General features: G+C 47.6%; 5 protein-coding genes and 1 pseudogene across 7 annotated transcripts; 3 read left to right on the forward strand and 3 right to left on the reverse strand.

Moving 5' to 3' along the window:
* The first annotated feature begins 2,343 nt into the window (after nt 1–2,343).
* LOC117841736 (uncharacterized) lies at nt 2,344–7,257 on the forward strand. Its single transcript, XM_034722220.2, has 5 exons — nt 2,344–2,622; nt 5,410–5,666; nt 6,092–6,303; nt 6,425–6,686; nt 6,797–7,257. Exons 1-5 carry the CDS (start codon nt 2,547–2,549, stop codon nt 7,094–7,096), a joined length of 1,107 nt encoding a protein of 368 aa, XP_034578111.1. The 5' UTR covers nt 2,344–2,546; the 3' UTR covers nt 7,097–7,257.
* A 1,024-nt stretch (nt 7,258–8,281) lies between these two features.
* Nucleotides 8,282–9,505, reverse strand: LOC117842179 (germin-like protein 2-4). Its single transcript, XM_034722553.2, has one exon. The coding sequence runs from the start codon at nt 9,269–9,271 to the stop codon at nt 8,579–8,581; it is 693 nt and encodes a 230-aa protein (XP_034578444.1). The 5' UTR covers nt 9,272–9,505; the 3' UTR covers nt 8,282–8,578.
* Nucleotides 9,506–26,074: 16,569 nt separating this feature from the next.
* On the forward strand, nt 26,075–27,159 carry LOC117844381 (uncharacterized). The gene has a single exon (XM_034725100.2). It carries the CDS (start codon nt 26,334–26,336, stop codon nt 26,862–26,864), a length of 531 nt encoding a protein of 176 aa, XP_034580991.1. The 5' UTR covers nt 26,075–26,333; the 3' UTR covers nt 26,865–27,159.
* Nucleotides 27,160–37,408: 10,249 nt separating this feature from the next.
* On the reverse strand, nt 37,409–38,682 carry LOC140221427 (uncharacterized; annotated as a pseudogene).
* Nucleotides 38,683–50,708: 12,026 nt separating this feature from the next.
* Nucleotides 50,709–55,416, forward strand: LOC117852790 (glucan endo-1,3-beta-glucosidase 14). Of its 2 annotated transcripts, none has more exons than XM_034735054.2 (4): nt 50,709–51,237; nt 52,547–53,580; nt 53,960–54,088; nt 55,159–55,416. In XM_034735054.2, the coding sequence occupies exons 1-3, from the start codon at nt 51,129–51,131 to the stop codon at nt 54,017–54,019; spliced, it is 1,203 nt and encodes a 400-aa protein (XP_034590945.1). In that variant the 5' UTR covers nt 50,709–51,128; the 3' UTR covers nt 54,020–54,088; nt 55,159–55,416. The 2 variants fall into 2 exon arrangements, with proteins under 2 accessions (XP_034590945.1, XP_034590952.1); XM_034735061.2 differs by having other exon boundaries at nt 55,162–55,416.
* A 125-nt stretch (nt 55,417–55,541) lies between these two features.
* LOC117852779 (uncharacterized protein At5g03900, chloroplastic) lies at nt 55,542–60,580 on the reverse strand. Of its 2 annotated transcripts, none has more exons than XM_034735033.2 (13): nt 60,002–60,580; nt 59,810–59,917; nt 59,616–59,716; nt 59,175–59,249; nt 58,424–58,493; nt 58,255–58,320; nt 58,040–58,132; nt 57,817–57,882; nt 57,519–57,661; nt 57,188–57,274; nt 57,044–57,107; nt 56,673–56,816; nt 55,542–56,183 (listed from the first exon to the last, which is right to left on the reverse strand). In XM_034735033.2, the coding sequence occupies exons 1-13, from the start codon at nt 60,410–60,412 to the stop codon at nt 56,043–56,045; spliced, it is 1,569 nt and encodes a 522-aa protein (XP_034590924.1). In that variant the 5' UTR covers nt 60,413–60,580; the 3' UTR covers nt 55,542–56,042. The 2 variants fall into 2 exon arrangements, with proteins under 2 accessions (XP_034590924.1, XP_034590932.1); XM_034735041.2 differs by having other exon boundaries at nt 59,175–59,246; nt 60,002–60,579.
* Between the last annotated feature and the right edge of the window lie 368 nt (nt 60,581–60,948).

A 60,948-nucleotide genomic window follows, 5' to 3' on the forward strand; every position in this document is an offset into this window, starting at 1 on the left:
TTATACGTCTTTTATTGCTTGAAATACTTAACTATGTTGATAACTGTATTAGCCTACTAATCCAGAAACTAATACAGGTGATCAGGTGATCAGCAGGACTCCCGGAGAGAGGTCCCCACAATCGGGCTCCATAGCACCTGATATCAAATTACTGGCATGTAATTTTTCTTCTGTGTCTTTTGTTCAGATGTAGCGCTAATGAGGTGGCTCATGTGCTGGCTCGGTCGGGTGAGCTCTGTGCTTATTTGGTCCAGGAAATTGTGTACTTTAAAATTGTGAGTAAATGAATATAGCCAACCTTAATCTCAGAAAGATACTTAGATCTATCAGTTATCAATATAGTTGATGTTGACCATGAACCTATCGTAGTTTTCAATCAGGAAATTAAAAAGCATCACAATCAATATTCATAAGCAAAATCAATTTAGTTGGTCCCCAATAGATAGCGAGGACGTAGTTTCAAAAAAGGTTTTGTGACAGGAACTAGTGCACTGTGCGCCGTAGAATAGCGCTCATCAAGCGACCCCCTTTTGACGAAGATTTTGGCCCACCCATACTCGTCCAACTTTTTTTTCCTAGGACATCATCGTCAGAATCAGGATAGTTGCTTTCAACAATTAGAGCAGGAAGCTACTCGTAGGTAGCAGCTGTATGTGTCTCTCTTGTCTCTTCCTTGCGACGGTAAAAGTTACTTGTAAACATCCAAAAAGGTACCCAAAAACATTTTGAAAAGTTTCCCGTAAAGACTTTTGTTCCTTCTAGTAACCAGACGGACGTAAAGACTTTTGTTCCTTCTAGTAACCAGACGGACATGTAATGACGCAATTGCAAAGTTTGAAGCTTCACCGGCCACCAAACCCAGCTTTTTAAGTTCCAGGGAAACAAAAGCCCATCTTCTGGAAACTACACCATAGAGAGGAAAAAACCCAGCTTTTTTTTACGGAGAAAAAATGGAGAAACTGTGATCAATCCCTGAGGGTGAAATCGTGCTCGTGCCAAATTTTACTGGTGCACGCTTGTCTGTCCGCTCATGTATCCTTCGCTGGTCGCTGGGCAACCGGGTGAGTCCGAGCAATTTCAGCAATAATTCTTAAATCAGAGTTTTTAAAGGTTAAATGGAGGTTCTCTATTTTTTTAGCTAAAAACGCTTCCAACTTCAGGAGGAGGGCTTCTTAGAGACCCCTTAGGAATGGAGGAGCCTCCCAAAATAAAAAATAAAGAGACAAGTAGAGAGTCTGCTGGATCCCCTGAACTTGGGATAGGGGGTTGTTTAGAGGACCTGCTGGAGTTGCCCTCCCACGTAGCTCACCGGGCTTACCCTCTAAACTTGGAATAAGGGGTTGTTTAGAGAGTTTGCTGAAGTTGCTCTCGCACTTAGGGGGTGTTTGTTTTCTAGGGCTTAACTTTAACCCTTGTCATATCGAATATTGATACTAATTAGGAGTATTAAATATAGGCTAGAGATCAGGATCAGAGCAAAGAAGCTGCGAAATGAGGGGAGGAGACTCTGCCTCTTTTTAGGCTAATTACAAAACTAATTGTACAGATGCAGGCTAATTCGCAAAACGAATCTATTAAACCTAATTAATCCATGATTTGATAATGTGGTGCTATAGTAACCATTTGCTAATGATGGATTAATTAGGTTTAATAGATTCGTCTCGCGAATTAGCTCAGAGCTTCTACAATTAGTTTTATAATTAGCTCATATTTAGTCTCCTAATTAGCATCCGAACATTTAACGTGACAACCTAGAATCCAAACAGGCCCTTAGCTCACCGGGGATCGAAGGCCGCGGCGGTCGCTAGCTGCTGCCTTGGCTCGTTTAGCCGCTTCCCCTGTCGTCCCCGTACCTCCCACGCGGGCAACCAACCAAACTCCCGGTCGCCACGCCGATCGCGCCGTGACCGTGACGCGCGCCTTGTTTCCTTCCACCGTCGTCGGTTGCCCCCGGTCGCGGGCGCGTCTCCAACCCCGGAAAGCCGGGGCGCGCGCGGCTGCTGGCTGCCAAAGCCGCCGGGCGCGTGCGTTTCGGGGCCCCTTTCTTACTTGGACCCGGCCGGGCGACCGGCCTTCCATGCTCCTGCGTCTGCGTCTATCTGCTGCCTGGCCCTCTCGGCTGACAGGGTCACGAGACGACCGGGTCCGGCTGGTCGCGTGCGGTCCCGTTCCCGACCGCGCCGTGCCGCCCCTCCTCCTCTGGCGACGCGACCCAGAGGCGAGCGGAGGGGTGCGCACGTCGTGCGCGGGTGGCCCGTGGCCGCCCGCCCGCTAGTTCCTTTCGTCCCGCGGTTAAAACAGACGCGACAAAAAAGGAGGGGGCGGGGCGGAGGCGAGTCGGCACTCGGCAGCGTGGCGTGCCCCTGCACCGCAGCCGGCCGCAGCCGGCGGATCGGGGTGGCTTAGCTATATATAACGGCGCGCGCCGAGTCCTCTCGTTCCATCACCACCACAACACACCAAGCAAGTATCCCGGCGCTCAGGGCATTCTCGCGGCCGGCCGGTCCTAGCTGCTTCCCGCGGCACCGTCTCGTCCGACGACGGCCATGGCTGCTGATTCGGGCAAGAAGCCGTCGGCCAACGGCGGCAAGGCGCCGGCGCCCAACAAGGCCTCCGACTCCGGTACGTCTCCCTCTCTCCATCATCCATTCATCCTTCCCTCTGGTAGTCGTCTCGAGTTGTTTTCCGTTTGGCGATCCTCGAGGATTGGTTGCAAATAAAGTAACCATACGCGGACCGCTCGCGTGCTCGATCGGGAGACGTTCGATATCATCGTGATGATACAGACAGGGTTTCGCCTTCTATGGCTGGCTCATAACCGCACGAGAAGAGAGCTCATCGGGGCCGACAAGTTTGCATCCGATCGATCACGTAGTCACGGGTGTCTCCGGCGACCAGGCTCCACCCCCTTGTCCCCACGTAACGCGGGGCGCCGATCGAACCCGATGCACACATCATCCTCTCTTTGGCTTTCTTCTTGTCCACTCGGGCGTTAGCCCCGATGTTCGCTGTCTGCCTAGCCTAGCCAAGCTGGCCATGTGCCATGTCCGCACTCCGACGCACGCAAATAAATGGGCACAACTGTCCGCGAACAGCGCCGGGATGAACTTGTGTGATTTTTCGTAAAGAAAACAATGAAACCTGTGGACTCGCGGGAACAACAGTTCCATGCCGATTCGAGAGCATGGCTAATTCGAAAGCGATCGACACGCTGCCGCCGTTTTCAGCACGTTGCTTCTCCCGTCGCACGGTCTCAGTCCTTTCCAGGCGGTGAAGATGGTGAAAAATGACTAAATAAAACACACGATTTCACACGTCGGAGAAGGTAGCATCATGTACTCGATCGACACTTTTCTTCTCTTCTTGCTCCAAAGCACGCACACGATTTTTTTTTGGAGTTGCGTGCGTGCGCCATGTCGTCCTGTCAAAATCGTCAACAGGTTGAAAGGAGAGGCCGTATAGAGCGGGGACCATCCAACATTTTCTTTAGGACCATAGTACTTATAGTAACAGAGAGTAGCGTATTCGAATCCACAGAAGTTACAAGCCTTTTTTTTCGCACCAGTTGCTATTACTTGAGCAAATAATTGATATCTTGACAGCAGTTTCTGATCTTAATTTGTTTGAAATTTTGAGTATCTATAAAAGGTAGCTAGCTCATGTGCAAGTTTACATGTCATTTTAGTTCACACTGTAGAGTTAGGATGGGCGCATGTTACTGGTAGAAAAACGAGCATCAGTTCCAGTTGGAAAAATCGAGATGCAAATATTTTGTAGTAACTTGTGGGGACTCTTTAGTCCCGGTTGGTAACACCAATCGGGTAAAGGTAAGCCCTCGGAGGGTTTAGTTCAGGTCTGTAATATCAACCGGGACTACAGGATCACTTTTACCAACTGAGACTAAAGGTGTCTCTACGGACTATAAAATTTAAACCAAAACTAAAACCTATTTAGCCCGGGTCAAAATAACTACTGACCACCGATGATATATTGAGGAGGCTGGCCCATATACCATATTCATGGCTACACCTGCTCAAGCCGGCGCTTTAAACTCTCGTAGGTCACATCGATCGGTCATCGGCTGAACAGTTTGTTATTGTTACGCTCAGATTCGCTTCGTATAGGAAACTCATGGCTCGAACATAATTGCAATATATCAACCTTATCCTGTTACTACTTATACACAGTATATAAAGATTAGAGTGCTATTCATTTGTCTTCCATCCATACGATGGACTGGACTCATCGGGGATGTCCTTTACTCCAAGCTCAGCAATTCGTTCAGGCAGTTGGACTTTTGCACAGCTGACGCGCCTTCGTTCAGGGCTCCTGAATTCTGATTCGAGCCTTGGACATCTCGAAAAGGACACTTCAATTCCGAGCGCTCCTCCCTGTTTCTTGCAATCTGCGTCATCCTGTTGCTTTCGGCCGCACTGTTTCTGTCCTTTTCGGCGGCCAGGTGAAGATCGCGATGACAAGACTAACAATAGTATACTAACTGTAGAGCCGTCGGCGCAACCCTTGTTTACATGGTTTCATTCATTATTTGGGTCGTGTATGTTTATCAAGGGCGTATTAACTGGACACGTTTGATCCAAAACACAAACAGCTTTTTTCCTGTTTGCATACGTGCGCTACGTCCAAAGTGTGCGTCAACGAGTTGAAAACGCAGAGGAGTATACAATTCCAACGTTTAAAAGTTTCTTTAGGACTATACAACCTTTAAACCAATTCGAAGCTGGAGGTTAGAAGCGTTCCACACCAGCTGCTTGCTCCAGCGAAGAATTTTTATGCCTACGACAGCTTGTTCTTCAATTGCTGCAGCTTGCGACTAGTACAACTCTCCATGTTATTTTTTTGAAGGAATAACTCCCCATGTTATTGTTATCTTCAACGCAATTGCTATCGTGGCCACGTTGCATCGTCACGACGATGGCAGTTGACCGCCGATATAAAAAGCCCATTTATTTGCATGGATGCGACCGTCCAAAGCCGCCGGCTTAAATTATTGGTACCTTTTGTCGTGGTTGCGTTTAGGGTATCGACGATCTGAGCAACTTCGTTTCTTACGGAAAAGAACTGATGATGGATTGATGGCTAATGAAGCTTATCCTGTTGTTCTTGGATTTAGCTACCTCTGTTCTGCCTACCTCTGATACTAGAAGCATATAGGAGTAGCAATTTCCGAGGAACATACTAAGCATGATGTGCGCACAAGGAAACAGCAGCATAAACGTCGACAGCGCGTAACAGCGGTCTATGCAAAGCGCACGCCAGGACTGACTTTTGCCAAAGATTATAATGTCTTTTCCATTCTATTTATTTCTCCCAAAGAAAGGGCTGTTGATTTTCAAGGATTTTATTCCAAGGTGAAATTGTAATGACGAAATGCGATTTCTGGTCTCACAGGCGGCATCGCCAAGCGGCTCCCGCGCATCGCGTTGATGTTCTTGCTGGCGCTGCTGTACCGGCAGCTGCAGGCTCCGCCTCCCAAGATACCCGGGACGCCTGGCGGCCCTCCGGTGACGTCGCCGAGGATCAGGCTCCAGGACGGCAGGCACCTGGCCTACCACGAGTCCGGCGTCCCCAAGGACCAGGCCAAGCACAAGATCATCTTCGTGCACGGCTTCGATTCCTGCAGATACGACGTGCTCCGGGTCTCGCCGGTACGGCTATATATCTCTGAGACTGAAGTACTGATGATGAAGATGAACAGTCCTCTACTTAGGGGTGTTTGGTTCCACGGACTAAAGTTTAGTCCCTATCACATCGAATATTTAGATATTAATTAGGAGCATTAAACATAGACTAATTATAAAAACTAATTGCACATATTCGCGAGACGAATTTATTAAGCCTAATTAGTTCATGATTTGACAATATGATACTACAGTAAATATGTGCTTAATCATGAACTAATTAGGGTTAATAGATTCGTCTCGCGAATTAGGCTCCATCTGTGCAATTAATTTTATAATTAGTATATTTAGTCCTAGTATATAAATATTCGATGTAACAGGAGCTAATCGTGGAACTAAACACCAGTAGTTGCGTTGCGCTGTGTACTGAACTGAAAAGAAAAATGTAACAGGAGCTGGCGCAGGAGCTGGGGATCTACCTGCTCTCTTTTGATCGTCCTGGGTACGGCGAGAGCGACCCGCACCCGGGGAGGACTGTGAAGAGCATCGCCTTGGACATCGAGCAGCTCGCCGACGCCATGGAGCTCGGCCCCAAGTTCTACCTCACCGGCTTCTCCATGGGCGGCGAGATCATGTGGAGCTGCCTCAAGTACATCCCGCACAGGTACCTGATCGCTTTCAATTTGGTATTCAGACCGTAACTTTGCACTGCAAATGTAAAGATGTGCGATCGATCATTGTTGATGATGGGCTGAATCTTGCAACCTGCTGCATTGCATTTGCAGGCTCGCTGGAGTTGCCATCCTTGGCCCTGTGGGCAACTACTGGTGGTCCGGGTTCCCCGCGAACGTGTCCCGGGAGGCCTGGAACGTGCAGGTGGCGCAGGACAAGTGGGCCGTGGGCGTGGCGCACCACGCGCCCTGGCTCACCTACTGGTGGAACACCCAGAAGCTCTTCCCGGCGTCCAGCGTCATCTCCTTCAACCCCGCCATCATGTCACGGGAGGACATGGCCGTCATCCCCAAGTTCGCCTACAGGAGCTACGCCGTAAGCTTATCAATTCTCACCCCCTGCACTTCTCGGACATCTGCTACCATGAATGTTGCTTGCTCATCATCTTGTTTTCCGATTCGTTCTCGCCACTTGAACGCGTGCAGTACCAGTCGCGGCAGCAGGGGGAGCACGAGAGCCTGCACCGCGACATGATGGTGGGGTTCGGCAAGTGGAGCTGGAGCCCGCTGGAGCTGGAGGACCCGTTCCCGGGCGGCGAGGGCAAGGTGCACCTGTGGCACGGCGCCGAGGACCTCATCGTGCCCGTGGGGCTGTCGCGCTACATCAGCCAGAGGCTGCCGTGGGTGCGCTACCACGAGCTGCCCACGGCCGGACACCTCTTCCCCATCGCCGACGGGATGCCCGACGTCATCCTCAAGTCGCTGCTGCTCGGGGACGACGAGTGATTGATTGTGATGGTGTTTTGATTTTTCGATGTAACTAGAGATCCTGGTGTAGTGCAGTGAGAATGCATGCTAGCGACATGTCATTGTGATTGTTGCTCCTATTCCAATTTATAGAGAGAGAAATGATAATAATAATAATTAAGTTAAGTCCGTTGTCGTCACTGAATCTTTCTTTGCTCTCATCAAGTTTCGCCCTTGTCCAACAAAGAAGGTAGACATATTTGATTTGGAAAATAAAGGCTAGACGTATTCAGTGCTCGTCATTTCGTTTCAAGCAGAGAGTGAGGGTGAGGGACACAGCAGAGGGGATGAAGGACGATTCCATTTCGCCGATGTCCAACAAATCGGATGGGCCTGAAGGCTCTCTCTAGCACGTGGGCCGGTCCAGCCCAGCCATTCGACGGTTCCTTTCCTTGCTGGGTTGGGAACTTGGGGTCCCACCTCTCGTCTCAGTCCCGCCTCGTCTTCTCCGATGGCGGCGGCCGCGGCGGAGGCCGTGTCGCGCCGCCTGGGTTATTGCAAATGCATGCACTGCTTTATTGCAATTTGGCAGGATTTCATCGTGAAGGCTGTGCGCCAAGCGCTTTTTGAGACCCTATCATCTTTTAAGGGCGATCTTGGAAAGGAAGATGAATTCAGAAGATTGATAGACTGCCAATTTGTATCCTTGCAGAAGGTTTTCAAAGTTTCCACTGAATCAAGTGAGGATATGGGCAAACTTATAGCTTTCAAACTAATCAATCTCTATCGGACGGGAAGGCTTGGCCATTATACCTTAGACCATGTGCCAGATGTTAGGCATAAAGTTGCTGCATAATTTATATTGTTCTCACCAAAAACGCATGTCACAGAATGTTGCTTCTTGGCTCCCAGCTTCCATAGTGTGCCTGGTAATGCCTGAAATCATCTTATACGCAAGGCACCCTGCAGAGCTCCAACACACTCGGTCCTGTGGCGATTGCCGGCACTGTTGTGGATTCGTGGAATATGGATGCCGGTGAATAACGAGCTTCAGGGGCAATAGACAAATCTGTTGCTAAGCTATTCCTTGGTTACAATGAATTGTTTTTTTATTCAACTTGTGTAATCTTTAACGAAGGTGTACGTGCAGTAACTTTACCATGAGCCACCTCAATGATTTGCACGTATACTGCTTGAACTCACTTGGCATGCGCAGAGAAATCATGATCCACAACAAACTAAAGTCGATCTTCTTTACCAATTTGTATAGGATAAACATGTTGGACACTTGACAGTCGATCGAATGTGACACCTAACCGCCCATCTGTACCAATATATACCTCCAAATAAAGGCTCTAATCATTCCCAAGTCTATCACAATGTCGATCCACGACAACCACCGCCAAATAATTCATACTACAACAACATCATTAACAATTCAAAAGAAATATACTCCGAATCACAAAGTCTACCCGTAAACTAGTAATTAATCATGCACCGCCACAACGGCTGATTAAGTAACTAATCCTCCATCTCGGACAGCTTGGTCTTGGGCGGGCCGAACCTCTTCTCGAGCCGGCGGAGCTCCGCCGGGGAGAGCCCGAACGCCCTCTCGAGGACGCCGCCCTTGATCCCGGACCCGAACACGGTGGCCGGGATGCGCACGATGCCGGGGTTCTCGCTGTTGAAGGTGCCGTACACCGTGGCGGGCTCGTCGCCGACGTTCATCTGGAAGTGCACCATCCCCTTGGGGAACACCATCACCTCCCCCTTCTCGAGCACCTTGGCGAAGATGCGGCCGCCGGAGTCGACGAAGCCGGCGTAGACGCGCCCCGCCAGGACGAGCGCCGTCTCGGTGGCGCGCGGGTGATAGTGCGGCGGGTTGACGCCGCCCGCCGCGGAGAGGTCGGCGCGGGCAAAGGACACGCCCAGGGTGTGCAGCGCCGGGAACTGCGCGGGCGTGACGGAGACACCCGCGAAGCCCGTGTCCGCGGAGAAGTTGCCCGCGGCGCGCACGCCGGCGAAGGCGAAGTCGGACGCCGTCAGGTTGACGGGGCTCCGGCACGGGTAGGTCCGGAGCAGCGACAGCTCCAGGGGCCGCCCGCGCCCGCCGGCGTCCGGCACGCAGTAGTCCTGCACGGCGTCGGGGTCCGCCGTGGCCGCCGCCGGGAGCAGCACGGCGAGCAGGAGGAGGAGGAGGTGATGCGCCGCCATCCCTGGATGCTTGCTAGCTAGCTAGTGTCGGTCGTTGGCTGGCTCGCGGTTGGTCGGTCACGGAGGTCTCGTCTCACTCGTCGGTTCGTGGTCGCTGGTCACCACTGTCTTGCATCAGCTAGTTGCAGACTTGGAGCTGCAGCTTTGCCTGGGGAAGAGGGCGAGTGATCTCATCTTGTACATACTTATATATAAATAGACATGTCACATCTTACAACTCTATAAAACTACGATATGCGACATACCGTCCTACCTGTATCGTACTGCTAGGAGTATTAGGTTATTATTGTTCAATAATCAAGCGCGTGCTGATGTCCAGTTGTTAAGTGTCGGCTTCTCTGTGGCGGAGTGATGGGTGCAGCGGAAAGGAACAGGATCAAATGGAACGGAACCAGGAGAAACCGTGGAAAAAATGGCAGCTTCCTGGAAGTAGGGAGCAGAGTACTTGGAAGACGTTGCCGCTGGCAGGCACCATCTTTGACTGGAGAAAATTCCTTCGTTCAAGACTTCCAACCGTGTGTAATGCATTCTAGCCAGGGGCCGGGCTTCCAAGAAACACATGAACCATCCTCCAAAAGGGGAAAAAAGAAAAAAAAGGAAATGCTTGGTTTGATGCCACATTGTGTGTGTGTCTTTCCAGGAGGGCCTGTGGCTCGGATTCTTGTTCATGAACACTCGAATGTGGTTGGATGATTGGTTTTCGTCTTGGGAGAATCATGTTCCATGCATGCAAATCTCGCAAGGCAATGCTGGTACCGGCTGGGGCAGCTAGTGTTATCATGTCATGTCATCTGGGCAATGATGCTTTCGTGGCGTAGCAGGCTCCCGCTCTGCCCGTGCCCGCCGCCAGCCAGAGCCGCCCGGGAGCTACCGCCACACCGCTTGGAGGACATCGCTTGCAAGTGACGTTACTTGCTCCGCCTCGCTCCCATCTCCCGCATCATTGGTAGCACAAGACAATGTTACACTGATCGGTTACTCTCATGATTTCGCTAAAGCCTGACTAGTATATTAGAGCACAGGGGCGCCTATGGAAAATGAGCATGAAGAGCACCGAGCACGGACTAAAAAAGGTCAGTTGGTGGTCAGGAAGAGGCTCAGAGGTCAGACAACAGGTACTACCAGTAGTACTGGGAAGTAAGAGTTGGCCACCGTAATTTGTGCATAACCTGTGGATCACAACTAAAGCTGCTAATGGTTCGGTTTACAACTGGTTTAACCGGTTGGACTTCATCCGGTTGGGCTTTGGTTCGGTGGGACTAGGATGGCACCAGAAAATATTTTGGTTCAGTTCAGTTTGCAGGTGAAAGTGGCTTGAATCGGTTTGGATTGGGCTTCAATGGTTCTGCAGCAGCTCACGTCGTCGCATCGAGAGGGTCGCTGCACGCATCCTTGCTCCCAGCTGGTGGAACGCCATTGCCTGATCATCCTGCAGCTCCGTCAGCCGCCGCGACTCCGCCACGGCCTGCGTAGCCACAAACAAGTCGTGCGCCTCCGCGCCACGGCGGTGGCTGCTCTGCGCCGCGCACTGTCTCATGCGATGCTGGGTCGCGGTAGCAGCAGCGCGCGCGCCTCCAACAGCAGCTCCCCATCCTCCTTCGCGTACATCTCACTCAGACACACGCTCACCCCGGCGCTGCAGCTGCTGACCAGCTCCGTGGCGGCATGGCCTGCTGCCCGAGGTCACACGAGTACACCCACTATGAAGTACCTGCAGATAGGTGGCGGCAGATGCACTGGTGGCTGGTGGGTCGAGTCTAATGCGCGTGTGCCCACGCAGGCACGCACGCGAGGGCCGCCGCCGTGCTCGCCGGGGACGACCTCGAAGAGTGATGCGCCGTCAGGATTGTCCCGTGCTGCTGTGCATTTGGCTGATTCCCTCCGATGCCTAGCACCCAGACATAGCCCATGCATTTGGTTGGGGCTGGAGCTAAAGCATCTGCATTTTTGTTTAACTCGGTTCATGCAGCTAGCGGAGTGGATTGGTTCGTAGGAAGATGCAATAAATATATTGGTTTGAGATTCGTGCGGCCCTCGTTGGCCGCACGATCTCTTCTTCTTCCTCCGCCGACCGCCGGTCACACCCATGGCACCGACACCGACTCGCACGCGTGCCGGAGTGAGAGCCGGGGAGGGGTGGGGAGTGGGGGGAGCGGCTCGCGGCGAGGTCGCCGCCGGTCGGGGTGGTGGTGGAGGCGGCGGCGGTGGGGCTAGAGTTAGGGTTCGGGTTGCTGGGGTGGGGGCTTCTAGCCGGCGGCCATAGAAGAGGAGGAGGCGGGGCGACGCGGAGGCCCGGCGGTGGTGGCGGGTTGGCTGGCGGCGGAGGGCAAGGCGGCACGGGAGCGTCGCCGACTGGGCAGGGCGGGACACCGGTGGGCAGTGGCCGGAGGCGTGGTGACGAGGAGAACCGGATTAGGAAGGGTGGGAAGGAAGGGTGGTGGTGGTCACTGGGCGGGTGGCGTGAGGGGAGGATGAGGGGGGAATTTTTTTATTTTTAACCTTTTTTTATTTATTTTTAAAAATAACCTCAGCGGGACTTTATTTGCGGCAGATGACACTTTTGGCCACGCCAGACCGCCTGGCGCGGCAGGCAGCCTCTGCCGCGCCACATGCACTGGCGCGGCGAGCCCCTGCCACGCTGGCGCGGCGAATCGCCGCGCCAGGTGGGCGCTGACGTGGGTGGGCGCTCGCCGCGCCAGCCCGCCTGGCGCGGCAGTGCCTGCACCACATCCGTGCCCCGGCTCCTTCCTCCTCCCTCCCTCCTTTCTTCTTCCTCCAGACAGACCCGCGCCCTTAGCTTCCTGCGCCGCCCCCCACCGCCCCACCCCCAAATCCATCCAAAATCCGGCGTTTTCGGTGGGGGAAAGTTGTGGAAATCGATCCTTGCTTCGTGTGGAAGGTATCCCCCTACTTTTTCTCGTGTTTTACTGTTGCATTTGGTAGATCGGAGGATGTTTAGGTGACTTAGGGTTAGGTTGATGATTTCAATTTTGAATGAAATGCAATTGTGTTTTGTGTTAGATGATACATAGTTCATACGCAATTGAGTCTCTGCCCGCGATATTGACGTGTAGAACTTGTTGAATGCTTCAATGTAGGTATATATTCATCCAATCGTGGGTTTACATGACATGTATTTTTTTTATATGATCAATTAATTTATCTCATATTTTGTTCCTTAATATAGTTGTTATAATTGATATGTTTAAGTATTTGTATTTTGTAGATGGAGTGTTTACATTTTATCAAAATGATGTATATAGCTCGTATGGATTACGTGTGTAAAGTTTATTTGTGTATTAATTTTGTGGCACTTGATGTCTAGGTGAGATGACATCGTTTGGTTGTGAATACAAGCGGCGTAGGTGGTATGTGCGTTACGTGGGCGAGTCCAATAGTGCTGGTCCCGTACCTCCTGCCCTTCCGGTACCTCTTTGTAGATGTGGCGTGCAAGCAGAGGTGAAACAATCAAGGCATCCAAAGACAGCCGGAAGAGCCTTCTATGTATGCAAGTGGACTTTTGATCCAATGCCTGCCGCACCTTGTGATTTCTTTCAGTGGATCGATGGACCCGACAAATATGATCCTAGGATCCGCCTATTCACATATCATAGCACAAAGCTTAAACCATACCATCAGTTTAGGCGTTAGGTTCCTCCTCCACCAAACCCACATAGGATGACCGAGGAGGAGAAGCAGGAGGCTGCTTGTAGGCGTGTGAGGGATCCTCCCATGTGCAAGTGTGGTGTTCCTGCTAAGCTTATGCGTCCTAACTTAGGGGATTCACCTAAGTTTACTCCATTCTTTCGATGCTCGCTAAAGACTCATGTAAGTTTATTATGAGAATATTAGTATGACGTGTAGCTAGCAGTTATAATTTTGCAGTATATTGTTCGTACTTTTACTTGATGTTATTGCTTGGAAGTTGGAGCAGCGTTTTCTAGTTACTTTACGTATGAGTAGTTCATGTCACTGTTTTTTTGCAAGATGGGTGGCCGTTGTGTGATTTCAATGAGTATATATATAGCCTAATGGCAATGTGACCAACGGAGGAGCAAGTGCGGGAGTTCGAGAGTGGAAAGGCACCGTGGCCATGTGTGTCCTCTCCAAGTGATAGATGCAAGTGTGGTATATTGGCAACACAAGGTGTGGTGCCTTCTGAACTTGGATATGGTTCGTTCTGTGGAAATGCACATGGCGATTACTGGGTTAGTAACTACTCGTCTCTTGTGTGTTATTAAGGTTGGAACTTGTTTCAAATTTGTAAGAATATGAAATTGTTGTTGCAGGAGGGAAGGACATGTGATTGGGAAGATTTTTCTGATCGTTGTGATTTGTTATTAAAGTTGGGTAATACATCGGAACCATGAAAGTCAAGAAAACAACAAGAACTTAAAGAAAAGATTAGGAAGGAGTATGATGTGTCTATCCCTGACAACGACTTGCTTTGGGGGAAAATATATCAAGATATGGTGCATGAGACTGGAGTGGAGCCTAAAGGACTTTATGCGAGGGAAACTATTATTAAGTATTGGAGGTAGAATAGATCCAAGTATCCATGACCTCTAACTGAAAATGAGAAGAGAGAAAATAGGAGGAAGTTGCAGGAGGAGAGGGAGTTAGAGAAACAAAGGTTGAGGAAGGAAAGAGATCGCTTAGGTTATGTGGTTGATCCGAATGCGAAATACCCTAAGGGTTCCTGGGAAGAATATTTGCAGCAGGATAGGGTAAGAAAGAGAAGGATTGAAATGGAAGAGTTACAACAAAAAGTGGAAGAGGCACAGATGGAGACGATGAAGGCTCTTGTTGCCGATTTACCTGTTGGTAAGGTTAATGTCGATAAGAAAGGGAAGGGAGTTTTTTGTTGCCGGGGATGATGAGTTACTATATGAAGGTGACTCGGACTAGATGAACGTGTTGATTTAGCTGGATCATGTTTCTCTTTAGTTGTGAAAACTATGTTCATTTATGAGAAAACTATGTTTATGTTTATTCTGAGAACTACGATTAGTTGTCAAAAACTATTTTCATTTGTGAGAGAACTATGTCCAAACGCATCAAAGTTTCCTCTCTGAGCTGGTAGTCAGCGCTAGAGTGTGAAAGAAACAGTAGTAGCTTCGATCAAAATTTCTAGCATAGTCGCAAGTCACGTGAGAACCGATAGTACCATCAGAAGTGCTTACCTGAGATCCTGGAACTGAAAGTAGCTCTCGTCCTCGTAACCGTAAATAAATAATATGATAAAATCTGAGTTACTAGAATACCAAGTACCAACGACATCTTACCACCGATAGGTGCTACGACGTGGGCAACTCCGACGATATTGGGCACAAATTTTCGACCCAAAATAAATCGGGCTTGTTTGTTTGCCCGGCCCAACCTGAAAAATACCCATGAGATAGAGGTTGAAGAAAGCTATTTGAGCCATGTGTGCATGATGGACCACAAGTGCAAGCAAATTGGGATGCTAGTTCAGCCCCATTTTTACTCTCTTCTAGATCCGCCCTTTACAGTGAGTACTTCCTCGTGTAAAAAAGACAAGAAAATGAAGGCATTTGTGATGGAATAACAGTAGAAGACCAAGTACGAATGGGGCAACACGTACCCCTAACATTGATTGCGCACCGGTCTGATCTAATCCCATGGCAGCCTGAAACAGAATCTTTGCAGTATTGACAAGACGCAGGAGGTATGCTTCCAAGGTTTTGCAGAACACTTTGTGGGCGTCTTGTTAGTACCCTCTGCCTTCATTACTGGTAGGGTGTGATCCAGCGTAGGGTATATCCGAGCATTTTTTATCCGACCCAAGCCGTTAGGATTTGGCATCCGACCCAAGCCGTTGGGATTTGGCCTGGTCATGCGAGCGAGGGGGCTGCTGCGCCAGGAGGAGTGGCGCAACAGGAGTATGCTCCTGCGCCAAACGAAACAAAGTTTCAATAAGTTTTGGGGAGGGGGGGCTTGGTGCGGCAGGAGTGCGCTGCCGCGCCAAACGAAACAATGTTTCAGTACGTTTCGGGGGGGGTGGGGCTTGCCGCGCCAGGCGGAGTGGCGCGGCACGAGTGGGCTGCCGCGCCAAACGCATCAAAGTTTCAGTAGGTTTCGGGGGGGTGGATGCTTGCCGCGCCAAGCGGAGTGGCGCGGCAGGAGTGCGCTGCCGTGCCAAACGAAACAAAGTTTCAGTAGGTCTCGGGGGGGTGGGGGGTGGGGCTTGCCATGTCAGGCGTAGTGGCGCGGCAGGAGTGCACTGCCGCGCCAATTGCACAAAAGTTTTAGTAGGTTTGGTGGCTGGGGGCTGCCGCGCCACTCCGCCTGGCGCGGCAAGGGTGCGCTCCCGCGCCAAATATATTAAACTTTCTGTAGGTTTTCTGGGCTGTTAGACTTCCGCCGACTCAGCTGCCCCGGCAATCCGGCTGATGAAACTTAAATAGCTTTTTTTGTTCTGATTTTTCTTAAACTAGTTTCAACCACGAAATTATTCCGTATCTCCTCTAGTACGCGGTAGCCTACCAATGCGAACATTTACGAAAAAATACACGAAACACAAGTATGTCATGAAGCAAACATATACCATTGTACGGAAAGAAATAAATCTAACATCCAACTTAGTCTTTTACACACGTGACAGTTCCAATAGTCTTTGCACACACATATAACATAAATTGCACACCTAGTCCATCACACTTGAGACATGCAATGTTCAGTGTCGTGGCCGCCGCTCAACCGGAGGGCTAAAAGGATCTCTTGGGCGACGCTCCCTCCTCGGATGCGTGGGCAGCACATTGGCGCTGCCAACGTCGGTGTGATACCGGGAACGACGCCGCCGGCGTGCATCCGGGTATGAGGTGCAGTTTCCTATGAAATAATTGGGCAGAAAGCATAAAATTTGTATGATACTTCGGGAGTGAACATTAACAATCTAGAATTGAATTTGGGGAAACTTGTGAATGTACCTGGCTGAACTCTCCCTGCGTTTGAGTCACAGGTGGAGCATCGGTCATGCCAGAAATCTCCAGTTCCTCACCATATGTAGGGTTGTCATCCTCGGACTGCTCACCTTCAGAGTCCTCGCTTGCCTCAGGGGATGCGGGTGCCTTGCCTCGTGATCTCCTGCTAGGAACTGTAGTAGTGGACGTTGTTGCAGCCCTGGGGGAAGTCACCAAAGGAGTTCGACGTGATCCCGAAGAAGTACCCTGGCCATTGCCCCCGTGGTGCACATCTGAGGACGACATGCAGTTCATCCTCATGGCCATTCGCCTGCAGCTTTTTCGAACCCTCTGCAACATGTAAGCAGCATATATTCACGACTATGATATTGATAGGGTTACAAAGGTAGTACGAGCATAAGTGGAAATTAGGTTGGGCTTCTACCTCTGCGAACTGACGAAACAGACAATCACCGGATCCGATGGCATGCTCCATGACCACGCCCGCCTCGTTTGAGAGCCTTGCAAGATGCTGTTCCTGTACGCATAGTTTTCATTCCATGAGTGGTCAATGTTACGATACTATGATTACAAACCGAAATCTTACCATGTAGTCGTGGAGAGGTGCACGCTCAGGCTGTGTCCCATAGTGTGTCACCGTGTCGTACACGTCAGCTATGTTGTCGAACGAGTCAGACGGTGCATCCTCAATGGGCACATTACTCCAAGATGGTTTCACTTTAGTTCTCATCGAAGTACAGTACCATCGTATGTACTCATTGTTTGGTCCTGCTTGCCAGTACGGTCCTCCTTCAGGATCGCATCCTTGCTTATTCTCCCACATGATGAGGTACTGAGCATGCTTCACCCTCCAATCATTCTCCTTGTACCTCTTTCTGCGGTCGATCCTGCATCAGAAATTAGTGAAGTATTAGTATAACATGTTAAGTACGTGTATCGAATAACCTCCACTAGTTATTTATTCCTACATACCTGTGCAGCTGCTGCGAAGTCGCTAATTCCAAAGGAGGGCATGGTTGCATCCTCCCAAACTGCTGCATCACCCTATGCGGCATATGGAACTCAACGACGTAGTACAATATCATTGGAGTCGTGCACCTCCACAACTCTCTGTCTCTGTAGCACGTCGGTGAAAATACGATCTGGCTTAGCTGCTCACGGTCGTACGGTTTCCATTCAACCTTCAAAAATTTGTACGCAATACTTATTTCATTTGTCATTATACGGAAGTGAGCTTAACAAACTCTGGTGAGCAAATTACCTGGTGCTGCGTGACAACATCCAACTCGTTTGTGTAGGCCCTGTAGCGCCTATCAGGATTGCCACGAACGGGCCGCACATGCTTCCACACATGATAGAATGTGGGATGAGCATCGTTTCGATGCCATGGCTGAAATTCCAAGTAAGTCCAATTGGTCACATGATACAACAGTTTTCCGAACATTGGAGCAGAAAAGGGAATTAGCCGTTGTGACTTACATCAACACGGAGATGGGAAGGTCGACCCACGGGCATTCGCTCCCAAATCCAGATCTGCAGCATATAGGTGCACCCTCCAACATTGGAATCCCTCGTAGTGCGCCTGCAAGCCTCACATAGCTGCCTGTACAGCCAGGCGAGAACCGCTGATCCCCAACTGTAAAGGGCTATGTTGTCCCAATGCTGACCTAAAATGGGGAGAACCATCCAAGACACCGTGTTCCCAGCTGCATCAGGAAGGAGGAATGTGCTCACAAAGTGCCATAGCCAAACTCGAGCATATCGCTGCACAACCTCGTCATTTGCTCCCTGCGGACAAACGTTGAAGTGCTCCCTCAACCATGCCGAGTTGACACCGGAGGTCTTCTTGGAGTTGTCTCCGTCCTCTGGCTCTGGCGGCCTAATCCCAATATGCATTTCAACCATGTCACGCCAATTCTCATTCTGTATAATTCCCGTCACTGGCTGCCCATCCAGTGGAAGACCGAGTATCATAGCAACATCCTGCATTGTGATGGTCATCTCTCTGAACGGGAGGTGGAACGTGTCGACCATAGCAGTCAACAACGGTCCATCCATTGGAGGGACACCCGCGACAACCTGAACAGCGAGATCCCAAAAACCTGCTCTCTGCGAGTACTCCGTGTATCGCTCATCCCACCTAAGTGGTGAGTGCACTCTAGCCCTAAGTGGTTTCAAATCCTGCAAAACATTATAAGATTATTAAAAAATGAGAAGTCAATGCATTTGAGAATAAAGGGCTACTAAAGTGGTAAGTAACACAAATATGATATAAATGATATTTCCAGTATGAAATTGTTTACATTGTACACAAGCAAATATTAAGGACAGGCACATCCTCAATTTATAAGAATTTCGTAACGACTACTTTCAAAATACAAGTGAAAAGGAATGTTAGCAAGCATCGATAAAAACATTTCATACGAAAATCTTGCAATTCTCATCCTAAGGTATGCATTCATCAGCATAAATTAGCAACCATTATTAATAACTGATGTAATACCTCATTTAGGTCCGCGAGGTGGTGGGCACGGTGTTGCATGTCGTAAGCGGACTCAACAAGAGGGTACGCCGGGGCCGCCATCCTAAAGAAACAACAAACAAGATCGTTAGTAAAAAGCTTCATTATATGATAAATACAGTAACTATGATAATTTACTACTATAAAAAAAGATAAAATGATAACCATGCAAAATACGAGCAACGCGCATACCCTATTGTTCGAAGAACACGGCCTATTATTGTTCGCCCTAGATTTCATACATTTAGAATTTCTATTGCGGCACGTGCAATTTCTAATGATCTTGTGGCACTTCGAGCAACGATTTTCCAACTTGTCCACATCAAAATCACCAGTGCCATAATCTGCAGAAAGCCTCCCTTGTGACACGTCCATGTCGCCTGTGAAACGCTTTTTCTGCCTCCTTTCTACTTTATTTCTCATCAAATTGGGATTAGGCACGTACCCTACCCCTTCATATGCCGGCCATTGTGACGAATCAAGGTAAGGTTGAAAGCTTGATTCCCATATTTTGATGGTGTGCTCCCTAGAGTACAACGGTGACATGTACAAGGGGCTTTCATAGTTAAGACCTCTTGCCTTGCAAGCTGTAATAAAGTGTGAACATGGAAGGTGCAACAATTGAGGAACATTGCAGGTGCACGAAACTTCGTTCAGATCCACTCTGTAGTGTCGGCCTCCATGACTCTCACCCCCAATGTTAGTCGTACCGCAACTTATTATAGAATACACCATCCTTTCTGGCTCATACGGTTCTGCTAAGTGGTGCACGGATCTAAGCTCAGCCTTTGATAAATAATCATTTGCAACTTTCCCAATTCTATAGCCTTCATCCAACATTGCACGTGCCTTTTGCCATCGGTCCACAAAGTAGGCGTTGCATTTTTCGAATGAGTGTTCAATAATTCCAGAGACAGGCCTACTTCGGATGCCTTTGAAAATTGCATTTAGTGATTCCGAGTAGTTTGTGGTCATAATACCCCAACGCATCCCTCCCTCATCAAAAGCCTGCGCCCATTTATCCTTATCCTCTATTTCACCCTTCAACCATTCTTTTGCGTCATCGTTCAAGTCCTTCACTAGATCTTCTAACTTCTCACTAAATTCTCTCTCCGTATGAATCTTGCTTAATATCTTCAATTTTCCAATCACACGGTCGCTCTTCTGCCGACGCGACATGTTGGCAGCAAAGTGCCTCGTGCACCACCTATGCACAAGCGGTGGAAAACCATCCATGTGGTCCTTCGCACAATTTAAGAGCCCATGATGACTATCCAAAATCATACACACTATACGTGAAGGTCCAAGAACATGTCACCGAATAAGTTTCATAAACCATGACCAACTCTCATTATTCTCACTCTCGGCCAAGGCAAAAGCAAGAGGCACAAGCTGCTGTTCTGGATCTACACCAACTGCCATCATTAATGTACCCTTATACTTCCCAGTTAAGAATGTACCATCCACAAGTATCACAGGACGGCAATGTTGAAATGCCTCACTACATTGAGGGAAGCATCAAAATACCCTTTGCAGTATATGCTTCAAAACTCCATTGTCAGGATGCATCATGCCACATGAGTCGATGAACCATTTAACCCCGGGATTGTAGTAGGCTATAGCTGTGAGTACCCTAGGAACCATGCCGTACGACTCCTTTCAGTCCCCCCAAAGCAGGGCAATGGTGTGTTGCTTCACCTGCCAAGCCCTCGAATACTTCACACGGTACCCACTAAAGGCGAAGATGGACTCCACGAGGGATGGCACAGATGTCTCGCTGTCTTTACGGATAATGCCTAGGATACGCCGCCCAAGGTACTTTGCTGTGCACTGTACGTGCACTCGCTTTGGCTGTGACGACCGACAAGTATGCGGTTGCACAACATTTGAAATTCTCCATTGTCCGGTGCTTGATATTAGCCGAGACCATACACGCCAATGGCATCCTTGCTTGCACATTACATTGTATCTTAAGTTCTTGTCAGAGTGAACTACGCTAAAAGGTCTATGTAACCTCACTGCGTAGTCAGCCAAGAAAAACTTCAGCTCCTCAAGACTATTGAACTTCATCCCCTTCTTAATCACTGGACTCTCACCAACGGACGTTCCTTCGAAATTCACCATACTAGATTCACATATTGCTTTGTGGACCATACTAATGTCCTTATCATTGGGAACGGATGGCAGTTCGACATCACGTTCTTTTAACAACCGCAACTCGTTCTGGGTGTAAGAAAAACAATCATCCATATGACGAATGCCTTCTACATCATGCACGGTTGCGGTGTCAAACTGCGGTCCATCCTCTTCATTTTCTACCCCGTCGTCCTCATATTCATGTCCACCACTTTGTGATAGTGACTCCTCCTCTACCCCTAGACCTACTACCATATCTTCCTCAAATTCACAATCTTCGGAACCCATAGAGACATTATCATCATCTATATTTGCTTCATCCTCTCAAAAATGTTATTGGGAAAATCATCATTGGCAATAGCCAAGTCAAAAGCACATTCTGTTTCACCTAACACGTGATGCAACATTTCTGACTCCTGGGTACCATTATGGTTCACTACCGCCACTTCCTCCCTCAAGACAACATTTGGGCCAGGCATACGAACAATTTCAACTATAACCTCCAAACATGCAACATTAGCTTCGTGAACTACATCCTTATAGTGCTTCCAATTCGCATCGGATGCTAACTTCATGAGAACATAATGAGCTCTAGCTTTCCCACAATCAAAACGACCTCTCAAACTCATCTCATCCACTCTACATCCATACTTCCTCGTTACACGGTCAACTAAATCAGTAAAACTTGGAGGACCCTCGAAGAATTCAATTGACTCGTTCATATTCTCTAACTCCCCATTTTGTTTCACAACACCACCATCAAAAAATCGAACTAAACGATCCATCTAGAAAATACAAACATTTCACCATATCATATACACTACACATTGCACATATTCGACAAATCAACTAGACACATTACACATATTGGACAAATTGCAAACAAAAAAAATATACATGTCATATAAACTACACAATTCAATGAATATATACCTAAATCGACAAGTTCTACACGTCAATATCGCGGGCAGAGACTCAATTGCGTATGAACTACGTATCATCTAACACAAAACACAATTGCATTTCATTCAAAATTGAAATCATCAACCTAACCCTAAGTCACCTAAACATCCTCCGATCTAACAAATGCAGTGGTAAAACACGAGAAAAGGTAGGGGGATACCTTCCACATGAAGCAAGGATCGATTTCCATAACTTTCCCCCACCGAAAACGCCGGATTTTGGGTGGATTTGGGGGTGGGACGGCGGGGGGCGGCGCAGGGAGCTCGGGCGCGGGTCTGTCTGGAGGAAGAAGAAAGGAGGGAGGGAGAAGGAAGGGAGTCGGCGCGCGGTTGTAGAGCAGGCTCTGCCGCGCCAGGCGGGCTGGCGCGGCGAGTGCCCGCCCACGTCAGCGCCCACCTAGCGCGGCGAGTCGGCACGCCAGCGTGGCAGCGGCCCACCGCGCCACATGCACTGGCGCGGCAGAGGTTGTCTGCCGCGCCAGGCGGTCTGGCGCGGCCAAAAGGGTTATCCGCCGCAAATAAAGTGCCGCTGAGGTTATTTTTAAAAATTAAAAAAAGTTAAAAAAAAAATTCACGAGTGGGCGAGGGCGGAGGCTAGCTGGAGGAGGAAGATGACCTGGGGATGGGCCTGATGGGCCTAAGCCATCTCGTTATCTGGCTTCCGTGTGCCGGATAGGAGCCCCGGGCAGTTTTGGTTCAGTTTTTAAACCATCACCAGCTTTAAATTCACAACACTTCTGTTTCGGGCCGTGGGCCATATATTTTGGGCTCAGTTCGTCTCATGGCCTGGCCATTCTAAACCTCTGTCTGACGCGCGCGCATTTGGTCTCTTGCTAAAAAAAGATTGCAAGGCCCAATGTGGCCTCATATTTATTGTCAGAGTACAGCGAGATGGTTCCCGAATGTGATCCAAGTCGTTTGATTACGTGAGGTCTGTGCGCATCAAGGTTGGGGATAGCTCATAAGCGTTCTTAACTTTTTTTTATTTGAGATGGCTGTCATATTTGGCTAATTTCCTCTCTTATAACTGTCTGTTCAGTTGTCTTGTATTTTTGGATGAAAGTTGTCCTTAACGATGAACAAAGACCCCATCTTCCCGTTGAAAAATAAATAAATAAATAAAAACAACGGTACTTGTCTGCATATGAGATACAATAGCAAATAATAATTTCGTTCGGCGGCATGCATGGAAACAAGTCATATCTCAACGATACTATTGAAGGAAGAAAAGGGGAGAGCGACGTTGCCGCGCATATGGCGGAAATGGCTGATGCAAACCACTGCCATTCTGGTGGCTGAATACCTTAGCCCCCTCGCCTTTTCCAGAAAATCGTTTTAGGCATCGCATTTCGACGCCTTTTTGTCTGAACGTGCATGTACCTTTCAGGCTTCCTGTGTGATGCTGCATTTATTTTTGTGGATTCGTTTGCTGTTCGTGAAATTTTTTGAGAGAATCCTTGCTAACTGGTCTGATATGTACGTTAGTGTCCTGTCCATTCCAAGATTTTTACCGATTCGTTTCAGGTACCAGAATCCTAGCCTCCAAGTTGAAGCCTCTGGCACTGATGAAGGTGTTTGGGCAGCCGGGTTGGATCCACGAGATATCAACCTGTTTGTTTCGCCATGGATTTCCCCCGAGATAGCTCGGGTTCATGTTCTCTCGAGTGAATACTAGAGCTCATTCAGTCCTTCTCACTAAGTAAGACTTGAACTCACACTCGTCTTCTCTTGAGTGAATACCAGAGCTTTTGAACTAATTTATAACAAAGAAAGAAACCTCTGGTTATATTGTTAGGGGCCTGCCCTTCGAAAAGAAATTTCCCATGGGTCTTGATCTTTGCTCTAGAAATACTGAAATAGGCATATTCTTGCTTTAGCCGGTTGAAAGGTCCGCTAACTTTTTCAGCAGAATAAGCCATTTGTGGCCTTGCATACCACACTGCTAGTCAATCAGCATGATCTGCTCCGATCTGACTGAAAGATCCCCTAAAGCGGATGCCACATTTACACGAGCTGATTTGTGCAGCTCCGAAATGTGTGTACGAGGCCACTGGGATGAGCTAGCAACGGTATCCTCTTCACAGCTGTCGATTTTTCAGAGGCCACACGTCATCATCCCCGGTGGGCACCTGAACACCACAGATATAGATATAGAGCCTGGTCATCGGCAGGGACATGAAACAGAAGCTGATGCCCGGCAACACCACCACCTTCTTTTCTAGATCTCCGGCGGCACACCCAGCTTTACGGTGATTCAACCCTTGTCATAAAAGCGACACCGACCCTTCAAATTGCAGGGGTCGTTATCGCGAGAAATTAAAAGCAAACAAAAATGTATGCATCAGGAATAGTTCTTTCACGTCCTCGCCTCCCCGAGCCGGCTCAGGCTGGTTACCTCTCACATGGTGTTTATGGCAGTACCGTAGAAAAAATCTTATCAGCTCTTATGTTAAAAAAAATCTTACCAGCTGAATTATGCTAAACCTGAGCGAAGTTCAAAAAAAAAGTGGGATAGTTGCACATGTTCAAGGAGTTTGAAGGGACAACCTTGAGGCCCTAAAGAGTAAAGCCTATATGGCTCCTAATTCCTAAGGGCTTGTTCGGTTAATCCCCTCCACAAGGGGATTGAGGGGGATATTGATTTGTAGGGATTTAATCCCTCCTAACCTCCTCCAATCCTCTTCAATCCACTTCAAATTGAACAAGCCATAAAGGGGATGAACTCGTGGACCCACCCTCAACGATCAATTAAAATCAGTATGCATATGATAAATACATTATAACATATATTCAGGGGTGAATCTAGAAACTAACATTGAAAGGGTCAAGGTGTAGAAATATATAGTTCGGTGTACTTTTTTTCTGACATAGAATAGGGGGCCTAGCCTCCATCCCTAGGTATTGTACTTGAGAATCATTTGTAAAAGGCCATTATAATGGCTGTAAATAGATATATAACCATCCATGATGGTAAGTCAGACTTGCATTGTAATATGATTTCTATTATGATCCTCAAAAAATCTCATCTCAGAAAAGACTTGTGGATCTGCAAAGAGGGATATGATGACACCGGCACCACCGGTGCTTGTCCAACACCGACTATGTTTTCAACCGAAAGATCCTACAACACAGGAGAAGGGGGATGACGAATGTTTTAAACAACGACAAAGGGCACAACCCTTAGAAACCCATTAGAGTGAAAGGTAAAAACTTTCCCAACTTAATGAAAAAGCCGCAAACGCCAAATATGGCATTGTACAAACCACATAGGATGATGGCGTCGCCGAGAGTCAATGCCATGCAAGTGAATGCACAAATTGATGCAGATATACGGACATGTACTGCCTCCGTTGTAACGGGATCCATGCATATGCTATCCGCATAACAGCAAATAGGCTTGTACTATGTGCACTGCCTGCAGAAGGTTTGTCCATTCTTGATGCAAAACATCTTCTGCTTTTTTCTTAACACAACACACAGATGCACTTGCTCACGAACACACACACGGTCCACGATTGGTAGCATCATCTCTTGATCCGAATCACGTGAATGTTTCAACCCCTATTTGTTTATAACATGTAAATGATAGACGAAAAGCCAAAAGTTTCACGCAATCATGCTCATAAGTATGACTTTGTCACTGCAAACTATGAACAGTGAATTACTGAATTCCAATATGCTCATAATCCTAAAACTATCTTAAACTCACCGCAAACTATGTGACTTTTTCTATCTATTTTAAATTGCCCTAAAAGTCTTAGAACTGCTTATATTTGGGACGGGGAATAGTACTTACCCTACATACAAACACAGAAGAATATTGAATCAGAATTTTGCTTTGTTTTTATTTTTTGAAAACAAACGGCACATAATCCGATGCAGCTCCCAACATTCTAGTAGGTTCGATGCATGTAGCATTCCATGGCGGACGGGCTTGTGTGAATTGCGCGTACCAAGGGGCTGAAAAGAGGCCCCCTACTCCAAGTGAGAATCCGGACACCGACCCATTGGCGGGCGGCTGAGAGCGGCCGGCGCTGAGCCAAGTGGCCCCTGCAAAAAATCCGCCCCACCCGCATCAACCCACTGGCCCTGGTGCCGCCAGCCAGCCAAGGCCCTCACGATCCAGCATTCCCAAGCCCACACGTTGACACGCACGACGCGCCCCGGCCAACGAAACCGCGCGCGCCGCAGGGCCATGCGTATTCCCCTCCCCCCCCACCCCCCCACCGCGCGCGCACCACGTAGCCGGCGCAAGCGCAGCCACACACCGCCCCGCGAGGCCACGCTCTGCTCCCGCGCACCATAACATCGCGACCGCCCGCGCGCGCGCCCCCCGCCCGCAGCTTCTTTAACGTGTAGCACCGCACCCCCTACCCACCCGTTGATCTCCTCCTCTCCCACCCACCGATCGTCCCCGGCTGATCTTTTCCGCACGCGCGCACGCTCTCCTCTCGCTCTCGGCTGCCAGTTGCACCACAACATCTTTTTCGTTCTCGACCATGGCGCCGTCCGACTCTGAGCCGTTCCCGCACCAGCGGTTGCCGGCGGTCGAGCTGCAGCCGGCGTCGGCGGCCTGCGACGCCGCCGCCTCGGCGGACGATCGGGCGCCGGCGGCGGGGACGTCGTCCGAGTCCGACCAGGCGCCAGCCAGCAAGGCTCCGACGACGATGGAGACGGAGAAGAAGAAGGACAGGGCGGCGGCGGCGGCGGAGGCCGCCGCGTCGGACAGCTGCGGCGGTGGGGAGCTCGTGGCGGCGCGGCGGCCCGCGGCGGAGGAAAGCGCGCGGGAGCGGCTGAAGCGACACCGCACGGAGATGGCGGGCCGGGTGCGGATCCCGGAGATGTGGGGCCAGGAGCGGCTGCTCAAGGACTGGGTCGACTGCGCCGTCTTCGACCGCCCGCTCGCCGCCACCGCGGGGCTGCTCACCGCCCGCGACGCGCTCGTCGCCGAGTGCGCCGCCGCGCGCCGCCCCGCGGTCTCGCACGGCCCCACGGGACGCCCGCTCCGGGTGCAGAACGGCTGCTCGTGATCAACCGGCCGTGCGTGCAGTTGAGTGCTTTTGTTTTTGCTGCTACCTTCTCCATGCTTACGTGCAACGTACGTGCTCCATCATCTCTGTTCGAACCTCTATTCTATTGGCCCGAGTATGAAACTGATCGATGATGATACCCCCCATCGAGTAATACTCATGCTTGACTAGCACTGGTGGTTGTAATTAATGTAGTTGATCACCATTTTTAAGCATGTCCAAATTCTTGTTTAAATGAACCAATATATACTCCATCAGCTTGGGGTGAATTCAAGAGAGATGTCGTTTCTCACAATCTTTTTTCTCCGTTAATTTCACGTGTTCATGAGTGATTGCATGTTTCCCGCAGCTTGTGGCTATAAGCTGGACGTACTTGTGCTTCTGTGATCGTAATCTCCTCAACACAATTTTAATTCAATTGAGTGAATTTTGAGCTCCATCTAGAATCACCCAAATACGCGCGCGAGTGCTATCGCATGCGCTCATAAGTTTGCTTGTTTTTCCATGAATTCATGTGCGCATCCTTAATTATATACTCCACGACGATCACAGAGATTTCAAGCAGCTAATATCTCTAGCCAATTCAACGAGGCTAGCTTGAAGCAGCCGGAGCGCAGATTTAGATCTCCAACAGGCACGAGATTCTGCATCAACGTCTTACTGACGTGGCATCCTGCCCTTCTTTCGTTTGATCGTCTTTCCGTTTGTGGAACAGATTCTCTCCTGCTTTACTGTATATATGTTGTTTGCACTAGTCAACTAGCTACTCCCTCGGTCCTTAATAAAAGTGATGCAAAAAAAAAAGTCACACCGGTCAGTAATAAAATGTCGTTCCGACAGCAGAACTGCAGAAGCTAGTAATACAACCCTCCGGCCGAAAATATCTCCTTTTCTTTTACCGGAGGGAGCATAAAAACAATCAAAACTTAATGAAACTACGTAACCTTTCATTAAGAAAAAATACATGACTAAATTCAAGTTGAGGAGGCCTCGTATATATGTGATCAAGATACACAACTACACACCTCTCATCCAAAACAGTCGAGTTAATTAGCTCACTTCCTGTGCAACCTATAATAGAGTTAGGCCATCTTAACAGTTACAGCCAACATTAACTCTGATATCTACGTGTCACATCCACAATAAATAATGGATGGTATAAAGACAAGTCTTTTCGATGGTCTAACCTTTTAGAATACAATCCAAAATACAGATGGCCGCCTCGCGTCACTCTTTTGTCCAACCCTCTTTAGTCCCGGATACAATCGGATCCATGACTAAAGAGATTTTAGTCCTGGTCTAATCGGGACTAAAGCCCCCCTTTAGTCCCGGGTCAAAAATCAACCACCCATGGGAGACTCTTTAGTTCCGCGTTACAAAATCAGCCACCCATGGGGATCCTTTAGTCTCGGTTGGTGTTACCAACCGGGACTAAAGGGTCCCCCACGGGTGGCTGAAAAGGGACTAAAGACCTCGGACCCATTAGTCTCGGTTTGCGCTACCAACCGGGACTAAAAGGGGTCTTTAGTCCCGGTTAGTAACACAAACCGAGACTAAAGGGTTCCCCATGAGTTAATACAAAAGGATTGCATCCCCCTATATAGTTAGATGTGTTGTTTAGGTGGGATGGTAAGGAAGCTACGCGCGAGACTTGAGGTTGTGGGTTCGAATCCCACGCACCACGCACGCGCATATTTCGCGTGAAAAATCACGTGACTTGTGAGGGGGGTCGGGGCCTCCGAGGGATTTCTTTTTTTTCGCAAAACCATTACCAACCGGGACTAAAGGGGGTGGGAGCTGTGCCTAATGTAGCGATCCCTTTAGTCCCGGTTGAGCGACTCGGGACTAAAGACCCCTCCTTTCATCTCGATTACTTTATCCCGGATGGATTTTTGGGAGATTTGCCCCCTACCAACCGGGACTAAAGGCGAGTTTTGTAGGAGTGCGTGATCTCTACGAGTGCATGCATGAGGTTATTTTTGATTGAGCGATAGTCTTTTCTATATCTTCCTCTTCTCTCTCTTCCAGGATAAACGATTAAACATATGAGGTGAAAGCACCAAGAATATATTTATCGGAGATATAGAAAACATAGATCCGTACCATTGGATCGGAGGTGGCCGTACCAATCAGCAAATGATTCATCACATTAGGAGATTATCAAATAGTCAAGAGGACAATTTGCGAGTACAGTACATGTGACCATCGGAGAACGGATGGCTAGCTGGAGAAGGCAGGTAGCAACAATAATGGACTACTGGCTGTAAAATACTAGTACATGCAAGCAGATGACTCAACCTTGTCCCCTTCTTTTTTAAGCTATCTATATTACGTACATTGGTAAAACAATGTTAAATTCCAAGAAATGTTCCTTTTCTCCGAGGAGGAAGAATACAACTTATCAGAAGGAAAACTAAACTATGAGGGAATTACTTGATAGGTAAATGATGCCGACAAATTTGTTATCACAAGTGGCACACCTTGTAATTAATGAATTTATAAGTTGCTTTTTTTTGGGGGGCATAACTCTTTATTCATCAACAAAGTTATAAGAGTTACAAATGCCTTGAGGTGGATCAACAGCCAAACTTGCCTACCAAACTCAGCATAAATCGCACTCCTTGCGCCTGCTTTCATGAACAAAATCAGCAGTGCCAAACTGCGCTGTTGTAGCCTTTATCTCCCTGATGATATGGTCATGAGCGACCATTTCTCCCTCTTTGATTCCTCTGATCACATTAACATTGTTCGAGGCTAGCCTGAAGTGTTGAATCATAAGGTCACTCGCCAATGCCAGGCCTTACCTGCACGCAATAGCCTCGACAATCTCTGCATCTGAGAGTCCACGAATCACTAGCGCAAACGCTCCTAGAAAGTTTCTGCAGCGTCCCTAGCAATGGTAGCCGCCACTGCCTTGCTTGAATTCTTTGAAGTGGCTGCATCGACATTGATTTTAACAAGGCCCGGTGGTGGAGGGATCCACCGAGGTGGGACACCTTGGGTACGTCTCACCGACGCCACCTGCACTGTCTTGATCATCTCCAGGTCAGTTATAAAATTGTTCACAAAACAGTGAGTAGATAAAGGACTCTGAAAAGAGCTCTCATGGATCGCCTTCCTGCGAGCATACCAGATGGCCCAAAGAGTTACCACCATCCTCGTCAGATCCTCATGCTTTAGCGAGCTGATAATAGCCGCTAACCATCCCCTAGGCTCAGTCTCCTGAGTTTCACTCACCAGCTGTGTAATTTCCTCGCGTTCCAGAGCCCACGCACATTTCGCCATAATGCATTCTACCAGTAAGTGCTTCCAAGAATCAAACATACCACAGATCAAATAGGTGCTTCGATTAGCCATGTTCCTATGGTGCAGTACATCACCTAATGGCAAGGAGTGATGAGCAAGCCTCCACAAGAACACATGTATCTTTGATGGTACCTTAACCTGCCATAGCGACTTCCATTCATTTTCCTCAGACCTTAAATCTGATCTCCCAGCAATATTCTCTAGATACGCTGTAGCTCATTCTTTGTTTACAACTAACATCCTGTAAGCTGAATGAACTGAGAAAATACCCCTCTTTTCATGGTGCCATGCTGAAAAATTCCCTTGTTTCTGAATGCGGAGGGTTATATTCAGAATCGCGTCAACATCAGACGGACAAAAAATAGCATGAAGCTTTTGGGCATCCCATGAGGCCGTTGTGTGATCTATCAACTCGCTAACCATCTGCGAAGGATCTGTCAAAGGTGAAGATAATTTGCTCTCGGAATCCAATTCATATTCCATATATGTGTTGATTCTCCGATTCCGATCCTCCTAATTAATCCCCGCTTCAGAACTTTCCTGCCATTAAGTATGGATCGCCATATCTGAGAGGGAGAAGACCCCAGATTAGTATATAAGCAATCCACATTTGGGAAGTAAACTGCTTTTAAAATTCGCGCACTTAACGAGCTCTCATCCATGAGAATGCGTGTGGCGGAACCACCTCGGATTAGCTTGATTAAGCAGAGTTTAGCCGCCTAACATGCGACACTCCTGCATAACTCGAGCTAACACGAAGCGCCGTCGGATTTCATCCGATTTAACCACTAAAACAGGATCGAGTTCAGCAAACCCACACAAGGTGAGCGGTTACAGAGAATACAACCAATCCACCGAGTTTAGACGAGTTTTACTCATTTTAGTTCAACCATAAAGTCCATCATTAGGGTTTACAAAACAAAAAACAACAGAGAAAACTAGCGGAAGACTTCGTCGGGGTCGGATGTCCTGGGCGAGGCCAGCCAGAACATCACTGAGTCCTCTCCTCGCCATCCGAGGAGGGGTCCCACTCGACCGTCCAGCCTGGCAGGAGCTGGGGTGGCCAAGCACCGACCAGAGAGGGGTCGGACGCGGCAGCTTCACCTGAAAACAGAAGCCACAACAAGGCTGAGCTACTAAGCTCAACAAGACTTAACCGATAGGAGTAAGGACTACTCCTTCTAGACATGCAAGGCTTCTTGGCTGAGGGGTTTGTTTGCCAAAAGCATTAAGTATAACCTATTTTCAAGTTTTAGCTCCGGTTCTAAGTTGATTAACCAATCTAGGTTTTGCCAACTATTCTAAGCAACCATAGAGCCAAACAAGATGTGTAGATATAACAAACAACATTGCCATCATCAGATTCCTCAATTACTCAGGGTGACATAGCGATCAAGCAATCTCAAGCTGTGAGAGGCAGACGAATCGATTCGAGTTCTTTAACCATGCATGTTGAACCTAGCCTCACGACATCCGCGCACCCGGAGGTTGCTTCCTGTGTCGGCCTTCCCCATCAATCCCCTAACCCGTGTCGGGCCCATTTCCTTTGGTGCAAGGTTCCACAGAACCGGCCTCTGCCGTCCTGTGACCACACATTGCCACCACGTGCGACAACCAGCAGGGGAAACTCCGTTCCAAGAACAATGGGGCGACCGCTCACGTCTAGGTTCAATCAGGTACTAGGCTTCCTCATCCCATACTAAGTATGAGGCTAGTACTTTCAAACACTTGATCACGAACACCACCACTGTCGGGCCTTAGCAAATTTCATAGACAGACGGGGCTAACATCCATCCACCAAAGAGTTACCCAAAATCCTGCCCCGTCCATCGTCCTTATAGTTATAACAGGAAAGTAACATGCAACTCCTATAACTCGCGAGTGACAGGAAATCACTCGGCTTTTACCGTTTTCCTAGTTGAGCAATGCAGCTACTCGGTTCAACAGCTAGTGTTCAAATCATGGGGATAACTAAGGCATGCATCTAGGGTTTCAAACAACTCCTATACGTAAATGCACAGGCATGATACAGAAGGCATGCGCAAGTCTGGTAAAACACGTAGGACTTTGATGCAACCGGGGCTTGCCTTCAAGCAAGGAGGACGGGAACTGCTCGACTCCGGGAGCGACTTCGACTTCGGAGGGCAGGAACTCGGCTACAGCTTCTTCTTCTGGCGTCGGGTGAAGCTCGTAGAAACCGTCGGCGAGGTGCAGCTCTACACGAATGCAATGCAAGGGTTAGCTTAGACAGTTAGTTCCACAGCAACACTGGCTCGCCTGAGCCCAGAAACTCGCGACAAAGAGTAGGAGGCGATGGTGGTTCGAGAGCTGATGTTAACCTAAAGGTAAGGGTGGGAAAAGAACTAGTGGTCTGATCCTTGAACTAGAGGACGTGAGAAACCCGGGGTCCTTAGACGCAAGCGCTGAAGGTTTCCCAAGTTTTACACATACACCCTCGAGTTGAAGAAAAAGATCACAGCCAAGCCCTCGGGCGAGGCGGATAAGGGTCGGCAGAACAGACGGGGTCGGATGAGACGGAACTGGGGTCGGGCGGATAGGAGGGGTCGGGCGAGGCGGACTGGGGGTCGGCAACTCACCTTCTTCCTGAAAGGAAAGCTTGGGGTCGGGAAGGAGCAGACTTGGGCGGAGGGACTAAGGCTTCGAGCAAGGGCTAAGACTGGCAATGCTCCGGCGGCGGCGCTGCTTCTTGCAGAACACAAGAGAGCTCTTACGCAGCACGGGGAGCAAGCTGCTGGGTGACTTGGAGAAAACTGAGAGAATCTGAGAGCAGAGCTCCTCAGGACTTGGTGTATGGCGCTAGGAGCTTGGGCAGGTAGCGAGAGAAGCTAAGGGCAACAAGAGCGGGGGGAAATTCCGGCGACGGGGGCATTCCTTTTATAGCTGCTGGGGTAGAGGAACGGAAACGTCGCGGAGAGAGAGAAGGGGAGCGGCGCGAAGGCCGGGGAGAAGCAATGGAGTGCTCTGCCGTGGCGGCAATTGAGCAACCAGGGCAGTGCTGCAGAACTCCGGGGGTGACGCCAGCGATCATTGCGTTCTGCCGTCAGGGCGGCGTAGGGGCGAGTAGACTGGTGGTTGGGATTTGGCGGAGAGCGGGCGTCGTCGTGCGGAAGAGGTGATAGAAGTGACCGGTTAAACGGCGCTAGGATCGAGGGCGCACAGGTGAGAAGACAGGCGAACGCGGGCGCGGGGGAGAGAGCGCGGAACAACAGATTGTCGGGCGGCTTCTAACAGAGCGGGGAAAGGAACTGTCGCGGCCGCGGTCGGGGTTGGCGGTGGAGGAATCGTCTTGTAGCGACGACCGGGCAGCGCAACTGTGGCTGAAGGGACGGAAAAGACGGGCGACATCGGTCTCCGGGGCCGGGATCTGGTAGCGTGATGATGGGCGCGGGAGGCGAGGCTCTGCAGAAAGGGGGTGCAGAGGGCTTCCGCTGCCATTGGGGAAAAGGGGGCGCGGGAACCCACTCTGCTGCTTGCCTGAGACAAAACTGAGCGGTGGCGTCGGAGAAAACGAGCCACGCGGCAAGGAAACTCTGGGGGTGGCCATGCAACTCGAGTGCGGCTGTCGCGGGGGATCTGGAAAAGATCTCGCGGGTCCACCTGTGGATAGATCTGATGGGGGAGGGAGATCGGCAGGATCTGATGGTGAACTGAGCTCGCCGGGGTCGGGAGAGGGGCGAAGCAGGCAAGGGTCGGATCTCAGGGGTCGGGACCGGCGGATAGCTGAGCACTCGGCGCGATCAAGCCGAACAGCTGACTAAGGTTAAGGGATGAGATTAAGCCTAACTGGGAAGGCTTAGGGGTCGGTCGTTACAATGCGCCATGCCTGTTTTGCTAGTAACGCAAGATTAAACAGCTTAATATCCCTGAAGCCCAGGCTACCCATGCACTTTGGTTTGAGCATCTCATCCCAAGCAACCCAACATGTTCTCCTTTTTCCATCCTTGCTACCCCACCAGAAGTTCCTCAATAAACCATTGTGTAGGTATAGCTTGTGCAACTAATTTAATCAGTACTTCCTTGCCACCTGACGACAAGCACTGCTCCAGCTAGCCCTGGACCTTTTTCCACACACGATCTTTAATGTATTTGAAAATCCTGTTAGTGGAATCACCCACATCTGTCAGCATGCCCAGGTATTTTTCACTCAGAGATTCATTATGGACATCAAGTACACCCTTGATCACCTCATGAAAAGACTATCTGCAGCCCTTCGCAAAATGAATTGAGGACTTGTCCATATTAATCCTCTGTCCAGAAGCTTGACAATAAATGTTGAGTACCTCCTTGATCTCCTCTGCACTTTCCCTATTAGCTCTGAAAAATAGCAGGCTGTCACCTGTGAAGAGTAAGTGAGACACCACCGGAGCCGATGGCACCACTTTAATCCCATTGAGTACGGACGACTGATTCCTAGCTTTTAGCAGGCACGAAAGGCCCTCTGCTGCCAACAAAAATAGAAAGGGAGAGATATGATCTCCTTGTTGGATACTCCTTGAAGGTTTAAAATTGTCAAGTCTATCACCATTAAAAAGAACTGAAAAAGAGATAATAGTTACCAGGCGCATCACTGTCTCAACCCAACTTTGGTGGAAGCCCAATCAGAGCATGATCGCTTGTAGATAGTCCCACTCAACTCGATCATAAGCTTTCCTCATGTCCAACTTCAGAGCACAACATCTCGATTCACGAGGCCTGTTTCGCTTCATAAAATGCAGACATTCATATGCTGAGATTATGTTGTCTGTAATAAGACGCCCAGTACAAATGTAGAGTGCTATTCTGATATAACCTCAGGCAATATTTGCTTCAGCCTATTTGCAACAACTTTCGAGGTGATCTTATACAGAACGTTGCAAAGGCTTATAGGCCTAAACTGGCCCAACTCTTCTGGATCTGCCACCTTGGGGATTAGAACAATAAAAGTATCATTTATTGATGTAGCATCCTCCTCCCCTCTCAAAATTCTTAACACTATTGAGGTAACTTCAGTTCCACTTAAGTCCCAATGTTGTTGGAAGAAGTGTGCTAGAAAACCGTCATGCCCTGAGGACTTTGTCGGAAACATCTGAAACAAAGCTTGTTTGACTTTCTTCTCTAAAAAGGCTGCAAGTAAGCTGTTGTTCATTGCTTCAGTAACCTTCATTGAGACTGTACTCAACACTGCCTCCATGTTATTGGTCCCTTTAGACGTATATAACTCCTTGTAGAAGCTAGTTGCTAGATCACTCATCTCCTAGACATTTTCTATCACCTATCCATCCGGTTTTTCAACCTTGTGATCATATTTCTCCTCCTCCTTCTGCTAGCTTGGATATGAAAAAAAACCTAAAATTTTTGTCACCTGCAGAAAGCCACATAATTCTGGAATGTTGCCTCTACATTATTTCTTCTCTATGGTTCAGTTCCAAAATTTTCTCCTTGATCTTAAGCTCCACATGAGTTGGACTCGTCCTTCGCGGGTCAGACTATAGCCGCTCTAGCTCTTGTTTCAGCCTGTGCAACTCCCCGCATACATGCCCAAATGTGTTCCTATCCCACCTCACAAGGTGGCTAGAAACTTTCTTCAGTTTGCTCAGTAATTCTTGTAGGGTCGTTTCCTCATTCTCCTTCTACTATGACTCAAGCAGAGAGTTAGAGAACTCAGCATGTGATTCCCACATAACTTCATACCTAAATTGATTCTTTCCTCGAGGCCGCGGCTCCTCTGACCTCCAGCTCAGCAAGATCGGCACATGATCCGTGGCGGCCGCCGATAGATGCTTGCACTTCGCCAAAGGGAAACACACGCTCCAATCCAGGGTTGCCAGAGCGCCATCCAGGCACACCCGGCAATAGGAGCCCCTAGCTATCTTCTTTTCATACGTCCAACTATGACCTTCATAACCTAAGTCATTTAGGCCACATACATCCACATCTCACGGAATTCGGCAATTTGAGCATGGCTTCTCTCCTATACGCCCACGTGTTCAGTTCGATGTAACACTTCATTGAAATCACCAATACACAACCATGGGAGGTGCAATGATGACTTGATATGTTTCAGGATATCCCATGTCTTGTGCCTCTCGTTTATTTGTGCCTCCCCGTAAACACAAGTCAAGCGCCACAGGTCATCATCCTCTTCCTAGACTAATGCATCAATGTGGTACTGAGAGTAAGGCAGCAAAAGCACACTTATATTATTATTCCAAAATATACCTAATCCGCCACTGCGGCCCGAACTATTGACAGCAAAGGAATTATCAAAACCAAGAGTCTGCTTCAATCCTTCCACCCGTGTCTTGTGCACCTGAGTCTCAAGAACACAGACCATCGATGGGGCAACATCCTTCGCTAGCTCGCGAAGTTCCTTAATTGTCGCGGCGATGCCAAGTCCGCGACAATTCCAACTGAGGCAACTCATTGGGACTGGCGACGCTCCTTACTGGAGGAGTTCATTCACACCAAAAGTACCTTGTTTGGCCCTTGCTGCTGCCGCCATCGCAAACACGTTAAACTTGGGGAAGAAAACCAATCTGCACACACCCACAAACTCTGAGAACTGTTGTCCTGCCAAGGTCGGATAGCTGAGACGGTCAGCCCGTTGTTCAACCAGAGCAGGAAGACAAGCAGGATATGTGCAGGGATAGGGACCAGAACCTTCGTTGGCGACGATTGCCACCGAAGTCACCAAAACCTAGGAGAAACCTAGGTCTCCGCTTTCTCCATCTGAGGCCCTACCCACCGATCTGGTGGCTGGTATCGCCATGTGCGGTGGGCTGGTCCCTTGCCAGCGCGTCGAGCACTGCCACGGTGATGGGCGGCAGTCTCCGCGTGCAGAGCAGCGGCGCTACTGAATTTATAAGTTGGTACTCCTCGTCTTTAGGGCACGTTCAATAGTTTAGACGGCTGCCGTCTGCAAGACCATGACATGTCACATGCAGATAGTTAAACAAACAACATGTATAGAGATATGCCTTTTAGGTTGTCTACGAAGTATTTAATCCATTCGTGAACACATAAATCATGCTGATCTAGTGTAAATTTGATGTGTGTAGCCATTTTGTTGCTTGTATAATAGAATGCAATTTGAGTTTAATCATTGACACATGAATTTGACATAGAAGCATAAATCTAATATATATTTATAATAATTGATAGTTGCAATACATAATATGATCATATAATAAAGACTCAATATATTAGCCATAAAGACTCAATAGATTACTCATGTAGGTCTAGTTTTCCTTGCGGCCATAACGCTGCCAAATATGCTCAAGCAAATCGTTCTTGAGCTGCTTATGTGTAGAGCGAGCACGGATAACCTTGTTTCTCCGAAGTACCTCTACGAAGCATGGGTTAGGATCATCACTTGTCCTCACTTCTGGTGGTAGCACAATAGTTGCACTCGGATTGTCATTCAAATGCGATGGAATTTTGACCAACTCCTTCTCATCTTCGACTATCATATTATGGAGGATAATACAAGCTTGCATGATGTTAACAACATCAACCCATTTCCATAACCGTGCCGGACGTTTAACAATATTAAAACGAGATTGCAAGACACCAAATGCGCACTCGACATCCTTCCTTGCCCCTTCTTGATGTTGTGCATATAATTTGTGCTTCTCTGTTTGAGGTTTTGATATTGCCTTCATGAAGACAGCCCACTCTGAATAAATCCTGTCAGCAAGATAGTATCCTGTGTCATATTGCATTCCATTTACAATATATTGTACTCTAGGGGCTTCTCCTTTTATCGCCTCAATGAATAATGGTGACTTATTCAGCACATTGATATCATTATAGGCTCCAGCAGTACCAAAAAATGCATGCCATATACAAAAATCTCGTGATGCAACTGCTTCAAGGATCATAGTCGGAACACGTTTGTCACCACGAGTAAACATGCTGGCCCAACCTTTAGGGCAATTCTTCCACGTCCAGTGCATACAGTCAATGCTTCCTATCATACCTAAAAATCCACAAGACTCATTATCTTGTAGAATTTTTTCTAGTTCATCACTTCTCGGAGGGCGCATGTACTCCGCACCGAAGCACTCTATCACTCCTTGGACAAATTTTCCTAAGCACAGTAAAGATGTGCTCGCTGCAATCTTCATACCTCATCAAGTTGGTCAGCCGGTGACCCATATGCTAGCATTCGAATAGCTGCAATACACTTTTGAAGGGTTGAGTGTCCATCTCTACCAGTTGCTTCCACTCTTTGGGTAAAAAAGGATCCCAATTACTGAGCTTTGACACAATTCGAAGGAATAAAGGTTTCGATATCTGGAATCTCCTATGGAACATTTCGTCAGTGTAGATAGCATTTGCAGAGAAATAATTTGCAACAAGATCATCATGACCAGCTTCTCGATTACGTGGTATATACCTTCTCAGCCCACGTTGGCGACGGCGACGACGAGGTGGTTCAGATGATTCCCCTTGAAACTTAGCCTTAATCTTGTCGCCGATTTTCCTTCGAAATTCTTCTAATCTTGTGCCCTCAACAATGAAATCTTCAAGCGTGGCGGCTTGAATGGGACAAAATGAGAAGGTCCCAGACATCTGAGGATGATTCTTGATAAAGTTTGTGAAGCTACCAGGTGGTGTTGGATCATGATCCCTACAGAACATAGTACAATTGGATAAAGGATTAAATTACTGAACATGCCATTGACACATTAACATTTGTATTTTGAGAGAATTCCTACTTCTCAACATTACAGGACTGATCAATATGCTAATAAACAAGGTTCGATTTAAGAACATATTGTTTCCTTATTGAATGGATTTATGTTGAGAGGAGATATGTTCTCTACATATGACAGACCAATTTTCATAATCAGGTAATCTTAGGTGGACAAATTATTGGCCACAGCAGTTGGTTTACACAATTATTTCATAGAGTTTCTCTTAACTAAAAAATGAATTAGGTAGGCTAATCAAAACCACAGGACTAATCAAAATGCTAATAAACAAGTAGTTATCAAAAATTGAGATTGATTTGTTACCATGTTGATGGATCCAAAGCTTGAGGACGCATCCATGGATGAGCAATCGGACTACCACCAATTCCTTGGTTCCAGAAAGCTCCATTTGGTAAGACGATGGAGGTTGGGGCGCTGGTGAGGTTGGGGTTGCTGAAGGACGATGGAGATTGAAAAAAGCCAGTACCTTCTGCTACTATCACCGGTGAGGTTGGGGTGCCGGTGAGGTTGGGGGTGCCTTCCTGCTCCACCACGACAACCGCCGCCGCCCCCTTCCCCTTCTGTAGTGCCGCCGCCACCCCCTTCTACACTGGCACCGACGCCACCCCCTTTCGCTGCTTTGCCGACGCCACCCCTTCCACTCCCGCAACGCGGCGGCCTTCCGCTTTCGTCGTGCCTCTGCCTCTAGCAAATCACGGGTCATCGCCACATCTAGACCTCGACTCATCTTCGATTGAGCTCTAGGGTTGGGAATGGATTGGGGAGCTAGAGGGGAAGTGATTTTATCGGAGAAATTGGCATGGAGGGAAGGATTTTTGCCGCCATGTTCCCATATGGCCCCCCAAAATCACTAGCGATGCAGGGGATCGAGCTTCGCCGTCGTGTTCGAGAGCGGGGGTGCACAACGGTGTTGGAGCGGGCAATATGGCTTGGGAGCACGAGCCCCCATCATGCCTTCGCAAGGCGACGACGCGCCCATCTCTCGGCTGAGTCGGGGGGCCTTTTGCAAATTTGGCGTATGGAAGACGACAAAAAGATGGGCGTAGTACATGCCCTTAAAAAGGTGGTCTGAACATTCTGTGGGCCAAACACGAAAACAACTTCTGATCTGCAGGCTTACTGGCCCAGTAATGTTTGCTATTTTTTTTAAAAAAAATAAGAATGTTGTTTGCTCTGCCCCTAGGGTAACAAAGCCCACTTCTTTTTTTTGCCAACTTAAATAATAGGATTAGGTCATCAAACCCATGCGGCCATGCTCTAAGGAAAAAAAGTCTATCTTAAACACAATTCAACACGTTCATATAGAATATAAGCCCTACGAAGACCCACACAACATAAGAACTTAATCACCAAAACACGTTGTTGATGCCAAATTTTAACACGTACGGGATCGGCGTCAAGGGAAGAAAGGATTGATCGATGCAGCAGATTAAAAGGTCACGACTGGGAATCGGCCGATTGGTGCTACAGTTGGGAATCGGCCGATTGACGCTGTAGTGTTTTGGCGAACAGAGTTGGTGGAGAGCGGCCGATTGGAAGGCTGGAGCGATTGGGCCAATATGGGCTTAAAGTGGGTCAGAGAAAGAAGATGGAGAAAGATTGTCCGTGGGAGTACAATAACCAACTCCGATACGAGTTGTGTTTGTAAATATTCGTTTTCATTTAAAATTAGAGATAGATCCTAGTCGGTTAGGAAATTGGTTGTAACAGGCTATAAATAGCCATCTTTAGAGATTTGTAAAGAACACATCAATCAATACAAACAAATCTACTTTTTCATCGTACTTTACTTTCAAGTCGGTGACTTCGCCAATACTTCTTTCTTTCATGAGTTCGTACGGGTTGGCAGGGCTGCATCGACACAATCTCCGACCGATTCTGTAAGTTCCATTTATCGAGTAATATCTAAGCTTTAACTTCGGACGCATCGCTGTCGTTTCATTTAGATTTATTCACTAGTTATCGATATTTACTAGAATTGTAGGTTTTATCTATCGCTCTAGTTTTATCACCAGATATCCAGCTTGAGATTGGAACTGTTGGCTTTATCACTGTTCTTTTATCAATTATCGCATAGCCGATTAGATCTATTTCAAGTGTTGCCTTTGTAGCTTTGTCTAGTTTACTCTAGTAGTTTTCTTCACAATCGCTACGTGATTGTCAGCTGTATCATAGCCGATCATCTTTATATAGCGAATCGGCCAATTTGCTGATACGCTTTTCGAGATAGATCGGAACCTTAGCCGATCGGAACCCTGGAATTTGACACGTTTTCTTCCTTGCCAATCAACAGGTCAGATTGGCTGGCACACCGCGCGAACCGCACCAGGGCGATCACCCGAATAGGAGATAAGCAGTTTCTCCCGGGTCGTGTGTCCGACGCTGAGGGTCAATCGGCTGACTTTTAGCGCCAACACACATAGTGCATGAAATATATGGATTAATCCTTAATGGTTGGGGTGCAACCCGATAGGAAAATCATTTCGATCGGTGACCCATCAGTGTCAAACAAGTTCTGTTGGTATTTACCTATTGGTGCCCCCAACAGAAAAATTGTTTTCGATTTTTCCTGTTGAGATTTTACATTTCACTGTCGGTTTTTCACCGATAGAAATATTCTCGTTTCCAGTAGTGATAAACCCTCCAAGCTTGGTTCATATCATGAGAGTTTATATATATATTGTCTAGATGCATAATAAAATCTATGAACTAAAAAAGCCAAAACGATGGAACAGATGGAGTATATGTTTATTGGAGATATAGAAAAGATAGATTCGTACCATCGGATCGGAGGTGGCCTTAGATAGATTCAAGAACCAATCAGCAAATGATTCATCACATTAGGAGATCATCATCAAATAGTCAAGAGGACAATTTGAGAGTACAGTACATGTGACCATCGAAGAACGGATGGCTAGCTGGAGAAGTTAATAGCTGATGCTAGCTAGAATAAATGATAGGTGACAAGTAACTACCGTACCAAATACCGGATGCTGGTAGCAACAATGGACTGCTTGCTATAAACTACTAATCCCTCTATCCTGAAATAGAAGACATTTTGGTTTGTCTTAAGTCAAACTGGTGTAAGTTTGACCAAATTTATAGGAAAGGAAAGTAACATTTAGGATGTCAAATGAGCATAATTAGATTCATTATGAAATATATTTTCATAATTTACTTATTTGATATGTTATATGTTAGTATTTTTCTGTATAAATTTGGTCAAACTTAGACTAGTTTGACTTAAGACAAACCAAATTGCCTCATATTTTTTTGATGGAGGGATTACGACGCAGATGAACCTTGTCCTCTTTTTATTAAGCTATCTATGTTACATTGGTAAAACAATGTTAAGTTCCAAGAAATTTTCCTTTTCTCCTAGAGGAAGAATACAACTTATCAGAAAGGGAAACTAAAATATGAGGGAATTATTACTTGATAGGTAAGTGATGCTAACATATTTGTTATCGCGAGTGGCACACCTTGTAATATAACAAATTTATAAGTCGTACTCCTTGTCTTTAAATATATAACGTTCCACTAGACCGACAATACCAACAATTGAGGGAGTAACCAACATGTGTAAATGCATGAAGTTAACTGGACATTTAAGTTCAAATTTACTATTGAATACACATAAATGACCTCAAGATGTACAAACAACTACTCCAAGCTATATACACATAAGGTCAGTCTTAATGGAAGTTTAATATAGAGTTTCATGGGCATTAAATTCCATGTCACATTAGTAATTCTGCTAACTTGGCACGATCATTAAGATAAGAGAGGAGGAGTAGTTTCATTAGATGAGAAAGGAGTTTCATCCCTATGATACTCACTTGGCTCAGTTACCTAATTCACAATCTTGATAACTGTACCATGAAACTGTACACTGAGACGGGTCCAAACGACCTCAAGATGTACGAAGAGCTAGTCCAAGTTACCGGATGTTCGGAACATAGAATTGCCACAAAAAATGAGGCATCAACTTCGACAGTCACTGATTGCTCATGGGCCCTTTTGGTCTGAACACTCTGTAGGCCGAACGCTAAAATAGCTCTGATCCGCATGCCCATGATTTTTTTAATAAGAGTGTTGTTTTCTGCTGATTGATCTGCCGCCGGGCCTCCGCCCGTGGGGTAACAAAGCCACTCCTTTTTTGCCAGCTTAAATTACAGAATGTGACAATGCCCCCCTCATTGGGCCCATCAGCGAAGCAACTGCTACTTAATCGGGCGAAGTAGAAATGAGATGGAGAAAAGGGGATTTTAAATAAAAAGGATCCAATATTTCAATTTAGGAAAAAGAGTTCTTCTTCTACGAATATCCAAATTTTTACACCTAATACTCCAAAGATAGTTCGAATTGGATAGCAGCAAAAATCTGAATCAAGGGCATGACCGAAACCGGTGATTAATGCTTCACCCTCGGAGCTCTTAGAAAACTTCCTTTTCTTTGAGAAGCAAAACAAAGTACCTTTAGGAGACCTAGTTAGTGACTGGGCAGGACAGGTCAGCAGGTCTTTCATGAACAGAGGAGCCAACGAAGCGAAAGACCCCTAATGTCAGGGGCTGACCACTGAGCTCACTCAGGCCTCGTTGGGCGGCCTGCTTGCCATCCACACCAGAATAGATAGAGTTTTCCGAAGAGAAGATAGTGTTAACCAGTTGGAATGTCATGAAAGCACTTACTTCCGAGACAGCCTGTCCTCGGCTATTTCATTATCAAAAGTAGATTTTAGGAAATGTCCATCAAACCCATGAAGTTCACCCTCAGGAAAAACATATCTTAAATGCAATACAGACGACGCAACACATTGATGTACAACATAGCCCTATGAAAATTCACACGAAAGCAACACCCAAACTCCGAGCAAGAACCAAGCCTCCCTCCCCTCGTAACCCCCCCCCCCCCCAGCGTTCCCCAGGCGACTCGGGGGGTGACGCCATGCTTGCCCCACAACCTCCCCTCCGCAGCCTCCGTTGGCCGCCGTCGCTGCCGGCTGACGGCGGCCCCTCTATCCCTCTCTCTCTTCACTCTTTTTCCTTCCCACACCCTTCCCTCCCCTCTCATGAGTCAGGAGTCAGCCTCAAACCTTATCCCGCCCCCCTTTCACTGACGTCGAGTTTCCCGTCACTGCCGGGCTCGATGCCGACTGTCGGAGGCTAGATCCGCGCCTCCCTCAGCCCCTTCCAGGCTGGATCAGCGGGTCCAGGTTGGGGATGCCCCACCTCCCCATGATGCCATGTCGCCACCTTGGTGGGTTGGGAGCGTGGTCTGGATGCAACGCTGCCCCCGATGGCCGTGCCTGGTGTCACACCACTGTGCCATTATCCTACTGGGGGCAGGGCCCCTCTTGGGTGGCCGCTCTTTCTCACCCTCTCTGGGGGCCCGTACTGCGTGCCCACCCTCTTTTACCAGTGGGGGTTAGGGGGTAGCCACGCGACCTGGTTCTTCGGCACCATGTCACCAGGCTACCCAGCGGCTTTGGTGTTGCATGTCTGGGGAAGGAATGGGGGTTAAGGAGAAAGCTATTTGCCCGCTTGCTGGCTGGTGACGATGATGTGCTCGGGCACCGGCTACCTTGTTGAAGGCGTCATCTGCTTCCCTTCTTCCTCTCTTGCGAACTTTCTGGGTGAAAACCTTGACCATGTTGGTTGGACGATGGTGGCGCCAGTTGTGTTGCTCCCTTCTTTGAGGCATCATCTTGGAAGTTCTGCGGGCTACAGTGGGGATCCCTCTATCCTTCTTGTTGAGGTGTTGGGTCTCGGCGTGGTGGCGGCAATGGTCACTATCATCTTCCATGGGGAGATGCCCCTGAACCTGCCTTTGTTATGTTTTGCCCACCATCAGTTTGGTTGCCTAGGTTGCTATTGTGTGATGGATGCTTTTCCATCTTGTTGGTTGTGGTTACTTTCATGCGGACTCTTCGGCCGGACGGATACTTTGCCGCCGTGATCCATGATGCTTTGGCGGATGCTTTGCCGTCATGGTTCTGATGTTGTAGTGGACTCTGGGCCATTGTGGCCATGCTGGTTGTGCTACTTGGATGGATACTTTTCCATCCTTGCCGGGTTTCGGCCTTCCTTGTTCTTGCAACCTTTGTGGTGTAGTATCTGTTTACAGGTGCTGTTGTAGGGGTGTTGTGTGCTGACGCTCGTTATTGACACACTTTTACTCCTGTTTATCTTTTAATAATGATATGAATTTAATACCTAAACTATTGATCACACCTAATAAACTGATCATTTTCACTTGTGCTTTGTATTTTGGAAGATATTCTGTTTTTGTAGGAAATTGGACCTAAAAGCATATTTTTGGATAAAGCCCTGAACGATCGATGAACCAGACGGAAAACGAAGGCTAAAGGGCCTAGGCTGATCGGCCTATAGGGCTCAGGCCGATCAACCTGGAGCTCCCTAGTCCCACCTCGAGCTTATTTTTAGCAAGCAATCCTTCGAGAAGACTTAGACGCTAAGTTTGTGAAGATATGACAAGGATGACTTCAGGATCAAAAAGGAATCAAAGAAGATCAAGCGGAGATTTGAGAAGTTATTGAAGATCAATCTCATTCTAAATCTATCGACGTGCCAGGCCCACATACAAGTGAAAGGAAGACTCCAGAGCATTGAGGGAGACTTGGAGACAAACCAGGACACGAGGAGCTAAAAGGAAGGCCCAGGCTGATCAGCCTGGGGGTTTCCTTTGCCCTCTCGGCTTCCAAATTTTGCCATGCGCTCTCTGGACTATAAATACCCCAAAAATCCACTAAACCCCATATCCAAGATGACGTACTCGACGTGAAGCAGCAGAGAAGCAGAAGGAGCTTGAGGGACATCTCTCCGGAGAGCTGAGGGTTGTGCAGTTGTCAGGGGTTAGCGTAGCCGAACCTCTGTCGGCATCATCACCCTGCAAGGAAGATCACGCTGAAGTTGTGGAGCTAGGAGTCATCAAGATCAAGGTAGGATCCCAGTGGTGATCTTGTGATGTACAATCATTCATGTTGAAGTAATAGATCTGTTCATGTTCTTAGCGATCTAAGTATCTCCTTCGATAGTTTGATGCTTTATCAGTTTTGCTTGCTTTTCAATCTATGCATCGATGATAGATTGGTTAGGGTGTTCCTATGATTGTGGTAACCAGATTTGCATTGGTCTACCGATGAATATGACACGTTTTCTTGATTATGCCCTTAACATGTTTGCGCTGATAGAGGTGATCATGACAAGATCTTTCTTGTGTAAGGTGGGGAGTTTCAGGATCCGGACTAGAGGTGTAGATTTAAAGATGCCTTTCCTAGAATCATATCTGTCTTGCTTTGCTATCCATGCTTAGAATTACAACATATGCATAGTCTAGGTTGCTCTAGATTGGTTACATCTACTCTATCTGTTATCTATCTGTACATGCTTAGTAGATTGGATCTGAGTCTCTCATAAACACCAAGTTAATACTAACAATGCTAGTTGAAATAGATCTTGTGCTATAAGTTCCAAGGATTGATAAACCTTGGGGGAATACTCTGAGGGAAGAGCTACAACTGATCCGTACGCTTACGGTTCACAATTGGCATGCTAACAGCCATCAACAGTGTGGGCTTTTAGGTTTGTGAGTCTGAGGGTGTTTCCTCCCTTGTTTCTGTTTTTCTTGCTGCTCTTGTTTCATGTTGGGTCGCCTCCCACTTGCTTGGTGGTGCTCTGTAACCATCTCAATAGTCTCTGCTTATTAAGGTTTGTAATGGACATATTGCTCTTCCTCTTAAGGAAATACGTGCTAAGGCACATTCGCGAAAAAAATTCACACGAGATAGAACTTAATCTCAAAAATATGTAGTGCATGAAACATATGGATTAATCCTTAATGGTAGGGGTTACAACCACCTCCGTGTACCCTCCAAGCTTGGTTCTCAAAATAAACGACCTATCTAAACCAGGCCTATTAATCCTATTTGGTGGTTTAGAAGACGGTTCTCTTACCATGGCTGATATGGTGTGCCTATTTGTTTGGGATGACCACTTCACAGAGGCAACCTACCACTACATTGTCGAGGGCTAACTTATTAACAGCATAAACGGTTAACATGTAGCATGATTAAAAATAGGTCCATGCAACTTGAGACATGTATAAGTACTCAACCTAATTTACACCCTACAAACCTAATATTTTGTATTCATTTGGACAGTAATCTTTCTTCGTCTCCTCACAAAAAACAAAATCTTCATCTGCAAAAAAAAAAAAGAACACTACATACACTTTATTGGAAATAGGAAGTTGGTCCATGCTAATAGTGCGACTAGACTCAATAGGATAGTTTTTCCCATCCAAATGCGAAAGTTATTTTATCAATATGAAAAAGTCCATTTTACTCTCTCACCTATTCACTTTGTCCACTTAACCCCTAAGAAAAATCTAGGCTCACTTTACTCCCCCAAACTATTTCATTTGCCTCGAACTATTTCATTTGGTTCAATCTACCCTCTAATTATATTTCTCTTTTTTGTTTCTTCACGTACAAGTTGAGTTTTAATTTCAGATTTTGCCAGTTGACTTATAACATGATGCTCTATGTTAGAAAAATACATTAGCAACTTTTCATGATTACTTTTCATATAGTTTTGTATATCTAAAACTAATTTCGTATTAAATATTCATAACCTATGAAAATAACCATGAAAAATTCTTAATATAATTTTTGAACATAAAGTATCATGTTTTTGTATCTGCTCACAAAATTTAAACTCAAAATTCAACTCATACATGGAGAAAAAAAGAGAAATCTAATTATGGGGTAGATTGGACAAAATGAAATAGTTGATGGAGTAAAGTAAGTCTAAATTTTGTTCAGAGTGTTAAGCAGACAAAGTGGATAGGTAAAGGGAGTAAAATAGATTTTTTCTAAATTTGTGCGCCTCAACTAGTAATAGTAAGACTGTGTGTATTGCTGTTTTACAGTGTTCATAAAAAGCCATCCACGACGAGACGATTGGGATGGGAGTTGGATTAGAGGTTACAAAAGGCGCACTTGCTTGAAAATTAAGATTGTCTCTTGTTTGAACAACTAAAGCGTTCTCATCTTTCCAGTACTTTTATTTCTCTATTTAGAGAAGTCATTCATGAGTTGCAATACAAATCCGTATCCCACGTCCAAGCGTGGTGCAACACTGGAACTCAAGAAGTTCAGTTTCCCGCGACTTTGAAATGAACCAGGGAGGTGTTACTATTTCGTCCGGTGAAACACCAAACACCGGGAAACACAGTACTCCCGTCCCGTAGACCCGTACTCCCATGAGGTGAGGTCGTGTGGATGCTGTGTGACACCGTCGGGCTCCCTAGCTGCTTCTCCGATCCCGGCGTGCCGACGAGCCGGGGGGGGGGGGGGGGGGGGGCATTGCCGCGCGCGCAACAGCTTCCCTTCCGCTTCCGGCGTGCGGGTCAGGCCAAAGACGGGGCAGGGAGCAAACGCGATCCGCCGGAGCCCGGAGCGGGGACGGATCACGCGAAATGCGTGGACGCTTTGGATTTGCGATCAGGACGGGAGCCCCACCTACCGGTCGGTCGCCGTCCAGGTCCAGCAGAGCGAGTGGGCTGCGCAGGCAGCGGAATGCACGTGCCGCGCCGAGCCGAGCCGGACGGGAGGTGACTCGGATCCGCGTCTTCCGGTCCGACCGACGCAGAGCGCACCGACGCTCCCGTCCCCGTGCCGGATCGGCGGCCGACGCGTCGGGGCTTCCGCCCGCTGGGCCACGCTGTCAGTGGAGGCAGAGTGTCAATGCGTGGCGAAGGGACGTGTGAGTGCGACGGCTGTTGGTTGACTCCTCCGAGTGCGAGGCTGCGGCGAGGCTGCGGGCGGCGGCACCAACCTGAAGAGAACGAAGCCTCCCGGTGAACTCGGATTTGAAACGCTGTTTGGAGCAGCTGGAAAGCGTTTTTACGAGTGATTTGCAGATCTCTCTTTGCCCTTTCTCTTGTCTCCACTTGGATCGGAAGATTGCATTAGCGGCAAGGTAATAAATAGCGTAGAGCGAGTTGGCAGCGGAGTAACATCAAAGTAGCGGATTACGGATAGCGGACACTAAGTTCCAATAGCCGTACCTAATAATCTCACATAATTTTAATTTTATATATATATATATATATATATATATCATGAATAATAAGTATAAATAGATATTTAATTGCATACAAATAACTGATGTCTCACGTACTTAAATTAAGAAAACAAACATGACGTTCAGTGTTCCACACATTAAATCATCACATATAATTTGCAAAGAAACAGATTATGAGCTTCACAAGACTATCATTCATTGTCATTGTCAGAAGCAACATTGTCCTCTGCTGACTGAAGTGCGACAAGTTTGCGACCTTCGCGACGGCGTGGCGCACGGCAATGTGGGCGTGCACCTGTAGGTCAGCAACTCGGCGGTGGCCGGCCAGCACACCAGCAGGCAGCGGCAGCACCGAATCTGGAGGCGAAGGGTGGCGGCGACCTACAGGTAGCCGATGGGTGGAGCATTTGAGTTGGGGGTGTGACTGTGTGAGTCGTAGTGAGCTAAGCTAGTTAGGGTTATTTGCTTCCACGCTATTGCGACCTGCTACGTGTATTTGCTTCCACGTTATTGCGACCTGCTACGTGTAATTGCAGCTTGCTATACCGCCCTGCTATATAGAATTGCGGCCGCAAAGTTCAGGCTGCAAAATTCAGAGCACTGCCTTATACTTATAGCGAAGCGGCAATATATTACCTTGATTAGCTGCCACTCCGCGGGAAGGCATGTCAAAGCTTCCAAAGCTAGCTCGTTTTACTCTGAAACGAGAATCCTCAGGCTTTTGCTTCAGGCAATGGAGACACGTGCGTGCCGGCCGCCGGGCCTTTGCTGCTACGTCCCTCCAATTTTTTTCCCTTCCACAGACCACAGGGTTAGTATTTTACTAAACACTACTCCACCCGTTTCAAATTGTAGGTGTTTTAATTTTTCTACGTACATAGATTTTCCTATGCATCTAGACATAATATACATCTATGCATAGCAGAAATTATGTAACTAGAAAATCAAAATGATCTACAATTTAAAACGGATGGAGTACTTTTTATTAGAGTGACTGCCACGTGGATCTAATCGAGCCCACCCAATAGTGGTATGAGATTATTACAGAGGAACTGTTTCCAATAAAAGTGGATGTACGAACAGACCTGGAACCGGTTAGTCACCAGAAGCCCAAGTACCATCGCCTCAGTAGGAGGTCCCAAGTTCGATCTCCTTCGGAAGTGGAATTTAGGGGGATTTTTCAGGAATTTTTCTAGATTGCTGCAGCCTCAACACGTGTTGCAAACTGGTGTTCAAGACCATCTCTTCAAAGCAAGCATATGAGTGTGAGTGTAGGAAGTAGACCTCAAATTACACATATATAAATGTGTGGAATGTGTTTATGTGAAAGTATCTGTGCTGGCTTGGATGGAAGGGAAATGGGTCACTATACTCTTTGGTTGGAGCCTGGGGGTCAAAGAAAGGTTTATTTTTTGAATTGAGAGGTTGAAGAAAGGTTACGGGCCATTGGATTGGACATCGACTAAACAAAAGAAATCAGACAGTTGACAAATAGCAACGCCTTGGCATTCAAAATTTCCCAATAGAAACGTGGAACATATGTGACCACGCGGTTTTCACTGTTTGGTCGTGCTGCGTTCATGTTTCATGGTACCTTCACTCAACGCACTGCTTCGGACAATCAGGTTTAGTGATTTTACCAAGTGCGACGCGTCATGCGTCACTGCAAAGATACAAAACGACGATGACTTGCATGCAGGCCGTCAGGAATGGAGTTGGCAGGTGCCGCTCTGCTGGGAGCCTGGGAGTGCGCATGTGTGGTGGCCTGAGGTGAGGACGCCCGACCCGGGGCCCTGTCATCCGACTGGTCCGTCTCCTTCCTCGCACTCTCGCCAGATCAAGCCAGGCAGAGGGGAGGGCCTTTCAGCCTTACCTGAAACCACCGCTAACATTCCGCTGCCTATATAGCCAAACGGCCTCCAAGCCATTCCCCTGCGTGCGAGCGTCTCCCCCTGCCGAGCAACTAAACGCAACGCAAGCGCACACACGTAGCGACGCGCGTGGCCGTGGCGAGAGGGACTTGCAGGCCAACAAGCTCGAGCAGCCTGCGGCTCCGCGCAGCTCGCTTCTCCTCTGCGGCGCTGCGCGTGTTCTCTGTTTGGGGGAGCGGCAGAATCGGTGGGAGTGAGTGGATGGCAGCAGCCGGGAGGCCGTCAAGAACTGCGCAGTCACTGCCAGCTCCGTCCTCCAAGCTTACCGCCGCCTGCTTCTTCGTCCTGCTCCTGCCATTCCTCCTCACAGGTGAGTTTAATCAGTTAACTCTCCATGTGCAATCGTCTATAGAATCTGCTTGCCAAATGCCTACTGTGATAGGATATGACCAAATCCCAAATTCCCTTTGTGATAACTGTAAGATATAGTTGCCCAATCTTCGACTCCGGTTTTTGTGTTGCCTTTGCCAATCTTGGAGGTCGAATCAATGATCTCAGTTCAATCCCGGCTTGAGACTATCTAGTTAGAATGAGCGTTCACCCAGATTTTATCTATAGGGCAGAAAGCGCATTTGTTAAATTAAGATCATGTACATTATCATGTGCGCTTGCTGAGATCAATTATAGCATCATCTAGTTGCACTAGCACTTCACCATTTCAAGCAGGAGAGAGATAGAAATGGCTCCAGCTTGCCAAGTGCGCCATGGCGTAACCCGCCGCCCACTATGGCGACATATCCAGACGCCGAATCACCATATCAACTTTTTCACGGCTCTTTTCCAAGCTAAAAATGCCCAGTGGCCACCTTAATTTACTCGCTCCAGCACCCCACATTTTCTCCCCCCATTCATACTCTGGGCGTCTGAATTATCTGTCCCTGATGAGCTGGAGCTGCTTTCTCCACAAAGTTGCAGTCGCCAGCTACATCTGGTGTAGCCCGGAGAGAGATATATCATATTCGTTATTTGTGCAACTTGCGATTTGGTATTCCACGTGGTTTTGGAATAATTTGGCCAATTTAATAGCCGTTTTCTCTGGTCCTCGGTAGCTCTCAATGGCAATCCGGCATGAACCACATGCCCATGTGGTCCACTGAGATCTTGCTTCCATTGGATCGCGTACTCCGTACTGTTATACCTGTATATTTCCTTGTATTATACTAGTATCTAGATTGCTTTTTACTCCTCTCTCCATTCTAAATTGTAGGTCGTTTAGGTTTATAGTTTTTACTAACATCTAAATATAATGTATGTCTACATATATAATAATATTTATGAACCTAAAAAAGGTAAAACGATATAAAATTTGGAACGGAGGGAGTACTGTGTTCACAGCTTTCCGCACTAGCCATAGCGTGTCTCGTTTCATGGTATGAATTATTCGAGGCAATTCTTGCCATTGCCGTATTTTCAAAGCTTAGTGCCGCTGCAATGGTCAAATTATAGCACAAGAATCGAAACTGAGATTCTCCGCTTGTTTCCGTGTGCACGGATCAAGGATGATCGATCGCTGAAAATTCACAGAAATATGCAACGACATCATACTTAGCATGAATTTTTACACATACTGGATGATTCCAAAATAACAACTGATCAGTAAGAGACATGACAATTTGCAGAGGGAGTGGCGGTAGCCGAGGCGCTGTCGATCGGCGTCAACTACGGGCAGATCGCGAACAACCTCCCTTCCCCCGCGCGGGTGTCGTGGCTGCTCCGTTCGATGCGGATCAGCAAGGTGAAGCTCTACGACGCGGACCCCAACGTCCTGCGCGCGTTCCTGGGCACGGGGGTGGAGTTCGTGGTGGGCATCGGCAACGAGGCCGTCCCGTCGATGACGAGTCCCGCGGCGGCGCAGGCGTGGCTGCAGCAGCACGTGGTGCCCCACCTCCTCTCCGGGGCGCGCATCTCCTGCGTCACCGTGGGCAACGAGGTGTTCAAGGGCAACGACACGGCGCTCCAGGCCGCGGTGCTCCCGGCCATGGTGTCCGTGCACCGCGCCCTGAGCGCGCTGGGCCTGCAGGGCCGCGTGAACGTCACCACGGCGCACTCCCTGGACATCATGGGCCCCTCGTTCCCGCCCTCGTCGGGGGCGTTCCACCCGGCGGCGCTGGGGCACCTCCGCCCGTTCCTGGCGTTCCTCTCCGCGACGCGGTCGCCGTTCCTCATCAACTGCTACCCGTACTTCGCCTACAAGGAAGACCCGGCGCGGGTGCCGCTGGAGTACGTGCTGTTCCAGCCCAACGCCGGCGTCGCCGACCCGCGCACGGGGCTCCGCTACGACAACATGCTGTACGCGCAGGTGGACGCCGTGTACGCCGCCATCCAGGCGCTCGGGTACACGGACGTCGAGGTGAAGGTGTCGGAGACCGGGTGGCCGTCGAGGGGAGACCCCGACGAGCCGGGCGCCACGCCCGAGTACGCGGGGACCTACATCCGGAACCTCCTGCAGCGGATCGAGATGAAGCAGGGCACGCCGCTGCGGCCGGCCACGCCAGTGGACGTGTACGTGTTCGCGCTCTTCAACGAGAACCTCAAGCCGGGGCCGGCGTCGGAGAGGAACTACGGGCTCTTCTACCCCGACGGCACGCCCGTGTACAACGTCGGCCTGCACGGCTACCTCCCGCCGATGCTCGTGTCCAATGCAGCGCGACAGGTACTCATTCTTCTTCAGATTTTTTTTTCTTTTTTAGCAAATGCTCTCTCTGCTGTACATTTCTTGCAAGCTTTCGACGTGTCACGCATGGATTGGGTAGTGTTGGATAGCAACGACTTTTGCCGTAGATGCTGGTGTCCCACGTTTTAGTGGAGCTGGGAGAGTGAGATGCCGAGTGGCAGCCAAAGTGGCCGTGGCCAGGTTAGGCAAGGAATCGAGTTCTCCACCAAGGCCGCCAAAGGAGGATGCGCCGTGATCAGTAGTTGCGTTAGCACAAACACACAAACAAATGTTCATCAGTCTGTAATGATGGGCGAAAGCATCATTCCTGTACTAGCAATGCTCAAATGTTCCCTTGTGCATTTTGTGTGTTTGGCAGGTGATTCAATTGTTTACACTGGTCGCCATCGCGTCCGTCGCTTTCGTCTTGTCAGCATAAGGCAGACGGAGTGCTAACAACTGCAGACAGGGAATGTGAGCTGAGCATCTCATGCTGACAACTGACAAGGTAACAAATCCTTTTTGAAAGAGTAAAATGCACTGTCAGTTCTTAAACTTAGCTCGGTGTGCCATCTAGATCTTCAAATTTAGAAAATGTACATTCAACTCCTTAAACTTGCTAATCGGTTCACCAGAGATCCCAATTTTGGTTACTTAAGTTAAATCGGCCACGTGTACGCTAATGTGGAACTGACAAGTGGAGCCTGCATGTCAGCTCCTCCCCCCTTCCTCTCTGTCTTCTTCCTCCCTCCCTCGTCTCTCTCTTCTCTCTATCTTCGTGGTGGAGCCGCTCTTCTTCTCTGTACCAGCAGCCGCAGCCCAGATGGCGGAGCGGCTCGTCGGAGCTCAGAGCGACCACACGCTCGCCACCAAGTTCTCACTTCGCTTCAACCTCCGGCCGCAGTGCTGCTCGGGGCCGCCCCGCCGCCGCGTCCCGCAGCTCCACCGAGACACGCCGCTTGGGGACGCTACCGTCCCCGCGTCCTCCAGCCCTGGCCGCAACGCTGCTCGGGGCCGCCCCGCAGCCGCGTCCCGGAGCTCCGCCGAGACACGCCGCTTGGGGCCGCCGCCGTCGCCACGTCCTCCAGTTCCGCTGCGACTCGCCGCCGCGTCCCGGAGCTCCGCCGAGATGCGCAGCTCGGGACCGCCGCGGCCGCTCCCGCCCCGCAGTTTGGGGCACACTGCGCTGCTCAGGGCCGCCCACACCATGCAGCTCGGGGCTCGTCGCGCCGCTCAAGGCTCGCTGGAGAGGGCGTGAGAGAGGACGGCAGGAGAGGGGTGAAGAAGAGGGAGAATGCAGAGAGAAAGGAGAGGGATCTGGCACGTGGGCCCCATGTGCCAGTACCAGATCCGCTTTAGCACGCAGTCAACATACACATAGGCAATTTAATCTAAATAACAATAATTTGGAATCAATTAGCAAGTTTATGGATTTGGATGTTCGTTTTCTAAGTGGGATCTATATGGCACATCGAGGTAAGTTCGAGGACCGGTCACGTATTTTACTCCTTTTGAAATTATGACCGTGCAACATGTTTTCTCTGTATGTCAAGACAACTAACAAAACTGCATATTCAGCAGGAACATTACTGAGTAATCTGGTCATCTCAACCTGGGTGTGTACTCTCGATTTCTGATGCGTTCAGGAGCCTTGTTGGATTCATACTGACATTAGGTTAGAACTTGACTGAAGCATGTGCATGATCGACTCATGTGAGCTTACCTTTTGACCCAGAGAAAGGTAGAAACAATAGCAACAGCTGCATTGACTTCTAATATGTATTGGTGGATAATTGATATCAAATCTATGCAAATGCAATACTTTTCTTTTCGATATTAGCAGAGTTCCCTTGTTTTATTCTACATGTATGGAGTGAGGAAACTGGACACATCGTTATTCGATTGAATGGTTTTCCTTCACTTGCAATGACAAGTACACACAGGAGATACACGTTTTCAGGTTAATGCTAGAAATTGTCACTTTCAATCATGAATCAATTCCCAGAAGGCTATAACAGTACATGTCTATCTCTAGACAGAGTTTGACATGAATGCCCAAGGCAACTGTTTACAGGTGTGTTACTTTTAAATGTTGTGATGGGGCTCCAATCAAACCGAGTAAAATCATGTCCCGGCTTTTCATGTCCAATTCTGAATTTGATCTCCAACCCCATGAATGGAACTTACCTATACAAATGTGCAGATCAATGTCACAGCTATGTACATCAGATTGCAAACCATGGTCGATTTCAATTAAACCAACAGCTTCCACAAAACTTGCACCCCATAGTGGTGGACTGGTGGTATGCCGTATGTCTGTCAGTGGGGGTCCAGAACCATCACATTTCACTTTGTTGAATGGTTCAATCAGACCTATCTTCAATTCGGATGCAGATAAAAAAATTCATCGACCATGTAGAGCTACTGTGAATGTCAAGTCTCAAGTATATCCATCGTGCCCATCACTCTGACTCAAGCTCCTTAAATCTCCTCTCCCACTCCTTGACTTCATAATCCTGCTCTAATAAATCCTTTTCGGTAGTGTAGACAATCTCTTCTGGTGTAATTACTTTCCGTTGAGCCATGTCGCGTGCACTGATCAACTGAAAAGATAGGAAAGCACAAGCCAAATTTATGCTACTTCGAAAGTTCAAAAAAAGAAAAAAGAAATACTATCACTTAGTGAAGGTCATGAAACCAAGTATCATCAATTAGTATCTAAAATGCATAAAACACCAAGATAAATTGACTGATATTGAAGAATGCAATAAAGATGTGTACAATAAAACTTTCATGTTTATGTCTATTTTCATTTTATAGAAGTAGCCAACTGTGATGCAGCTGTTAACAACAGATGATCCAAGCTGCATAATAATGAATATTATCACTTGATGTTATAGGTTAAGCACAGCAGTAGTTTCTTTCCAGAAGCTTCTGATGCAAGGAACAAGAAAGTTGCTACCTATCACAACCAAGTCTGACCTATAAGGTTTACGTGAATGACCCAAACCCATCCTGAGTTTCTCTGAAGAGATCTACATGTGGGTAAAAAAGAATTAAATAGAGTTGTGTGGAACTTCAATTGTTATTACCTTTCTTCTGAGAGAAGAATCCGGTGACAGGAGTTCCTGAGCTCGTTGTTCTCTGGCCTTATTCCTCTTTCTAATATCATTGTTGGTTTTGCGTAGCAGAAACCATCTAAATAATGGTATTGCAAAAAAGGAGCCAGCATATATCTACAAGTGAACACATTGTATCAGTACATATTGTGATAACATTCTTAATTCATAAGTACACAACGTAATTCCACAATCAACAATTTAACATTCACAACATTAAGAAAGTCACCTAAAAAGGAGAAGGGTCAATGGTTTGTGTCAGGCCATATGGCTAATTGAAATGACTAATGAATCGAAGGGCCACTTTATAGAGTACTAGACAGGCATATCAAGCCCAGCCATACCTGAAGCAAAGGATATAACTGTGCAGCAAATGAGATAAGTCCACCAGGTGTCACTGTCATTTGCCTTCAAGATAAATTTAATACATACGTTAGTAAAAAGAATCACAATTCAATGATACTTGGGGCCAGAATTATAGTTCTTACTTCAACAAGTTTCCAAGAATGATGACACCAAAAAGATTAAGTCCTCCTAAACCAGCAACCATTGCCTTCTCTGATGCATTTGCTTTACTACAAAATCAACAGGTCGGTGTATGAAAATACATAAAATAGATCAAAAATAGCAAATTCAGAGCTGACAAAAAAATACAATCTAATAGATCAACTATATAACTGCCGATGTAACATACTTCCGAAATACTAGTAACAATCTAATTTTTTTATCATGGGAGTTCCAAGTCAACCCCCCCCCCCCTGTTGGGTAAAATTGCATCTAGGTTTAATTTGCAACGCGGTACGGATGATATATACTGACCTGAAATTCCACAGTTTCTCCTCCAAGTACTTTTCAACTCCACCAAACATCGCGGACCATTTGGTGCCCACATATTCTCTACTCCCACCACTTTTTGATGAAGCAGTACGTTGCAGTGATGGGAACCGATACAGAATGTTTCCCTAAATAAGAAAAACAAAACCATTAAGTTATTTAAAAGTTCACTGCCTCAAGCATGAAGTGTCGATGTAATTGGCAATTATACTGAAAGCTTAGACCACATTAGACAATGGCAGTTCTCTAATAGCCTTAAATATTAGAGAGAATAAGGTTTGACCTGCTCATCAACCTCTGGATGTCCCTGGAAGCGTAAAAGAACTGGAAGAATGAATGATTCATCATCCTGCAGTTCAAGAGATGGTATGAATATGATAACCCTCACCTCAATTTATAATTCAAAGGAAGAATATGTTTCTTTTAAAGGTACCAGGAGTAGAGACCTTAATCAAGTTTAACAAAATAAATAATAAATTGAGCAGTTTGGGCCAGAGTTTACATGCCTTGGACTCTTCTGATGGTGGTGGAACATCAAGAAATGGTGCCAGTTCTTCAGCTGTAACAACTCCACCATTTGATGAAATATACTGCCCAATCTATGAATTATTCAAGGAGTAATTAGAAATCTATAAAGCAATAGTGAATATGAATATATAATAGATGGTCATGGCAAGTTCAAATAGAGTAGATACATTTTCTCAAAAGGAAAAGAAAATACCATTTTCCACCGCTTCTCTTCAAGCCCATCATTTGGATCACCATCCCCAAACACAAAAGAAAATATCTGCAGAATTGATTTAATCAACATCACAGACAGTTTCAGCTACCCACACATTCCATCATTACATAGTGAGAATGAAAAATCAAGTCAAACCCTTTTAGATTACAGATTCAATAAAGTTCATCCCATTTTCTTTTTCTACTCGACGCCTTCTGTAATAATCTGCATCCAAGTACCTGCAGGCCATGAATAGTGTGAATAATAAGAATATACATGATAATTTCTGTTCAGGTACAAAATTGCAAATTCCAAATGATATGTGTAGGTTTATTTCCCATTTCATTGTAGTCACCTTAACAGGGACTGGTGAGAGGTATAACATTGGAACTTTGCAGCACCAGAATACAGGTTCTTCAAACGATCGAATAGTTGGATAGCTTAAAATCATTGCTACGGTAGTTACAGTTGCCTTCATGAATATCCCATCAGGAACATTATCATGCCGAAATCATTAGATGATTTACATGAAGAGTGTAATGGATACCTTCCAAGAAAAATATATATAACAATAAGTACTTCAACTGTGTTCTCTACTATTGGTTTGCCAATAAGCAATATTTCAAATAGAACTTTCATTGGGACTTATTTCAAATAGAACTTTCTTTGGGCCTTTTTTCCTTTCCCCCTGGGATGGTTTATTTGAATATGAAATTCTAGAACACTAGACATGCGAAGTACAGGCAATATCCAACTTGATATGTACAATGATAAGTGAGGTGATGACAGGTTGAGTAGCTCCACAAGCCCAAGAGCAAAGGGTGTTATCTTTTTGTCCCTTTAAGGCAAAAATATAATAGGGTAATGAGGTAATCCATCAAAAGTTTTGAAACACCTGATAAAAATTACATGAAACTTACCAGAACATATCTGTCGGAATGATGATAGTTGAACCATAAGATCTCCGCCGCCTACCACGACTATCTTCATCACTGCTAGTAGAAGAGTAAGTGCTATCAATCAAAGGCACGATGAGTTAAATAACAACACCTACCTAAAGTTCCCAAAATAGTACTCATGAAAATCTTCCAGATTTATTTCGTTTTACACTTTATGGATTGAATTAAGACAAAAGCATCTCTAGATAGAGTCAAATATACACCAGAAGAGGTAGACATATTTATTAGAACCTTCATTCTCAGCATGTAGTTTAGTTAGTAAGACATTCACAGAATGCTCACTTCAGGGAATTGAACAATATGACAAAGATGAAGACATTGTGCCAGAATACCTTTGGAATTCAGTCAGTAAACATACAGTAATTAGTGCACGCTAATTCCATCCTGCAATAGTAAACATACCTTGAGCTTGAGAGAATGGCTATTATGGTAGTGTACACTAAAACAATGGAGGCAATGAGTGCCGTCCCGAATGAAACCCGTACCAAATAAGCACCCACTTCCTGGAAAGTGTAAACAAGCACCACCACAAACCAGTATCAGCAGAATTCGAGGTGACCAAAAGCACCCTTTACACTTCCCCTTGCTCCAAATACCTTAGCTTTATTCGCCAGAGGCTCGATCTTCATCCTAAATGACTTGCCTGCCAGCTTTGTCCTGTAATCTTTTGGGAAGACGTACAGAACCTCCCCATCATTCGACACCTACACCGTTCGCAACGATTATCACCGAATTCCGGAAAGTAAGCAGCAGAGGAGAAGGATACGAAGTTACTAACAACGACGCACCTCCAGGAATCCCTCGGTGTCGGCGGCGAGAGCCTGGAGCGCGCGCTCGGCCTGCGCGAGCTGCAGCCCGGCGCGGGAGGCGACGTCGCCGATGGTGACGCGGCCGCCGAAGTGGTCGACCGCCTCCATGGCGCGGTCCCGCACGTCGGAAGGGAGGCGGTCCGTCTCCACGGCGCCGCCGGGGCGCGCGAGCGCGGGCGGCACCCCGATAGAGCTACCGGCGCGCGTCCGCACGTCGGGGCGCCACGTGGGCGGCGGGGGCCGGCCCGGGGCCACGCGGAGGCGTCGGGGAAGTGGGGAAGGGGTGGGGAGGAGGAAGACGGCATGTCGCGGAGCTCTGCGGGGAGGAGGGAGGGGCGGACGGAGGCGGAGATGGAGGGTGAGAGATATGGAAGCGGTGGCGGTGGCCATCGCGAACGGCGGCGTGGTTTGGGGGTGGGGTTTAGGCGGTGGTGGTGGGCATTCTGCGGGGAGGACGGAGGAGAGTGGCTGGGGAATGGAAGGGGAGGAGGAAGAGGTGGTCGTGTGTGCTCGCCGTGGCCACGAGATCGGATTTGGTCGAAAAAGCCACCGGGGTCCGAACGGGGATGCTGGCTCCGCCGGCTTTGGGTTCGTCCAGAAAAAGAATTCAGCAAGCCGGTCAGCGTGTCTGCTAGGAGGCTAGTAGGATTTTTGCACATCCAAAAATGTTGTTGAACTTTCAGCTAAAAAAGGTTGGACTTTGCTAAAGAGCCTTTCAAGAGAAGCTCAAAATCTAGCATGAATTTACAACTCAATCTCTCTAATTTTAATCATGCTTAAGCGGTGCATCTATTTTTAAAAGTTAAAATATACATATAGTATTGTGGATATGCGTAACTCTCTTTACTTGAGACAAAAAATAATCTTTTTCAAATGAATGTATCGAAGAGAAATGGTATTACATTCAGCATATTTAATTACCATAA

The sequence above is a fragment of the Setaria viridis genome, chromosome 1 (genome assembly GCF_005286985.2).
Source record: "Setaria viridis chromosome 1, Setaria_viridis_v4.0, whole genome shotgun sequence".
Classification (NCBI taxonomy): Eukaryota; Viridiplantae; Streptophyta; class Magnoliopsida; order Poales; family Poaceae; genus Setaria; species Setaria viridis.

Bases quoted from the DNA above. Each gene is read 5' to 3' on its own strand.
- LOC117841736 (XM_034722220.2), top strand. From the start codon at position 2,547: ATGGCTGCTGATTCGGGCAAGAAGCCGTCGGCCAACGGCGGCAAGGCG. The intron at 5,667-6,091 runs GTACGGCTATAT...AAAATGTAACAG, and splicing joins ACGTGCTCCGGGTCTCGCCG to GAGCTGGCGCAGGAGCTGGG. The intron at 6,304-6,424 runs GTACCTGATCGC...TTGCATTTGCAG, and splicing joins CTCAAGTACATCCCGCACAG to GCTCGCTGGAGTTGCCATCC.
- LOC117842179 (XM_034722553.2), bottom strand. From the start codon at position 9,271: ATGGCGGCGCATCACCTCCTCCTCCTCCTGCTCGCCGTGCTGCTCCCG.
- LOC117844381 (XM_034725100.2), top strand. From the start codon at position 26,334: ATGGCGCCGTCCGACTCTGAGCCGTTCCCGCACCAGCGGTTGCCGGCG.
- LOC117852790 (XM_034735054.2), top strand. From the start codon at position 51,129: ATGGCAGCAGCCGGGAGGCCGTCAAGAACTGCGCAGTCACTGCCAGCT. The intron at 51,238-52,546 runs GTGAGTTTAATC...GACAATTTGCAG, and splicing joins CCTGCCATTCCTCCTCACAG to AGGGAGTGGCGGTAGCCGAG. The intron at 53,581-53,959 runs GTACTCATTCTT...TGTGTTTGGCAG, and splicing joins TGTCCAATGCAGCGCGACAG to GTGATTCAATTGTTTACACT.
- LOC117852779 (XM_034735033.2), bottom strand. From the start codon at position 60,412: ATGGCCACCGCCACCGCTTCCATATCTCTCACCCTCCATCTCCGCCTC. The intron at 59,918-60,001 runs GTGCGTCGTTGT...CGAACGGTGTAG, and splicing joins ACACCGAGGGATTCCTGGAG to GTGTCGAATGATGGGGAGGT. The intron at 57,883-58,039 runs GCATGTAAACTC...CTTGAACTGCAG, and splicing joins CACCATCAGAAGAGTCCAAG to GATGATGAATCATTCATTCT.